Source organism: Drosophila mojavensis, unplaced genomic scaffold (assembly GCF_018153725.1).
Source record: "Drosophila mojavensis isolate 15081-1352.22 unplaced genomic scaffold, ASM1815372v1 contig_136, whole genome shotgun sequence".
Lineage (NCBI taxonomy): Eukaryota > Metazoa > Arthropoda > Insecta > Diptera > Drosophilidae > Drosophila > Drosophila mojavensis.
In genome coordinates this window covers 28,783,517-28,854,210 of record NW_025318667.1, presented here as the reverse complement: position 1 = coordinate 28,854,210, position 70,694 = coordinate 28,783,517, and the positions used below count along the sequence as shown (strand labels likewise).

The 70,694-nt window shown below is 40.7% G+C and overlaps 2 protein-coding genes across 4 annotated transcripts in view; both read left to right on the top strand.

Annotated features, from left to right (window-relative positions):
* The first annotated feature begins 38,709 nt into the window (after positions 1 to 38,709).
* On the top strand, positions 38,710 to 42,550 carry LOC6584918 (chitinase-like protein Idgf4). The gene is made up of 4 exons (XM_002010522.4): positions 38,710 to 38,814; positions 39,315 to 39,444; positions 41,162 to 41,722; positions 41,785 to 42,550. Exons 1-4 carry the CDS (start codon positions 38,800 to 38,802, stop codon positions 42,432 to 42,434), a joined length of 1,356 nt encoding a protein of 451 aa, XP_002010558.2. The 5' UTR covers positions 38,710 to 38,799; the 3' UTR covers positions 42,435 to 42,550.
* Positions 42,551 to 67,487: 24,937 nt separating this feature from the next.
* LOC6584916 (lipase member H-B) overlaps positions 67,488 to 70,694 on the top strand; it is a 4,143-nt gene continuing 936 nt past the window's right edge. Inside the window, exons 1-5 of one of the 3 annotated variants that reach the window (XM_044009815.1) lie at positions 67,488 to 67,652; positions 67,837 to 68,079; positions 68,147 to 68,301; positions 70,139 to 70,615; positions 70,675 to 70,694. The exon at positions 70,675 to 70,694 is cut by the window's right edge and continues 936 nt beyond it. In XM_044009815.1, the coding sequence (XP_043865750.1) occupies positions 67,591 to 67,652; positions 67,837 to 68,079; positions 68,147 to 68,301; positions 70,139 to 70,615; positions 70,675 to 70,694 (957 nt within the window). In that variant the 5' untranslated portion in view covers positions 67,488 to 67,590. Of the gene's footprint in view, positions 67,653 to 67,836; positions 68,080 to 68,146; positions 68,302 to 69,552; positions 69,833 to 70,138; positions 70,616 to 70,674 lie in introns of those variants that run through there. The other 2 variants (XM_044009818.1, XM_044009819.1) reach the window with 2 other exon arrangements.

Here is a 70,694-nt window from a genome sequence, read left to right as displayed (position 1 = left end):
AACTATTGAGTATAAATCTGTTGAAGTATCCCTACGTAAAGCCTTTTTTGCCAATTAATATCCTTTGATAGCAAAGAGTGCTTTCGTGATATCAGACGATTGCACTTGAAATATATATATGTATATATATATATATTCCCCAATTCAAAAAGTAGACACTCATGTACTTAGTTATGCTAACAAGTTGGGACTGATTCATTCGGAATGTTATTATTTTCACTGCCCATGTGTGTGAATGTGCGCCTTATTCAATCTTCACTTGTGTCATAAATCATGGTCACAATAATCGCCCAAAAATTATTGAGCGCCATAAAGCTGCGAGCAAGCAGAGCTGAGCTGAGCTCAGGAGCAGAGGCAAAGCGGAAGCCCCAAGCTCGTTCCATATGCATATTCTAAATCATTTGGCAGTTGAGGGCACGTGAAATGCGAAATGCGAAATGCGAATCGCGAAACACGGACTTGTCGCATTTGAATACACGTAAAGCACTTTCGGGGTCTGCCTGGGCATCAGGTGCGAATGGCCGCCAAATCCAATGAATGTCAATGATGCCCGGGCCCTTGTCACGGTGTTCCACGCTTCGTCGAACGACAACGATGCGAATTTATGCCGCCCATTATATAATATTTACCCATGCACACATTGACACACCTACACACACACATACATGTGTGCGTGTGTTTGAATGTGTTCTATATGTTTGCAAAATATCAATTTGGCCACGTTTATCGCCCACACTCACGGATTATGCTGGCTTTATCCGCATTGCTGATAAGCCGCATTACCGACAAGGCCTTTGTGCAGCCACTTTGAATGTTGGTCCAGCGTGTCTCGCTGGTCTGTGTGTGCGTGTGTTTGATTAAAATATAGCTTAGTTTTATTAAAAACCGATTTTAATTGTCGGCAGTAGCAGCGCAAAAAATTAAACAAAGTCAGCACACACACACACACACACATACAAACATTTATACATGTGGTAGGTATATGAGCGCAGCTCCTCGAAAGTTCCAAGTCTTACCTTCCAATCAAACTGATGGCAGGCAACCAACGCGAGCCGAGCGCAAAAGGCAAAAATAAATTATTTTAGTTTGCTACGCGCTCGAGTGTTGCACAAACAACGCTGCCAAATTAAATGAATGCCAGGAAAGGGCTGGCCCCGGCCCGGCACAGGTCGCAAATACTGCCGGGCAATTGGAGTGGAAGATGTTTGAGGCCTTAGATGAGCAATCAACATAAAAGTGAGTTGGCCGAATTCGGACCTGACTCTGGCCCTGGCACTGGCAATGGCAATGGCCCTGGCTCCGAGTCTCGCTCTGGCTTTGGCCTGTCAAATGAATATATTCTTATTTTAGAATTCGAAATGAAGCGCGGCGTCGAATTAATTGAAAATATTTTACATTTTCTGCGGCTGCGGCTACGGCTCGCCAAAGTATGCCACGATATTTTTATTATTCATTGCCGCCAAAATATTCGTTTGTAGTTCAGCGAGCTTTGATTCCGATGCCTTCTCCAATTGGGTTTCGGGCAGCCGCAAGCAGCGAACTCATGTTTGGATATTCTACGAAATTCTCAGCATTTTCGGACCCGAAATGCGCTTTGATTGCGAGTAGCTGCGTCTCCTGGCCGGACAGCCGAACCAGCCGAAGACCCCCAAATTCCGGACTGTTGCTTATGCATTCGCAGGTTAGCATAGCATTCCCTTTGATAGCCGATGGTCAGATACATTTGTTGCTTAATTGGTATTTCGCTCAATTGATTTGGGCCTTAGCATTTGATTTCGGGCTGCCGGCTGTGCAGGCATTCGAAGTTTCTGATTTCTGATTACCTTGAGCGCATCTCCAGGCAACCGGGCAAGGGTCGAATCCAACTCTAGCCCAAAGTCAGCCCCAGCCCCAAGCACAAAATCCGTACGCACCTGGCCAGAACATTCCGCCTCTCCTCCGCCCGCAAATTAGCTCGAATTTCATACAGCTCGCCTGCAAAACCATATTTTTCCATTTATTTCGCGTTTTATGTTGAGGATTATGTTAGGCTTAATTAAAGTTAATTCACAAATGCCAATGTCTGTGTCCGGATAAAAATTGTGTTTACTATTTATGTATTTAATTGCATTTGATTTTAATTATACTGAAAAGAATAGAAAATATGATCTGTCACTGCGAATGCAGTGAAAATCCTTTAATTCTGCTTATGAACAGCTTTTCCTCTCCATACTCTCGTTCACGCACTGAGTTGAATACATTGGGGTTGTCCAGCTATCCATTTATCTTCCTGTCCATCTGTCTGTCTATCTATAGAGAACTTTGACTGAGTCTAATATTGTTATTATTATCCTTGAACACAAACATGAAAAATTACGTCATTTGCAGGATATCAATCTATGAATATTGCTTCAAATAAACATCCGATTTTTCGGGTTCCTTTAAAGACTATACAGCTTGGGCTTAAGTCGCCAAATTTGACAAGCCAATGACTGTTGTGAACTAAATCACTTCAAACATACATATATCGATATATATCTACATTTATCTATCGATAGATCAGAGCCCTGGTCTTCAGCTTCGATATATCGATTAATTAGTCGCTAGAAAAGCTTAATAACGGAAACTTATATAAATACAAGTTTTTCGTGCTATTTCTTAACTTGGATAATATATGTTAAAATAGTGGAATACAATAAAGCTATTCTATTTTCGTGATGTAAAAAACTTACTTTGCTAGATAGAGTAAGCACAGTAACTCTCTTTTTGGAGTGTGGCATATCAAAGTCCACGCAATATTTATTTGGCAGGAAATGTAGTCGATTGTACTCGGGGATCTTCGTGATCATTATTTAATTCTTCACTTCCCGAACATAGATTAAAAGCATAGCAAATCTTACTCAAAATACATAAAACTGCTGTCAGGCTTTCATTTGGTTTGTTGCGAGTAAATAAGGAGTTTATGAATCTATGTCTAAGTCTCTACGCTCACCTCTTTTTACTCAGAAAACTTTGAGTCACATACACACATACTTTGGGAATATCCTACAGACCCTTCATCATCCAGCATCATTCTCGATCTGAAATACACAGAAAATATACATGCAAGTTACACATACTTGGGGAGTGGGCAACTTGACGGGCATATCATCAAATGAATATACCCATCAGCTGCAACGGTAGTGAGTATCAAAGAAATATGTCACACAGTTGCTGTTTCGAGTAATTGGAAACTGTAAAAGCAAAACTTCAAGCAAAGTCTTAACTTGGCTCAAGTCGAAGAGCCTAAGCACTAACACTTCAGTAGTTACAGTTGAGCCAGATATATAAGTAGAAATATTTAATATATAGAAGTCTTGAACGTATTATTTATAAAGATAATCATCTCTCAAATTTATTCACTGAAGACTCCATTATTGTTTTTATTTTCTGGTGCTCATATTCTATATTTTAGTTACTTGTGGTGGAGTAATTTTTAGTAAAATTTTTTTCGCTAATGAATTTGACTGCTTCTTTTTTCTTATACATATAATACAATGTTGAAACTATATATATATATATGTACTTTTTTGTGTGTGCTCTAGTGCTTTCTATATTAATAGGAAATCAGAAAGAAATTTGATACACTTTATATAATTTAAGTAAAGTATGCCAAATCACTTTAATTTTCGGAAATAATATAGAACTATCAAAAACTTTATAGCTAAGCTTAAATGTTTGGTAATCCTCATTAGTCTGACATGCTGGATGAGCAAGCTGTAATGCCGACTTGGCAAAGGGTATTAATATAGAAATAAAGGCCTGAGACGCAAAAGAACGTTTATAAAATCAAATTAAAATGCTGCAAAGAGCGGAAAATTATAACAAACAGCAACTGGCAAAAATAAACTGGCAGCGCAAAATGCTAAGGGCATAAGGGAAATTGTAGCAGAACAGATAGAAAGAAAACATGAGCACACACACACATACAGAGAGACAGATAGAGATAGAGGACAAACATACCTCCAAAACACACACACATATATATACATATATATATATATATATATATATATATATATATATATATATATATATATATATATATATAGACACTGGGGAAATGTGAAGCGTTAAACGATGACAGACAGCAGTTGAGTCGACTCATTGCAGCTGCAGAGAGCCGGGAGCCGTGAGCCGAGTACGCCGTAGTGCACTGTACGTAGTTTTAACTGTTTTGCTGTCAAACATTCAATTTGTTGTTTTGTGGCGCTTTTAATAAGGAACTTTTTGTACGAGAAGCAGCGAATCTGCATCAATCCGTTAATAGAAGTTCCCGAATAGTTAACAGACTGGCTTTAATTATTTACCATACTGCGTACTGCTTATTGTGCAGACCTCGACTGAGCTATCAAAAAGTTGACTGTGTAATCAGCACATCGTTTAGTGTCAATCTCGTAAGCACTGAGACATTCATACAGTTGGAGATCCCTCGGAATTTAAGCGCGAAACGTGCCGAGTTTGTCCACAGTGCGACGCCGGCAGCGTTGCATTATGAAACAAGTAAGGCGCCTCCAGCTTTTAGGACCTGACAAAGCGATACCCTGTGCACAGTTTGCAGCTGATGTAACCAGAGCCTGTTCGGGCTCGCTTTTGAATAAGGTATGCCAAGCTACGGGAGTCAAGTTGGGCTCTCTCTAACTTGCATCCATTCTCTTCTCAAATGGCCTTCACCTGGACTGAAATGGTGAGGAATGTATGTATACGTTTGGCAGTTGCCACCCGTTTCAGCATTTGCAGGGTATACATAATCACAGGAAGTACCTGGGCAGCACCCAGGGAATAACAACGTGGACGTTGGTGAAAACAACAGAGAGCTCTGTAACATGCACGACACACAGGATAAAAGGCCACCGCGATCTCATTGACAGCATCTTGCAAACGGATTAAGAGCAAACTCATTAAAATTATGTTGGCCCATGCATTATATGCAATTCAATGCAACCTACCATTTAGCTGGACCCTTCTGCTGCCGCCCCACTCCTGCTCCTGCTATGGCTACTGCTCCAACTCCTGCTACTAGCTCATTGCCTTGCGAGTTGGTTGCTTCTTTGGTTTAGCTGATTTTGCAGTTAATGCGCCTTTTGTCTAGCATTAAATACATTTCTGGCGGTGCCCGTCGTACTGCTGCACAGAGCACTACTCTTTGCATGCTTACATGCTTTTCCTTTTAATTTGGGGCTACGTACTCCGACAAAGCTAAGCTACTTTACTTCCTAAGGGAAAGAGCGCTCGGAATGCGCTTTACAAAGTGAGTCTATATAAACCACATTGTATAATAGTCGCAAGAATTTATCAAAGATTATTAGCATGCATGATTATGTGAATATTATGCATATGTCGGAGATGGCTCAGAGTTACTTTTCTCCATGATAAATTTTTATTGCAGCAGCGATAATCTTTTTACTTCGAACGCAGCGATTGTCTCGTTGTTGTTTCTCCTCTTGTCCTCAGACCAAAGCCACGTACGCACAGCTTCAACGCTCGTGCCTATGTTCACTTTTTCACATCACAACAACAATCGCGCCACACTCGGCTGAAGCATCTCTCTCGCTCTCGAGCCTCGTTCTCGGCATAGAATTTACCGCTAGCCGCTATTCCTCTTTGGTCATTTGCTTTGCATCTTGCATTGTCTTTGTAGCGACACAGTCACGCCACTATGAAGTTTCACAACATCGCAAAGAAGTATCGCAGCATTGTGTCAGACTGACTGACGCAACAATGCTCCAATACATTGCTACGTCATCAACATTTCACTTTCATGTTGTTATCATAACATACTCCTGTTATGATAAATTCTCATGTTAATTACATGAATCTCCGACACATATATTTATAGATCGTTGACTGTATATCGCTCATTGTTATATTCACTGTGATTTACGTTTGTTAGGTGGATCATATTTATTTAGTGAGATCAATACCGAGCAGATAAAGATTTCGATTATCGTGCACTTTCTATCTCGTGGCAAGGCAACGACCGTTAGATATGGATAAGTAGAATTACTTTTAAAGTTCCTTCATACTTGGTGCTTTTATCAATATCTGAACTGAACTCTTCAAAAATAATAAGCAATGCATTCAGCCCAGCACATCAACAGATTTGCGTTAAACAGCAGCAACGACAAGACGGACACTGACCAAAAGCAACGCCAAGAAAAGCTAACGGTGCCTGGACAGTGTGCAGTCGATGTTGAGCCCATTGAGGCCAAGCTCGACAGTTTACGAGCGGTGTACGACCCAAGTGTGGATGCAGATCGATGACTTTTCCGCATCGGTGCACCACCCGCTCTATGTCCGCTCCTTTTGCCTCGTCTGGAGGTCAACGGCACGGCACGGCTCTCAAAGATTTGCATGACACCATACATCGGGGTGTCACACTCGATCTCTTTGGGAGCATTCACTGACTAGGAAGTTCGAAATCCCAGCCTGGAACGATGCTAATCACTTCCCTAGCGAGCAAGCTCGCGAGTTACCACCTCTACTCCCCTCGAGATGTCACCACCAAAGCCAACTTAGCCTTTTTCCGGCCAGATCCGGCCTTTTTCAACTGCCAATTGAAGGAAAAATTGCAAACTAGCTGGTGGCGGGAAATCTGGCATTTTTTAAAAGGTGGCATCACATTAATTATAGCTGTTGCACTACAATATATCGTTGCAGCCTTGCCATTTTATTGTATATTCTTCCATCTCCAACAAGAATTTCACAATTATTGAAATCGTTCGTTAGGCTAAAGACGTGACAGAATCAGCAAAATAAAACGTCAAAAGTTCAATATAAACAGAAGCCGTGGGAAACCTAGTTGCAAGATCCATTGTTTAAGGATTGGCCATAGATCGCAATGAAGAAAATAAGTGCTATTGCAGATATTGTAAATCTAGCATAGTTTCCAAAATATACGATTTGCAGGCACATGCCAAAACAAACAAACAAAGACGTCATCTAGCTGCTTCACACAAAAAAGCAAAATCGCGTTTTCATCAAATATGCTTCCTAAAACAAAGCAACAAGAAGCAGCATTGTGTTTGTACATTGCCACCTATTCTGCGATTTCACCAATAGACCATTTGGGTATATTGTGCGCCACAAAATTAGATGGAGGAAATGTGAAAGTTCATAGAACGAAGTGTACAAATATAATTAAAGATGTTTTGAGACCATGTTTTCTGGAGTAATTAAAAACTGATATTGGGAATGCTCAATTCAGTTTGTTGCTGGACGAAAGTACTGATGTGAGTGCTTGCAAGTCTCTTGGTAAGTACAAATAAAATATATAAATTAATAAAACGGATAATCCAGGAGACTTATTTTCAGGTATTGTAATTAATTATTTTAGTTCCCTCCAACAGTTAATGGTATCAATATTATTGTCTCTTGTCCAACTTGAGGCAGGAGATTCGAAGACCATAGCTGACAGCCTCCGTCAAGAGCTAAAAAGATTGGGTCTAAATATTTACAAGTTAATTGAGATCGGTACAAACAACGCTAGCGTTATGGTTGGCGCAAATCAAAGCGTACATATTTACTGAATTAAAAAAGGACGTACCATGTTTAATATTAATTAAACGCGTATGGTCAAACAAGCTTGTCCATACCACGGATGACATATCGGCTTAATACAAGTTGTTGTGGCAGGCCGAGCATTAACACACTGAACGCGATCATGCACGATCGAACTGGTAACTGATGTGTGTTTTCGAACGGTTGTACGGCGGCGAACAGAGAATCGAGCCGAAACATGTTGGACGCAATAATCCGAATGGATTGTTGAATAGGTCACTGAAACTAGCCTCGGAGCCTTCAGGGGATCTCGTACTCGAGAAGTCTCGACTAGAGCTTTCATACCTGTTATGAATTATATTTTTATTCGAAAATTGACATACGATTATCGAGCTCAATAAAATCAATTTTCTCCTCGGCAGTGTACGAATTGTATGTGCCAAATTTCCCGCCAGCAACTAGATTACAATTTTTCCTGCAATTGGCAGTTGATAAAGGCCAGATCTGACCGATAAAAGGCTAAGTTGGCAGTCCTGCATATGAGCAGTACGTGATCAACATGTTGTGAGGTTCGAACAGACTTGTGCGTCCCCAGCTTGTCGGTTGAACCGGTAATTCCATGCGACTTATTGGACGACATACGACTCGTTGCACAGACATGCTAGAGCCTCACATAACTAACGCATACGAACCAAACCAATATAATGCAATACAATCGGAATTCATAATACAAATTTATCAAACGGCGACAACACGTTCGAGATGAGTTGGCTGGTATATGTTGCAGTGGATCGTTACTTCAACGCGACTTATCGAACTCTGCTGCAATATCGGCTAGTGTATACTCTCTAAAACTCACGCAGTCCAAAAAAAAAAAAAAAAAAAAAAAAAAAACAAAACAAAACAAAAAAAAACAAGTAAGAAAACTCTAGTCGAGAGTGATCGACTAGATACTACCCTGAACCCAACTAATAAAAATGCCCATTTAGTATGGCTAAAATTTCAATTTCGATGTATTTAAAAATATAAATGAAATGCAAAACTCATTTAATAAAATATAAAAATATTTTGAAACAATTAAAAAAATTAACATCAGTTGCACCAATCGGGACTCGAACCGCGACTACTCGATCGAGCGTCATGCCGCTACTTACTACGCCACCTCACTTTTGCAAAGTTGCGTTGTCAAAACTCAAATAGATTCACTGCTGCAGCGCCATGAATGTCCTAGAAGTAGTTTGAATGTATGTATGTGTGCGCACATATACGCTACTGTTGTAGCTGCTGCATAAGCGTTTGTTAATTGGCCGAATATTTGATTATTTTTTATTAATTTTTGACTGAACGGAATTTAATGAAACTTTCAGCATATGATCTACATATTATATTGAATATTTGAGAAATTAAAAAAAAAAAATGAAAAATCATTCACAATTAGCTAAAGTGGCATCTGACTTGCACTTGAATGTTTTTACTCGATAAAAACATAACGGGATGATTTATCGAATATTAAAAGCAAACTCGACATCAGCGCTGTATATACGGTCATTAAAAAAAAAAAAAAATTGAAGTCTCTAGCTCTTATATCTTCGGAAATCGACGCGTTCAAACATATGTACAGACGTACAGACGGACAGGGCCAAATCAACTCAGCTCGTCGTCCTGATCAATGTCCATCGCGCAGGAAGCTTTTCGATGCAGTTCTACAATTTATCGAAAAGGTTCGCGGTAACCTTTAAAAGCTTATGCTTTAAGGTGCGCACGTAACTGCGATCGTTTGAATTATATTTTGTATTTCTAACTTGCGACCATTACATAATCGTTGCTACAAAGTACTCGTTTAACTGTTGAAACACTGACGTTCTCTTGTAAATATATTTTAAGCTCGATGTAAATCGTGCTTTGCATTGTTCTTCGAGGCAACGATCCGTTCATCAAAAATCGCTAAAGCAAGAGAGAAAAGAATAGATCACTGTAGCACATGCAACATTACTGATCCTCAGGTCAAACAATGATAGAAAATTACTCTTCAGATTTAACTACCATAGTATAGAGTTATTGTATTGGATTGTATTTTATTGCTAAATATTATAAGTAGATCAACTTACACGAAAAGAGATATACTGTTAGAAGCCTCTGAAAAACCGGATAGCAGTGACGATGATTGTTGTAAATGATAAAGTAAAGTCGTGTAGTTACTCAACAAGGGAAAGGGATATATAAAGGAAAGCATACAAAAGCGAAGCTTGGACATTTTGAACCGAAAATTACAGGATAAGCGACATATATTTTATCACGATGTATTTTCCTTGTGCTAATCCATCTCTTTCTCTTTATTTCTGTAATAACACTTTCTAGTAAACGCTTGAGCAAGGTTGGTAACAGTCTACGAGCTTAAGAATAGTTTGAATTCAGTTCTATAGTTTGTATTATTATATATTTCATAAGTATGGACTACGATTATCTCAATTAACATACGTTCAATCTATTTTCAGCGTTGAACATGGCTCTAATAGCGTCTGCATAGCTGATTTTATGGCCAAACACAAGCGCAAGGTCCGCACAGCCATTTACAGCCAACTCATTCAGATTCATCACTTGCCCATGACCCAAGCGAACCCAATGCTCAGCATTTCGGCAGGAGCCGGGGTATTGACTCGGGGTTCAAGAGATCACCGGGAATACATAATCAAAGTTCAGCGGCAAAAGCAAAAAAAAAAAAATAAAAATAAAATAAAATAAAAAAAGTCGAAGAAAAAACAAAGTAAAATTACTGCAAAGTAAATCAAGAACAATACACTCAAAAATCATTGACGAAAATGAAAGTCAACCAACCGCAAATCCCTTAACACATTTGTCAACACTTCGTCATTGTCACCGCACCGAAGGGCCTCTGCACAGGGTGTCAGATTTTCGGGCGTTGCTACATAGATTCGGTTCATGGACTGTCTATGTGAGTGTGGCTGCGTGTGTGTGTGTGTGTTTGTGTGTATTGGCCAACATTTAATACACTTGACTGGCCTATGTTCTGTTTCTGATTCTGTTTCTGTTCTGTTTGTTCGGCGAACAGTTTGACTGCTCATTTCTTGTGGCCCCCCGGGCCAGCCCCTGCTGCCAAGGGTCCAGCTGACCATGGCAATGAGTATGACAACAGCAACAAAGGCAAAGGCTAAAGCGAAGGCAAACGCAACACGAGAGAAAACAAATCAACAGCGATGAGCACAAATGGCAACAGCCATAGCAACTCTATCAAGCTTATATCAAAGGGCCAACAACAGCAACACCAACACAAACACCAACACCAACACCAACAACAGCAACGAGAAACAGATGCTGCAGGCAGACGCAGGGGGAAGGCGGGGTCGATGGAGTTCGCCTGGGATTGCGGACCTTAAGCCAAAGGGACGCCATAATAAAGTTTGAGACAGCTTTGACAAACTGTGTCAATAGCATTTTTATTTGCGTCCAATTTTATTGTTGCTGGTGAAAATGATTGGTTGCCTGGCAGTTTTCTAAGCCATTTACAGCGTTTAAACTTAACAAGCGAGCAAATAACAAAAAGTCAACATCTACTCACAATCATAAGTGTCTCCACAGAGTGCGTGCGTGTGTGTGTGTGTATGTGCGTGTGTTCGCGTGTGTCCACAAGTGTCAAAACTGTCCTGACTTCGAACATCCCAAAAGGATCAGCGATTCAATTTGTAAAGGTTCATTGCTACCAGGACTCGTTCGCCTTCTCCTTTATTTGAATTGCCTGACTAACGTGTGCGTGTGTGCGTGTGCTTGGATTGTCACACAGCCACGCCCGTTGACCTGACAGCGTCCTTCGCTTTTCCGAATCACAAAACCCGCACTTTACTTAAACAGACACAGATACACTAACAGCAATAGTTATGTCAAGCGACGCACAGAGAAAAGGGCAAGAGAGCCAGACAGACAGAGACAACAATAGAAAAATAGAAAGAGAGCGCCAGAGAGTGGGGGAGAGACCGAGTGAACGGGAGCAAAAAGCAAACACAGTCCACGTCCTGTTTAATGTTCATTTCTTACGGTTTGTTAAATTCTTCAATGCGCCGGCATTGCCCGACAATGGCAAAACGATGAAAGCCCCAAACCCCCACCAGCCTGTAGAGCCCGGGCGCCGCTATTTAAAGTGGTCAAATGTAAGCGACAGCGCATCCAGTGCAGCCAAATAATAAAATGATCACAAGATCCGACAGTTGCTACAGACTGTAAAGTTCATTGACTGACATCGTTCAAATTGGATTGCTGAAGCAAGCTGAACTAACCCTGAGCTTGACTATATGAAGAAAATATGCTTGGGATCGTGACTAAACTTCGTTTTGAAGCAAACGCAATTGCCCTGGCTTATAACTATGTACAAAAGATAAACTAATTCAAGTATTATATTATGTATGAGTTTTTGTAAAGAGAAGACTATTAAACCTGTTTCGCACTCGTTTCTAGAGACCTTTGGATCCTAAATCCTAAATGAGTCACACTTCATTCGCAGCACTTAGCATAAAGTCAAACTATTAGTAATTTAATTTCATAAAATAATGTTAATTTAATTTTTAAATTTAGTTAATTATATCATAAATAATATAATGATATACATTTAATAATACTTCATTTCACCGTGCAAAAGTCCTGAGAGCTAAATGCTGTGGTTCTAGGACAGCTGTACGCCTAGAAACCAGTATTGCGTCAGAGGGAATCATCCAGCCGTACATTATTGAGTTCTTGTATTATCTAGGGATGCGACTGTCAGTCTGATATTTCGACTACTAATTGCGGATTACCCTAAAGCTTTATATACTAAAAAAAAAAGTAAGCCCTAACTGAACGAGCCTTAATGACTTTGATGGCCAAGAGCGCAGACATTTGTTGTTATACCCTGAACCCATTGAAAATGGGAAATCAGGGTATAATGGTTTTGTGAAAAGGATGTAAGAGGCAGAAGGAATCATCGCAGACCCCATAAAGTATAAATATTCTTGATCAGGACGACGAGCTGAGTTGATATAGCCCTGTCCGTCTGTCCGTCCGTCCGTATGAGCAAAAGGATCTCAGAAGATATAAGAGCTAGAGAGCTGAAATTTGGCATGCATACTCGTGTATACCATAGGCAGTACAAGTTTATATTATTTTTTCGATAACTCATCCGATAACGTTTTATCGAGAATAATCGAAAAATCGTAATTGTTTTTTCAGCCTAATTTGAACACTTTTAGACCTGAAGACTTCAAATTTGCGTTGTATATAAAGTAAACGGATACAAAGATTTTGAAATTTACAGATTTTGGATACCACGCCCCCTTTGCCCCCAATTTGTATTTCAAGTACTAGAGACTTGTGCTTTTGAATGTACACACATTTTAACCATATGAACACACTCTGAAAGTTTCATAAGGATACTCTACTACAAGAGAAATTTTTCAACTAATAAATTCTCATAATATTGCCCACACTGCAGCGCAGCCCAAGCGCAGTCGCTGCTTTCTGCGCAGTCAGCAGAGCGCATGATATACGTGCGTGTGGATGCGTGTGTATGCATGTGTGCATAACAGAAGTGCAGAATGAGTAGAATATCAGCTTAGAGGGTTCAGGGTATCTCTCAGTCGAGCAGTCTCGACTGGAGCCTTCTTACTTGTTATAGTGTTAGCATTGTTCAAATATTGAGTAACGAAATCGTAAACGTAAATACACAAAAAGTTCTTATTTTCTCTCTTCTCCTTCTGAGCCAATCGCTATGTGGGTTTGTCTGTTCTCTTCTTCTCAAAAATACAACGTATGAATTTTGCTTTTGAATTGAATGAATGAGTGCACCAATTACTTCCAAAATTGACAAACGCTTTTTTAAAGTGAGTTTAGGAATTTTTGCAAACTGTAGGTTTTGGCACAGTTACAAATCGGAATGCCATTATTGTGCTCAACAAATTTCATTTTGATAGTACACCAAGAACAAAAGCTATTCAATACATAATTTCGCATAGATTTACCTGTCCGGAATGTAGCCCCAGGAAAGTCACTGCATTATGCGAGTGTGTGTATGTGTGTATACGGCTTGTGTATATGTACATAAATAAATATACTTATATAAATAAATGTATTTATATACATGCATGCAGGCGGCTTAGAATAATTCAACCAATAATTCTTAGTTGGGCATGCCCGACTAGAACAAGTCTCTTGCTTCAATTTATATTTAAGGTCAATATTTTAATACCCTGAACCCATTGAAAATGGAAAATCAGTGTATAATGGTTTTGTTCAATGTACATATGTAACAGGCAGAAGGAGGCGTGGCAGACCCCATAAATATTCTTGATTAGGGCGACGAGCTGAGTCGATATAGCTCTGTCCGTCTGTCCGTATGCTTGAACGCGTCGATCTCAGAAGATATAAAAGCTAGAGACTTGAAATTTGTTTTCCTAGGTCCGTGTATAGCACGCGCATATCGAGTTTTGCTTTAAATATCGATAACTTGCTCCGATATTTTGTTATCAATTGAAAAAATGATCGAAAACCAGTAATAAATTTATATCTCCTACATCTTTAAAGCTAGAGTCTCCAAATGTAAATGTATACTTATATGCATTTTATAAAATTTCGGTTTTTGTCAAAATTAACCCCCCACCCCTAATTCACCCCCTCACCCACTCATTTGTAAAAGGCGTATTTCAAATATTAGGGACTTGTGCTTTGGCAACTGCATGCATATCTGTTGTATGTATGTTATATTCATAATCTGAGAGTTTCATGAAGATAGTCCATCCACAAGAAAAGTTATTATACAATTAAGTTCCCATAGTAAGCCACCACTGCAGCCAATGCGTGTTTATGCGTGCATACGAAATATCAGTTGCTCGAAGGGTTCAGGGGATCTCGTAGTCGGGCAGTCTCGACTAGAGCTTTCTTACTTGTTTAATAATAAAACATAGTTGTATTATTGAAAAATGTATACGATTGTGTAAGAGAGCTCTGCAAATAAATTAGTTGAAGGCATTAAACACAAATGATATTGATTAGGCAAAGAGTTGAACCTAACTATGAAGAGTTACGAGAGAGAGTTGGGCTTCAAGTAAAAAATTAAGATATAAATCTTTGAGTATTGGCCAAAGTTACATATTTAACATATTGTATAGAAAACCAGCTTCAAATCGAATTGAGATCGTAGTAGTAGACGGCCATTCAAGGGTATTTCCACTTTGTCCATTTGCCCAGCTATGTCGTATTTATGGAATTTGATAAACTAATCCATTTGCATTCAAATTATTATTATTATTATTTGCCAGCTACACCTGGAGCTGAATTCTGGCATTATTATTAGCAAGGAGACGATGCGAATGTTTACCAGCTGCTGGGCTGGCATTTGTGTGTTGATTTTTTGGTCCATTTATTGCAGCTTCGACAGCATCCATAAATTCTCATCACGTGTGAAAAATATTTTTCTATCACCTATAAAACATTTAAAAGAGGCATGCGGCAAAACTTTGGCTTAACAGCGGCAGCAGCAGGACAATGAGTGTGTCCTCTGTGCGTGTGTGTATGTGTGTGTGAGTGTGTGTGTATGTGTATATGTGTGTGTGTGTGTGTGTGTGTTTATGTGCTGGTTGCATTCAACATTCCTCACATGATTGTATATTTATTTGATTTCTTTTGCAGCTCCTTCGTAGCCAAGGCGCAACTTTCTGTGTGCTGTCTGTGTGAGTGTGTCTGTGTGCGTGTGTGTGTGTGTGTGTGTCCTGTGCCTCAAAGGCCTGCATAAAACTCCCGCTCCTTTCATCCGGCAACAGCCAAACAAACCCGAGGCGAGGCATGCAACAACAGTTGCCAACTAAGCTGGCAGCGATACCACATTAACCCAAGTGCACATTGTGCGGTAAACACATCTTGGACGATTCTCAGTCTGCAGCAACAGCACCAGCAGGAGCAGCAGCAGGAGCAGCAGCAGACAAAGGAGGGGCCGACGATGCGGTGCTTGCGGTTTTATTGCTTCAGCTGCAAAACTTTGCGAATGCGAGCACTTCTAGCTTATTTAGTATTACTTTAGCATGTCTATTAATAGGCGCCTGTGCTCCGATAATCTACACGTATAACAATATTTCCTCCAACTGGCTCACCTGATAAATGATAAACGCACGCGCTCAAAGGCTGCTCTAGCAGCTGCTGCTTGCATAGGCTGCGATCCGATATTGCTTTTAATTTAGAAAATACCGTTTCATTCTTATAAGAATTTAAACAAAATTTACTAGTGAATGCAATTCACTTTGGTTTAAATTAGGTATTTGTGTCTCCAATGTAAGTATTTGTTGAGCGAAGCTCATTATTTTCTATTTAATTTTATTATTCTTTATATATTTATATATTTTCTTAAATATTGAATCCATGCCATTTAAATGTGTTTAGGATTTTAGCAACGTTTTTGATAAAGTATAATAAGCCTGTGCGATTAGAGTTATTCTTATTATTATTAACAATGGGTATTTGAAAGAAGGAATGGAAACGATGGCGTCTCTAAAGGAATAAGGCTGTCTTTGGTTATGCCAGTGTCTGATGTTGGGTTTAAAATTCTCTCGAGTCAAAACTAGCTGCATACAGTATTCTTAACAGTCACGTCAGTATGTGCCTCAGCTCAGGGAATTTCAACAAAAGAAGTGCGTAGAGTTGGGAGTCACGTATATATACATAACAATACATAAAATATATAAGGTATAGAAGAACACAGTCATTCAGTCATTCCGTCAGTCCGACTGAACGCTTCGATCTCAGAAAACGTAACCGTTAGAAAACATTTTTTAGGGGGCTCGTGTATGTCACGAGTTTCATTTTATTATACCCTGAACCCATTGAAAATGGGAAATCAGGGTATAATGGTTTTGTGAAAAAGTATGTAACGGGCAGAAGGAGGCGTGGCAGACCCCACAAAGTATATATATTCTTGATCAGCGCGATGAGCTGAGTCGATATAGCCCTGTCCGTCTGTCCGTCCGTATGAGGGCGTCGATCTCAGAAGTTATAAGAGCTAGAGAGCTGAAATTTGGCATGCATACTCGTGTGTACCATAGGCAGTACAAGTTTTTTTATTTTTTCGATAATTCATCCGATAACTTTTTTATCGAGAATAATCGAAAAATCGTAATTGTTTTTTCAGCCTAATTTGAACATTTTTAGACCTGGAGTCTTCAAATTTGCGTTGTATATAAAGTTATTCGATACAAAGATTTTGTAATTTACAGATTTTGGATACCACACCCCCTTTCCCCCCAATTTGTAAAAAACGTATTTCAAGTACTAGAGACTTGTGCTTTGGAATGTACACACATATTCATCATATGATTACACTCTGAAAGTTTCATTTAGATCTTATGTCTACAAAAGAAATTATTCAACAAATAAATTCTCATAATATTGCTCACACTGCAGCGCAGCCCAAGCGCAGTCGCTGCTTAATGCGCAGTTAGCAGAGCGCAGGCTTATGCGTGCGTGTGGATGCATGTGTATGTATGTGTGTATAAAAAAGCAGAATGATTAGAATATCAGCTTAGAGGGTTCAGGGTATCTCCTAGTCGAGCAGTCTCGACTAGAGCCGTCTTACTTGTTTTGTTATCGATTAAAAATCTTATCGAAAATATGTTATAAAATTATACAGTGGAGTTTCAATAGTTCGGACCCCGCAAAATTGAAAATCGCGATAAATCGAAAAAAAAAATTGTATATCTGTAATTTATAGACTTTGGATACCACGCCCCCTTCGCCATCAAAAAACGTATTTCAAGTACTTGAGACTTTTGCTTTGAAATGTACACACATTCTAACGCTCTGAAAGTTTCATAAAGATAGTCCTACTACAAGAGAAATTATTCAACTAATAAGCTCAAGCGCAGTCAACAGAGCACGTGATTATACGTACGTGTGGATGAGTGTTTATGCATGTGTGCATAAAGGAAGTGCAGAATGAGTAAAATATCAGCTTGGAGGGTTCAGGGTATCTCCTAGTCGAGCAGTCTCGACTGGAGCCTTCTTACTTGTTATACTCATTCACGAATTATTATACTCATTCACGAAAGTGAATTAGTATATTGGTTTTGTGGTTTTGTTCGTCTTGCTGTCTGTCCGTCTGTCCCGTGCGTTTGTACGTGTGAACGAAGTTTATTTCGGCGCTATTGAAGATAAAGAAATTTGAAATTTGGAACACAAACTCATGTATATCTCCGATTTATAAAGTGTTAAAATTTTCCCGATCCACCCACTAGGGGCGTGGCAAATCAGAAAATGCATTTTCCGAAATGCCAGAAATCATATTAGTTGAAGAGCTAGAAAGCTGAAACTTTGAATGTCTGCGTCGACCACCCAAGATTACGAGCTATGGCGGATATATATACGCTCATTGGGGAATTTTTTACTGTATTAGAGCGAAACTTTGCTACTAAATTGCTGATAACGCCCGACTACAACGTTCTTACTTCTTTATATATAACAATGTTCCCGTTAGGGATTGTCTATGCAAGTATATAATATAGTGTAGGGATAAAAATAAACGCTCGATTTTCATTTGCTGTATTTTAAAAGAAGATATTTGCAATGGCTCCCACATTTGGTTAAGATAGAAATCCAAGCAATATTGTATGTGGCGTGTGGCCCTTTAGTGGATTACAGATACGGTATATTGTAGCACATATGGAAACCTTTGGGTACAGTCGAAAGTTTTGCTTAGCTCCTCTCGAGCTCGAGCTGGAGCTTGGCTTGGAACAAACTTGACTGGGCTCCAGAGATGCAAACCTTAGGCTCCAGCCGAGGATAATTTTGATATTCTTAATATAAACTTTATGTTTTTGCTTTGGATTTTTCTGCATCTATTATCAGCACCCACACACCCTCACACTCACAGAGTTTTGACTTTTGGCTACGTCAGGACTCTTAGCTATTTATAGAAATGTTCGCTTCCGCTTCCGCATGCAATTGTCCTGAGTCGCAAATTGCAAGGCTACAGAGACATACGTAAGTATGCGTGAGTAGCTATACAGATGGCATGAGTGTGTATGAGTGTGATGTTGCTCTTGCAGTTGTTGCAGTTGTTGCTGCTGTTGATATTGTTGCACTTGCTGTTGCTTTTACTGTTGCGGGTGCACAGTTTTCGAGAAAGTTGCTCATGTGAAATCTGCGCAGATGGCCGCCCGTCCGCCCGTCCACCCGTCCGTCCGCCAATTCCTTTTCGGGTGCCACCAGCTCTTGCATACTTGTATAACTTACCGGTTATTTACACTTGAAGTTTTGCTGCAACCAACAGTTTTTGTATTCGCATGGCTGTGGCCAAGATATTGACATTTGTATTGTGCTGCTTGATTTTTGTGTATCTTTTTGAGAGCGCAGCGCAGCTCCAGACTTCTAAGCGCTAATTAACTCAAACTTTTCCCATTTGCAGCAATGACAATAAGAACAGCAACAACAACAGCAGCAGCAGCAGCAGCAGCAACGGCAACGGCAAGTGGAAGACGCCGCTCAAAGCCTCACGTATGTGCGCTGCATATGATTTATTTCAGGCAATGCTCTAAACAAATACGAGAATAAGGCGAAAGTTTTTCCTCGCCGCAGTGGCTCACATAGTGTGTGTGTGTGTGTGTGTGTGTGTCTCGCTCGCTCAGGAGTCGGGTGCTGGGAGAGGCGTGGCAACGTCAAGGAAAGCGCAACTCGCGACGCCGCGCGTCAAGTCTGGCAGAAGTGCGCATTTGAGATTCATGACAAGACAGTGCCATGTATAAGTAACGTGCCCCAATGCCCAGCCCCCGGCCCTTCGCAAGCAAAGAGGCTGGGCCCACGGGCTGGGCAGGGTGAGTGTGAAGGTGACACTCTAGGCGTGCGAGCTTTGCATGTGGCGCTTAAATTAATTTCCTTGGCGCTGCTGTTGTTGTTGTTGCGTTTGTTAGTTGGCAAACTTCACGAAAAATATGTAAACGACCAGAAATATGTTCCGGGGCTGGGGAATGGGGCGCGGGCCAGCTACCACAGCAAAGTCAGCCAAAATGCCGTCAACTGTCAACAAAGTTGTCACGAAGAAAACAAAAACTTTTCCGCCAAAATGTTGTCTATATAAAAAGTATTTAGTTTTCGCTAGCTCTTATTATTGTTGTTGTTGTTGTTAATGTGTTTGTTGTTCTTATTTTATCATTTGTGAGCAGTTGTAAATAATATTTTTGACAGTATTGAAGGTCTGTCTGCCTCCGTTTCTGCCCTTGCCTCTGCCCTCGCCTCTGCCCCTGCCCCTGCCCCTGTCTGCATTCATATTTATGCACACGCCATAAAACTGTCGTTTAGTGGCTTCAACAATTTAACTGACAGCAGACGAAACAAAAACAAATACACGGTCCACGGTCCACATGCAATTAGTTAAGGTTAAGGATTATCTGACTGGTCAAATTGAATACCCGAGTGTCACGTGCGACAGTCGGGCATTGGACAAGCAGTAAATAAAATAAATTAATTAAAAACAAAATGAGAGAAAGGAATGTTTTCATGCTAGACTAAGTGTTAGCTTACCGAATTTAATCTATATACATATGTATAAACAGTACAGTAGAGTAGTACAGAGATTCTCAATCTCTCGGACCCCGGTTCTAATTAACAGCAACTTTAAAGATTTCGCATTTCATTGACATACAGATCTTATCGACATCACCACCCAGAAAGAGAAACAGATGACAGCCCGCGGCTAGAAGCAATAGGGCTCCAAGTTGGAGGTTAATATCCGATATCTTGGATACCTTGGAACTAGGTGGGAAGCATTCCATGAGAGATGGGAGGCATTCCGTTCAGAATTGTTAACCAATTTGTTGAACTTGAATTCACATTTAAATGCATGACGATTCTTTACACCAAGACACGAAATATATAGGGTTTTTGAGTATATAGAGTCTTTGCAATGTACGTCTCTTCCATCCGTTCTCCCCTTCATCCTACGAACGTATTCCATTTTACTGATATTAAAAGCCAGTTAACTTTGATAACTAAAATCACGGTAACCCTCGTCCTATAAGGGTTTGATATTCTCCTGGTACGTCTATCAAGGGCGTGCCGATTCGGGGAACGCTACATGCAGTAGAGAGTCAGAGTCCCCATTGCTCAAAGTGCTAGAGTCGGGACTCTTAGCTGAGCTAAGGGATGAATGCAATACAAAGATGAGCATGATATGAAGCGATTCTGCTGTGGAGGTGTCTTCTGGTATGCACGTTAGGCTGTGCTCCCTCAGTTCGTATTGATACATTGTTGATTGAATTATTGAAATATTATGTCTCCAATAAAATAAAAAAAAATAAAATAGTTTGAAATTAATTTCGTCTGAGTCGAAGCTCTTTATTAGTTATGTTTTCAGTCACCCAAACTTTTGTTTCTTCTTCTACTTAATTGTATTTGTGCCTAATTCGGATGCCAATGCAGCACTCCACTCGAAAGGAGCTTATTAAGAGCAGAGCGGAGCACAGCTCGGCCAGTGGAACGTGTAGAGATTTTTTTTAATGCCAAATATATATGTACATATATAACTAAACTATGCACGCTACACTTTTAAAGCCACACGAATCCAGTGTAAAATATATCAAAAAGTCGAACTCGCTTAAATTCTGTATGAATTTAATATGTGATGCGAAATATTTCATTTTGCCCAACAAATTTGAAAAATTTAAGTAAAAAACTTTACTTCGATCATGGCAAGGACACATTTGATATATTTGAAAAGTTGACTAAACAAGTTGCAAGGAGTCAAACAGTTGGCCGAAAGTCAAATGAAGAAGTTGAAGCCAGAGCGGCTAGTCCAGTGGCAAGTGTGCTGCCAAATAAAACAATTAGACAAACAGTTACTGGGCAACCGAACTGAAACTATTAGCAACGGAATAACTAGTTAGTAAGTATTTGCTTTAATTGCTTTAGTTGCTGACAAATCACAATTACAAACCCACATGGAGAGCCAAGTTGCAAAATAGTTTGCATGCTGAAATGAACTGCGAATAGCATACTTTGAATTTGCCTGAAAATATTACAGTTTTATTTTAAATTCATTTAAATTCTGAGAGAAAAAAGACTATTTTATAAAGTGGGGAAAAAGCTGAACAAACTCTAGTTTACTCATGCTCTGTACTGAGTTCTCATTCGAATGCTGAATGATGCAAAGTGAAAATGTGATGTGAAATATGAGATGAACAATACAGATCAAGATTATGTTACTCTGTAAGGGTTCCGATAATATTCTGATCATAACGATCGTGCAGCAGACGGTTAACTGCCAAGGAAAATACTTTCGAGGAAAATACTTTCTAGTCTCTTGCCTATTCTTTCTCTTTTACCTTTTACCTTAAGGTAAAGTTTTCTATACCAAGAAGGAAGCATCGCAGACCCCATAAAGTATATGTATTCTTGACCAGGGCGAAGAGCTGAGCCGATATAGGCTTGTCTGTCCGTCCGTCCGTCTAATCGTCTAATTGATTAATTGAGTTTGTTCTTTCAGCCTAATTTGAACACTTTTAGACCTGGAGATTTCAGATTTACTGTGTTTATAAATTTGTTGAATACGAGAGTATTTTGTAAATTACAGATTTTGGATACCACGACCCCTTCGACCTCAATTTATGAAAAGCGCTTTTCAAGTACTAAAGACTTGTGCTTTGGAATATACACACTTAAACATTATGACTACGTTTGAAATGTGTATGTATGTGTGCATAAAAAAAGTACTGAATGATTAGAATAGCAGCTTACAGGAATCGGGTATCTGCTAATCGAGCAGTCTCGACTGGGGCACTCTTACTTGTTAAATTATGTTATTTATATTGCCTATTATTGTTGTTATATTCATTGGTTTTATAACTAATTTTGCTTTGCACTTACAAGTCTGGAATTCCCATTAGACCACATCTTTCGAAAAGTGCGCTCAATTGATAGTTATCCATATTCAAAGTTGAAGTCAGCCCAGTAGCACATGGCACTTGGCTTTAAGAATCGCTTTCTTCTAGCTATTTCGGACAGCTTTGGGTGGTTGTTCCGCTCGTCATCATCATTATAATGATTTCTGGCTTGTCGTTGACATCGTTTTTATTTTGCACATTCAAATCCCTTTAACATAATTTGCTAATAAAAATTCATTGAATTATATTTTGATTGGTTTATCGCCCCACGAGCTGGGGCTAGACACATTTTTGGGGGGCGGGCGAGTACTGTTACCGCCTGCTGCGGCCACAGCGCTTCCTCTCCCTCTCCCACTACCACCCCCTCTCGCTCTCTATTGCTCTATTGCTGTCTTCGTCTGTAATGCGAGTTGTAGGTTTGTATATTACATTTATTATTAGCAAGGCGAAATGTCCTTTTAACAACTTAGGCTGTGCCATTGATATGCGCGAGACGATAGGCGATGGCCAAATGCGTGCAGATTAAGCCCAACCCGTCAGCCCTGTCTGTCGGCGGTCCGCAAATGTGCCCAACAACAGCTGACAACAATAAGCAACGGCAACGGCAGCGCCACCGCCAGCGCCAGCCCAAAGCACGCTAAATGAATGTGTGGCCCAGACCCGAGCTGAGTCCGTGTCCGTGAGCACAGGCACAAACACATGCTCGTCCGTATATATTTGGCCACGTGCTATTAACAATTTCTGTCCATGGGCCCTCTTCAGTCGGCAGTCGGCAGTCGGCAGTCGGGCGACATGCCATCTCTTCAAATGGCGCCGTGTCCCCGTGTCCTTTTTATAGCCTATACCCATTGAGCGTGGGCAAAGGGGTGTAATGGTCCTACCTTTTCAAGAGACGTAACTAGTTCGTAGTGTATGGAAATTATTCGTGAGGCAAATGATATAAGCTGCTTATACATCGGCACCGTCTTCTGGGTAATGGGTATTTCGTCTTTGGTCTACTGGAAATATCTCCTTTTAATTAATTTCTTTTCTGTCGATAACATATGTAAGAAAATTAGCCTTTTCGGTGGTAGGCTGCGGTCCCTTTCTTTTACAGTAGAAAATTACCATTTTAGTCTGGTTGGCTTTGGGCTGATTTAGTTTGGAAGTTATGGACTCGATATATGAGTTACATAGGCGTTACTAAATGGCTGGAGTGCTAAGCGAGGCGGAGGCATATAAAACATGACGAAAGACTGTAGATATACCATGTGCCAGGAGTCATTCCTTCCGTTTCATCTATCTTCCACACATGTGTCTTTAAATCTCAAAACACAACGGCTTCATCATGCTATGCCAACGCTCGTAGCCTGAATATATTACACTTATCGAGCTGCATTGACAGTTCTCAAGGGCTTCTCAGCAGCTACATACATATGGACATATGTAGCGGAAAGTAAGGTATTCAATTTCCAAATTGGAAAACTCAATATGGAATACTCTCACCGTCCTTCTCTATCAGCAGTCTCTATTAAGTCAACTCTCTAGTTTCCAAAATCACTTGCATTCAAATTTAATCACCGTCAAAATCAGTTAAGTTAGCTAAATATTTATGTATATTAAGTAGAATATGACTTTCTCATTAATAAATACCATGTATTCAAATAAGATTAATATGTATATTATATATTGGATCAGAGGACCTTAACTATTTGTCTGTCCCTATGTCCGCCTGCCCGGACATGATATAATTTAAGAGATACATATGTATATGTGTGTAAATTTGAATACATATTTTTCTATTAATTAATTAATGCATTCATTTTTTTCTTGACTGGCTACAAATATACGTCGTATTAAATATAGCTGCATAACTTAGGGGGGCAAAAATTTTAACGGCTATTTTCAAAAGTACCAGGAGAACCGAAATGAGAAAAGCAGAATGGGAAAAGGTAAAATATTATTTACTTTGTTAAGTAACTGTACACTATTAATGTGCTGTTAACTAACATTTTACACTCTACTTCTCATTTCTGTGCGCCTGGTATTTTACCAAAAACTGTAGAGCTGTAGAGCTGTAGAAGCTCTGGAAGTACTAGGTGAACAGAAATGGTAGTACGGTGAAAAATGTTATTTAACAGTATTTTAGTAGTACACTTGTAGCTTACAGAATTATGTTAAGAAACTGTTAATTATAGGGGAAATAACAGTACGGTGTTAACAAGCTGTTACATAACAGTACACTTAGAGTGATATATTGATACAATGTTAGCGAACATTTTGCACCCTACTTATCGTTTCTGTTCACCTGGTATTTTACCAAAAGCTGTAGAGCTGTAGAGCTGTAGAAGTTCTAAAAGTACTAGGTAAACATAAATGAAGAGTGCGGTGAAAAATGTAAGTTAAAAGTATATTAGCAGTACACTGTTCCCGCAGAAACAAAAATGGTTGCGTGGTTTCTAATTGTTATACTCATTCACGAAAGTGAAATGAGTATATTGGCTTTGTGAATTGTATATCTTATACATGAAGTTTTCTATTGACATTTGGAACATACACTCGTGTATATCCTCGAATTATAATGTCTTAACAGTGACAGTGGAAAAACGGAAAATGCATTTTCCGGAATGCCAGAAATCATAATAGTTGAAAAGCTAGAAAACTGAAATTGGAATATAGACTTGCATTGACCTCCCAGAACTAAATAGCTATGGCGGACCGTGGCGAACCGCAAACGTTTATATCTCCTACAGTTTAAGAGCTAGAAGATTTAAAATTAGACAGTTAAGTTACTGAATCGATGAACCAAAAATAATTATTACGCCTCTTTTGGAGCGACGCGTCGCGTATCGAAACATAACATAGTTTTCACATTTTTTTTTTTTGAGTGTAACCATCAAAATTTAACAGTTGCAATTTCTACAGCATTTGCCTCAGACACTCTACACTTAGCGACTAAATTGATGATAGCTGATAACATCCTCTATTGATTTGCATTAAAAGAATATATGTACATACATATGTATGTATATGTATAGCAATTGCATTCCTGACAAATCTGCAAACCGGCTGTGACTGCTACGTTCGTTCTTGTTAAAATTTGCTGTCTTTGACTTTAAAGCAATAAATACATGACAAATTAAAAAAAAAAAAAAATCATCTTTGTTTAAATTTTTCTTCTTCTGATAACTATTATAGCTATAAATAAATGAATAAATTAGTATGTTCGTTCTCGTCCGGTTCCACCATTATTTTATCAGGACCGCGTGCCTTGCGTTTTCTCGGCTTAGACATAATGCAACCTTTTCGCTTCGACTTTTCAGCATTAACGCGCGTCACTTCTTCATTACCTTCTTCATTATTATACTCAAGTGGCTACATACCACGCTCAATACTAATACGTTTTGCTATATGTTATAGTTGTCTCACTCTGTTGCATTGTCAGACCGAGACTACGCAGAACAGAAAGATCTGTTGAGCTTGCGAGAGAATTACACGTACAGGAAAGGGATAGAACCCCATAACGGTAAAACAACAATTTGGTTCTCTTTCGTCCTCTTTACTTCGCTTACTAGAGATGGTACATAGTTAGATCAGTGATGGTACAAGAATTGAATTGAATGAAAATAATAATAATAATTGAATAACGAAATATCGGATATACAAATTAATAAAGAAAAAACAAAAATACATATGTACATTAATTTTTTAAATTAACGAATGCGCCTATAAATATGCAATAGACAATGCATTACTTTTTATCTCGCCGCATATATTAACATACAATCGCTCGCCTTCGGAATTAATGCCCTTTACAGCGCTGTAAAACCTCTGCAAGACAGTGTGCTTGGGGTGAAGGTAACATTTGCACATTTGCTGTAGATGCCACTTTTGGCCCAATTTTCAAAGCTGTTCAAATATTGCTACAGAGCTTCAGTAGCTAGATTTATGTAGAGTTTCTGGTCAGCACAGCAGGAGCCTGCACAGCTGCAGACTTTTGCAGATGAAGTCCTCTTGCATGCAAATAAAAGTTGAAATCTTAATTACGTTAAGCATTTATGGATTACTGAAGTAGAGTAAAGCATGTAGGGTATAGCATATTTTTCTGGTCTCATACGAGCTTGAGCCTAATCAATCTTACATAATTCTATTTGAGTTTCCAAGTTGGCAAATTTGCTTAAAAGCTGATGTGCTTAATTCTTCGTTCATTTACAGAAGCAGCCAATAAATTCACATCGTTCGCTTGGCAAAGGTTACTAACAGGTGAGTCAACACACACTCGCACACATGTATGCACAGACGAAGTTACATACATACGACCGCACACAAACACTCATCAAGCACACATACGCCCACACAACTGTCAACAGCAAGTCAAATGACTGACGGCCACGCCCACCTGACAACGCCCCCTGATGAAGGCCCCCTCTAGCGCATGGTCGACGGCATTGGCCACGCTGAAGGCGTTATGTGGTTAGCCTGTCATGCGGCGGGTTCATCAAATCTGTGTAAGTGAAAATCTGTGGCAGAGTTTAAGACGCTCGCCTAAGGTAAATAGGTGAGCTAGGGGAGGCAGAGGGCGGTAGGGCGATGAGGTTAGGGAGGCGAAGTGGTGTGGGAGGTGTGTCTCGTATAAGATTAATAAAGCAGAAATTGACAGATTCAGAATGACAAATTGGTCGTCAAGCCTGATAAATGATATGAAATCTCAAGAAAAATATTGTTGCTGGCGAAAGGACAAAAGCGAACGAAGCCTGCGGCAAAGAGGAAGATAAATATTGATGGCATCTGCGGCGAGCAGTTAAAAAACCAACCAAAATGAAATAAAAATTGTGCAGAAAAAACGTAAAAAAATGAAAAAAAAAAAAAAAAAGAACGAGAAGCTGAACAATAAAACGAAGCGCAGCAGCAGCAGAAGCAGCGCAGCTACTAGAAGACAGCGAGGGCAAGGCAGAAAACATTGCAAGGACGGAGCAGCCGAACACTTCAACAGCTTGGAATGCAAAGCAGTTTGCAAAACCTCGTCGCTGCCCATCCCCACCTCAGCCCCTCGGCAGATCAGATTGTCGACCCAGACAGGTAGCTAAACGGTGTCGGCGCCAGTTTGGGCTGCCTCTGCGCCCGGACTACGGACTGCCGACTGCCGGAGCTGAAGCTAGCGCGTCAACTGGCGCCACGATCCCAGGTGTGAGACGCTGCGGCTGGGCCCGTGTTGAACGCTTGCCAAGTGAAATTTCAAGATTTCGCTGATAGTGTTCGTTAGTCAACGCCCACGAGCCGGAGCAGGTGGCGGGGGCGAGCAGGAGTCCAGCATGGGCTTGGAGCCAGCGTACCAGTGGGCCGAACAGCAAGAGAAACGGCAGAAAACTTTGCGAAGGCGGCTAAGGCAAAAGGCTATATAAGAAAAGATATTGTATTTTAAAATATATTACATATCATTTAAGCGCATTAATATTATTATTTTCATAGTTATTACTAGTCAAGATTACTTAGTTTGAGCTCAGCACCGATAGGCAATGCTTTCTCTACAGCAATTGGATTTAATCATGTAAATAAAATTAAATTTTCTAAAAAAAAAATTAAATTAATTTATTTAAATAATTTCCTAGATTTAAATGCGGCAGTAGATTAAGCGAATTTTTAGTGTAAAATAAAATATATAAAAAAAAAAAATAATTACACTTAATTTTTTAGTTTTCTAAATTTTCAATGTAAATTGAAATATGTAAAAAATAAATAATTTCGTAGAGCTGTTAATTTTCTATAAAACATAAAATTTATTAAGATGTTAAATACAATTCAATTAATTAAATATTTTTCTAGATCTGTTTAAAAGATCAGATTTAAATAATTAACACATAAAATCATATAAACTGAACTACTATAAATAATGTGCAGGATCTCACTTTTAGTATTTCTTAAAACTATTTGCTGTCAAATTGATATATTCCATAATCTTTATATATTATTTTAGTATATCTATCAGTTTCTCTCTCTCTCTCTCTCGCTTCATAGATTTTTTATCGTTGATTTGCCTCTTGTGCAGATCTTCAGGCCTTCAAGACGCGGTTCTATTTATGAAATAAAGATAATGAATCCACTCGAATGCAGTTACAATCGCATATTCTACTCGAGGCACATCCGTTGGCCATCTGGTCCGATTGTAGCTGCTTTTTGTATAGATGCAATGCCCACTAAGTGCAATTTCAAGTGCTGGCCGTCCTGACTTTCAGCTGTCCGAGATGGTGCACAGGCAGACAGAGGCAGAGAGGGAGAGAGAGAGTGAGAGAAAGGGGGAAGAGAGCGAGAGCGAGAGCTTGGCCGCTGCAGCTGCATTGTTTGTCAGCCTAATGTCTGTGCGGGTGCCACCGGCCTCAAAGTACGGCCACAAGTACAATAAGATGAAGATGAAAGACACCTGAGCGGGCAGTGGGACAGTGGGCGGCTGCGTGGGTGGGGTGTGGGGGCAGCCTGGACTGAATGCTGCCTCGTCAATTTGGCAGCGCTCGACTGTGGCTTTTTCAAGTGATTTTCATCCGTGCGGCTGCAATGCGGCTTTGCCTGTGGGCTGTAAACTTAAAATTCAATTTGTTTGGCTGTGATTTAGTGTAATTTAAGCGCACTACTGCAAAAGATATATGGCCACTTCAGACGTCCAGCAGCCTGACAAAATACACCTGACTCTATCCATCTCCCTAACCCCCCCTCTCTTTCTCTCTCTCTCTCTTTCGCTCTCTCTTTCACTCTCTCGGTGCGTGAGTGTGACAGTTCATTAGTATGCCAACGCCAACGCCAGTGGCAGTGCCAACGCCAAATGGCAAATGGCAAATGGCATTGCCAAAGTGAATCTTAGTGCAGCTGGCTGATTGAGATTTTTAGCTTTGCCGTCTCAACTTTGGAATTGGCAGAGCCAGAGCTCCGACTCGAGCCGTTTGTCAGCGGCTGACATGAATAAGTCATAGCCAACAGGCAACGCTGCCAACAACTAACTCAGCCATCTCGCCTAACCGTCGCTCCATAACTCCTGCCCATCCCATCGCCCGCTCACCCACTCACCCACTCAGTCTCTTCACCTCAGCCAATGACATGTGCAATATTGTCTTTCTCCAAAATTACAGCCAATACACACAGAGTTGTCAACTCATGCGCTCGACTGCCTGCCAAGAGTAATGATGCCTGTGACTTAGACCACTCCATAGTTGCTTCGATTCCACTCAGCTGCTCGCTCGCCCAGCTCCTTCACTTGCCGGCATCAGCATCAGCATCAGCGGCAGCTTCAGCTTCAGCTCCAGCTCCAACTCAGACCTCGTTTTGACGATGCTTCGCTTTCCTGACTCGTGCGCGTGCTCGTGCTTTGTCAGCGGCTAAGTGCAATTTAAAGCAAATGTAATGCCACATTTGCCATGGGGAGAGCAAGAGACGAGGAGGGAGGAGGAGGAGGAGACGACCTGGGAAGACAGCCCAACATCTGGCGGGATTTGGGAGCCGTGCCCAATGCATTGGTCATTGCCTCAACTGCTGCGACTCGACTCGACTTGACTGAGTGCCATAAGTAGCTAGTTGAGCGCAATCGATTTTATTGCGAATCAATTTTAAAGACATTTTCGGCCAAGTTCCCTCGACTGCAGCGAAATTAATTAGGCAATCAGCCAACAGAAGTCCAAACTCATTCGGCACTAATGCCGAGCAGAGCGATGTAAGTAAATTTGCCAAATGCATTTGAAGGTCTTTGAAGGCAGCAAAAGGCGTTAGCGTCGGCTTCCGACATTAAAAGTCATTGTTGTGGATTCATGAACTTCCGCAGCCCGTTGCACGTTTGTTTTGGCTCCAGTTGCCCCTTTGTGTAGTGCGTGCAACTGCAACCGATGGCTGCCGAAATGGCAATCGGAATGGCAATGCGGCAAATTGCAATGGCAATGCAAACTGGCCGCCATTTGGCCAGCTCGACCAGCTCGGCCAACTCGGTCAGTTGGTAACTAGCAGCAAATTTGCGTGCAACCGCAACGGCAGCTCCCTTCCATCTCGGCTCGTGTGTGTTTGTTGTGCGTGTGCTGAGGGCAGCTGCAAATTTCACTGGCAAACACACACAATGGAAATGGGAATCGAACTGCGTATGCCAATATGCAGCAGGCAAAACAAAACAGTTACACAAAGTGAGCAGCAAGAACAATAAATCGATTGCCATCGCACCGAATATACCCTGCAATTCAAGCTGATACACGTGACAGGTTGGCAAAGCAAAGTTGATGACTAGAAGTTTGGGAACCATCGACCATGATGGAAAATATATCAATATGTCTTATAGATAGAGTCGCAAAAGATCGAAAAAAAATTCTATCATTCTACTTGCTCTCGATAATTCTCGATAATTTTAATTTCTGAGTAAATCGAAAAATTAATCTGATCCCCTTGCCATTTCGAATTATTGGGTCTAGACTGTATTTAACTAAAGAAATTCAGGTACACACGAATCACATCAAATGATCACTTAGTGTAGAGCTGGCATCGATAGTATCGATAGACATTCATTTTTGCGATAGACTGATTGAATATATGTATTAAAATATCAGTTATAGGTACGAAAAAGTTCATATATATTTTGATGACTCACATCAAAACATAGATAGTATCACTAGCCATACAACACGCGTGGATGGCTTTACAGCCCCAATGCACACCCTTCCAAAGATCTACACACTATGGCAATTAGGTTTTCAACCAGCTCTCTAACATTAACAAAAAATATTTACACAACTTTTTGTTGTTTTTATCCAACTGACTTCCTGTTCTTCACTGGAAAAGTATATGGAAAGGTATATGGAGCAGACAGTGGATAGAAAGCAACCATAATACATAAAATGATTTCTATAGAGACTGAACTTTGAACTGATTCGATTGAGCTATATTCATATGTATGTCAGGGTGGGATAATATTCATATCAGACCTCATTTTATTCGTAGTACTTTATCAATCTCAGATCGTAGCGACTATTGTGTCTTATCTCTTTTCTATGCCGACCGAACTTATTGTCCTGCTCTCTACTGTTGTTGTGTGGATGCCCCATTCGGTGCCCTTCCCAACCACAATTGCAGCCCACCCGGTCGAAGCAACTCTCTCGCTGTCAGACTTCTTTCCTTTCTGGCGTTTCACTGGGACACTTGTCATATTTTCGTCTTTCTGAGCCTCTTCAATAGCGCAGCCATCTGTTAAAATGATACTTAAAAGCTCTTTTAACCCATGTTATACTTGCATTGAAGTGCAGCTCTCATTGGGCTTGAGAATAATTTCAATAAACTATTATCGTAAAGTAAAGCAATCAACCCCAAATGATGATCGGATATACTTAGTGTAACTGATATTTGTTCCGAGCAGGAGATTACATTTTATAGAACATCTTCATAATTTCAATACATTCTAGAGAGGAGGGATCAAAGAGAGAAGTGAATACCATGGATACCATTCAATTACGACTCAAAAACCTACATGCTCTACAAACCCTCAACATCGTCAACTTAAAAATATATGCAAACGAAATGCGGTGCGAAAAATCAGAATAAAGAATTGAAAAACAGGCAAGCTGATTTGCATATTATTGTTTAAAGAAAAGTTAAATTTTTCTTTGCTTATAAGTAGAAATCCAGATTGCAAACTTTGCGTTTTCGATCAACTTTAATAGAATTTGGACCAGCCCAATCTGATTCTGCGACTTGACAGTCCCATAGGTAATTCGTTTGTGGAAGAGTCTGAGTCTTGCCTACTGGGATATACCTACCCAAGAATATAGTAAACTTTCTGTAATACATATTTTGATGTATAGAAAACGAAAGAGATGCCTGAGAAGCACTGTTGAACAAGGCAAGTTGCTGCTGGTGCGCACAGTGTTAAGCTCTGAGATAAAGATAGACCGGTCTTGCTATACCTCTTGATCGCATTATAATTGGCATTCGAGCCGTAAATTCACTAGTCGGAATCGAGGCCCACCTGCGAGTGGGTAGCGAAGTTTGTGCAGTGCGGCATTTTTGGAGTGGCGAGATTCGGGCGAGCGGCACTCGTTGTACGGCATTAAAAAACTTTTCAAGTTGCAGCGGGATGCGGCCGGCTGATGGGCTGCGCACGTTAAGTAGTGGGAGTTGAAGCTGAAAACTGGCAAGGGGGCGGGACACCGCCCGCACGCAAGGGTTGCGAAAAGCAAGCAAAATGGCAGCAGCAGCGGCAGCGGCAGCGGCAGAGGCAGAGGCAGCGGCATTGGCAGGAGTAGCGAATAGAACATCGGACGACTGCAGCAAAGAGTTGTTGTGAATTTCTGGTTTCACGCTATCTGGTTTTGATTGGAAATTTTTGTGCCCTCGACTCTAAGCCAGAACGCCAGTTGAGTTGGCAGCGGCATGGCAATGCTGATAGAGATGAAGATGGTGATAGACAAAGCGTTAATACCGAACCGAAGTTGGGCTCTGCTCTACTCAGTTCAGTTCAGTTCAGTTCAGTTCAGCTCAGTTCAGTGCGAGTTCAGTTCGGTTCGGTTCGGTACGTAGACAGCAACAGGAAACAAACCAAAGCTGGGCATGCTTCCGCATTTCTTGTCTGACGGCTGCTGGGACCCGCAACTATGTCATGAAGAACAACAACAACTACAATAGCAACAACAGCAGCAGCAGCAGCAGCAGCGGGAGCAGCAGCATGAGGTCAAAGGCGGACAAGGTCGCCATGCAATCTGCTGACTCAATATCAGACTGAGGCTTGTGCTTCGGCCAGGAGTAGCAGCAAAAACTTGCACTAGCAACAGCAACAACAACATCAACTAGAGCAAACCGTCAGCTATTCAGGCTTGCCAGCATATTTAGATTTTAGCTGGATGGCGTGAGTCAGTTAGGGGGAACACTAGATCTGGAGTCGTCTGGCAGGCCGGGCAGGGCAGGGCTGGATCCGAGCTGTGGGGGCGCAGCTGGCACAAATTGACAACTTTTCGGAGAGCGGGCCGCAGCTTAGAGCGGAGCAGACAAACACAGAGGGAAAGCAATTGAAAATTATTAATTTCAATCAAAACTTTTGACATCGGTGCTTATCTATGCGTGGCATTATCATCCAACTTCTAAGCAATCTAAGCACAAAGTTTTTCTAGTTTCTTGTTTTCCATTCCACTTGCCAGCCACATGACCAAGCACGACCAACATCATTTATTTTACTAACAAAAATCTGTCTGGGCTGCCAGCCAACTCAGGCAGGGGGTCCATCGCTGGTCCATCAACGCCGCCACTAACGCGTTTGGGTTTGCCGACCAAGTCAGACACCTTTGCCACGACACATTACTGTGGAGTCTGGGATCAAGTTTATCGATCATTGTACTGAGTACTGTGAACTAAAACAAGTCGAGAATGAAATTTAAGTATTTTCTTCTCGTTACTCTAAGATCCGCTTACTCGCAGGTTGAGCTGCACTTGCATGGCTCATCCAGGCCTTAAGCCCTTAAAGAGCTCTTGCCAGTAATATGTTTGTATGCATGGACACAGGACGTCTATCATTCCATTGCTCTGAAATCTAATCAATCCCCAAGCTGTTTTGCTTGTGCATTGTGCATCTGCTTCGCTCCGAATAGCTTTGAAATTTCTCGTTTTAGCAGACAGACAGGCGGATAGTTGAGCAAGGGGCCGGGAGGGGACGGGGGGATGCCATATCAGAATGCATGTAAATACTTCACAGGGCCAGAAAGCATATTATACATGTTAAATATAGTTATACATAATGTTTTGCTTCGAATTCTTGATATTAATATAGGGGCTTAAAGTGAAGGTGTTTATACTTGTGATAGATACAGCGCATGTCTAAGCATTAAGATCAGTCAGAGGACTTTAATCTACTTATTTAAATGAGTACAGGTGGATGATTATAGTCATTTCTTTTCAAATTTAGTAGCAAACAAAGCCTTTGAGTGGAATAGATAATTTGAACATAAAAGCAATACGTAGATATTATCTTAAATGATAATCGAGCTTCGGTTAACGAAAGGGTATTGAGATATGCTTGAGCTATTCTAAAAGTTAATCAAATATAATTAATTATTATATATATAATTCAACCTATGGCACATCAAATCCAATCAGGGAGTTGCTTAGGAATAACTGTCCACAGCTGGGTTCCATAGAGAATGCGATGCATTGGTAGCCAGAGATCGAAATCGATTTTAAAGGCAGTCTTGGGAGCGAATGGAATAAGTCATTTTTGAACAGATTGAATATTGAGTCGAAGTTTTGCTCTATATTTACATACAAGGTTGTCCATATTCGATGGACCAATGTTTTTTTTTTTTTTTTTTTTTTTTTTTTTTTGAATAGTAAATTGCAATTTTGTTATGTTTTATCTGATTAAATAGATTTGTTGACATCACTTTTTGAACATGGTAACGCTCAATGGCCGCCTTGAGCATGTATGGCGTATTGTGCCCGTCCATCGAATAGCCCTGTATTTTTTTAAAAGTTACAGTCCGTCTAAAATTCGTTGCCAAATTTATATATGCGAAAAATTTAGTTTTTCGCTTTTGAAGCTGAGCTCGATTGAATTCACAATTCATGACGTTGGGATGAAATGAGTTTTGCGCTATGAGAATTATATCCAAATCGCCCGAATATATTGAGCTTAAACTTATTCAGCTTTGCTTGTTGCTCCTTTCCAATCAGCTGTATAGGACTGTAGCTATTTATGTAGTTCAAGTCATCTAGTCATCTCCCTCATTGAATCAGCTCAGAGTTTGTTTGACGAATTTCAATTTTGGCTTAGCTTAGCCATATTAGACGAGCTCAACGCACTTCTGAACATGCCCAACACTATCAAAATGCATCCCTTCCTTGCCCAAGACGCAAACCCCATCAAAGTGCGAGTGTCTGCTGAAATTCGTTTAGCGCTGTACTTGCACAGTTAGCCAGATTGTTTAGCTCAGTAAGCAGGAGGCGGCCGCGGCGCGAGATGAGCTTGTTGCTATGCAAGCCAACGAAGTGGCTGTAAGTACACATTCGGAGTCCGTGAAGCAATGGGCTGTCCACTGCAAGACGCTTCGCACGTCACCGAGAGCAATTGACACAACAAACAGGCGATGCGTGTTTCTAACCACATAAGTCCTGGCACCTACTTGTTTGTGCGCCGGCATCTCAAATATGTGCTCAACCTTAGCAAAATATATATTGAGTCGGGTTGGGTCTGCCCGGATCAACGTACGAACAAATTGCTTGGGATGGCCCCTTAAGAGTTAGAGCTTGAAGGGAACTAGTGTAGTGCTAATCTAGCCTAATAAAAAATAGCAAAAAACGGGAGTCCGTAAAACAATAGCTCGTACAGTTTGCCTTGATTAGGAATAATTTATATTTCCATAGCTTTCGATTTTAGTTGAGAAGAGTCTTTTAAAGTACAACATCTGATTAAATCGGATTTAAGCGTCTCTCACTAGCCATAACTTTGCACTATCTATAAATGCAATGGAATGGACTAGCAATAAACTGTCGACTGGTGGAATATTTGTATTCGATGAATACTTAAATAAGTGACAACATTTGGGAATCCAATTAGACCCAATCGTCATGGCAATATCTTATCCGAGCACACAGTAAAGTCAATGAATGAAGTTTTTGTACTCGAAGTTTACTCATTTGCAATTATCATCAATTTCCTTATAGAGTAGTCCAGCCAAATCAAATTAAACAATATTTCTTATTGTTTTCTACAATAGGTAGTTCCTTAGTTAACTGCCTTAAAGGGTATTTATTATTTGGCATTCCAGCAATTTCCATTGTTCTCGTTAATGCCGCGCAAAGAGTATCGATCTAACGAAATCAAAGCAAAACGAACAGAAAAACAAAAACGATTCAAAATCCCATTAAACGTTCCATCCATCCGTCCGTCCGTTTGTCTGTCCGTCTGTCTGTCCGACAGCTGCCGCAGCTAGACGGAGAGCAGATCAACAGCTCAGAACCAATCCGCAGATAAGTCACGTTGTCAACGAAAGCCAAACCAAATTAAAACTAAATATGTGAACGAACTGTGGCAGCAAAGTATCTTAACGACCTCTGGCTGACATAAATTGATAAGGTCGAGCTACGGTTTCATCGTGTCAATATGTATACGCGACTCACACAAATACCTATTTATATACATTAATATAAGACAACAGCTTTTTATACCCTTGCTGAAAGTATTCTAGTTTCAGCACGACACCTGACTCTAATGCCACTGACAATCGAAAGTTTCATCTGTGTAACTGTGTAACGCATCCTGCCATAAAGTTTTTACTTGCTTCTGATACCATGCATCTGCCTCACGGCTGTTTGCTATTGCAAGTCTCTTCTTAGGGTATTTAATCTCCGTCACTTCGCAGCTGAACAGTCTATTAAATCTATTTGTTTTACGAATTACCGTAGTTATTACAAACGCATTGTTCGATTTGTGCTTTTCTGCGAATTCGTGGAAAAATTTAAACAAATATCACCGCTCACAGCTTATAATATGTATAGCTGTGTATGCAGTAGTAGTATGTATAGTATTCATATATATGGGAGATAATGAATGTACTTTCCAATTTGTATAAATCCCCCTGTTATAGCACCTCACTTTCTATATACGAAACCTATCTAATATTAGTAAGAAAGTAATTTCAAAAATTATAACGCACTGATTAAATTTCTTACAAATACTAGACTGAACAAATATTTGTAGATTAGAAAATAAGCAACAAAATAGCTCAAATAGCTTAGGTGAAAATACCCTTTAAATTTTAGTAAGTGTTTTGATTTAAAGATTTTTTTATTTTTTATTTTTAGATATGTGATTTATTAAATTATTTACTTCTCACTCAAGACTTTTCACTGTTTCATTTAATTATAAAACTTAAAATAGAATTTAGACTCTTAAGAAAATGAAATTGGCAAACTAAAAAGAGAGCAAATGTGAATATGTAATGATGGATATGGATGGATGCATATGTAATAATTATGATCTATGAACTATGATTTCGATTCGATACGATTTCGCAAAGGAACAATGAAAGAGAATTCTGGATTGCTTAAGATTAAATTATAAATAAAAACATAGATATATATATAACGTAATGATTTTTCAGCTAATGAAATCACATTATTACGTTGGATTTCTGTCGCTTCTACCGTTTCTTTGCATTATTTTGTCTGCCAAAATTCTTTGATACTCTGGCGAACCATACTCTAGAGAATAGAGTTACTATTTCGCAACATTATATATAGAAATGGAGCTGTGTCTAGCAGTGTCTAGATATAAGCTATACAATATTTATATATATGTATATAGATCAAATTAACTCTGTTGTAAGATTTACAAATATTACATATAAATAAGCTTATATACATATGACATTAGTAGTAAAATATCCATATATGATTTTTAGTAAACTTTTACCATCTATAGCTATCGGACTATTGGCTTCTCAAATTGAGTATATTAAGTGAATTCACTTTTGTTATGCCGAAGAATATTGAAAAAAAAAATGGAGCTGTATGTGATAGAAAGAATGTGAATAAAGAATCTCTAGTTTGGCTTATCGAAAAAATACTGTAAAAGGCAAGCTCAACCCTGAGTAAACATGATTCGGACTTTGCACCAGGAAAATCAAGCGATGCGAAGTGATTATCTAATTTTAAACGAAGCGAGGACAATGCGTGCAGTGGATGCTCCGACGAAAATACATTTATGTGTATTTGATGGCTTGATAAAATTTTCGATGATGTAAAAGTGGAGTTGAAAGAGTAGCCCAATCAACTAAAAAGATATACATAAAATTAAAATTTAAATAATTTAATGATGTTAAGAATTGGAATTTTTTTTCAAGCCCACTTTTAATATAAATTAATATGTATAGGGTATCTTACAGTTGGTCAGAAGTGTGCGTATACCTTGACACGTTGAAATGAGTGTAAACATGTGTCGAGTTGTTTATCATCAGATATTTCTGTATGATATCATTCCGAATTATATACGATCTACATACAGACAAACAAACATGGATATACGTATGTACATATATTTGTCGGTGCGTACGTGTGTGTGTGGGTGTGTGTGTGTGTGTGTGTGTGTGCTTACATAAGTGCAAACTGATGTATGGCCACAGAGCTTCCAATCGAACCTCGGCCTGAGCTTTGCTGCTCTGTTTTGTTGATTTTCATCGCCCACTTTTGGATTTCATTTTCAAGTCGCGTTTCATTCTCATTGCGTTCGCTTAGCTTTTGTGGCTGTTGTTGCTCTGTTTTGCTGTTGTTGTTTGTTGCTTGTCGTCTTTACCTTGTCTCAGCTTCAGTCGCAGCTCAGCTCAGTCTCTATCTCTACCCTATTCTCAGCGAGTTCACTTTAAGTTTGACTCGCCTTGAGCTGTTCACAGTTTCAAATCAACATTCGATGCGAACACATCAAGTTAGTAGTGGAATGATTTAAATACAAATACAAATATACATAAGTATATAATAATATCAAAAATAATCGAAACGTGTATAGGCAAAGAAAGATTTTATTTTACATATACAACTTTTTTTTATTGTTTTTTTTTTTTTGTCACTTCTTTTGCTCGTCAAACGATTTATAATTAATTTGTCTTGTGATTATATTATTAGTGCCGCTGACAGCCTGTGCAGCTCGTTAGATCTTTCATTTCTTACACTCTCGCTCTCGCTCCGGCTAATTACTGATTGCTGTTCTCGTGTGCTCGCAATAAACGGAGTTTTTCGCGAATTGTAACACATTTGTGAGTCATAGCCCAGCATCCGGCAGTTAACTGGCGTTTCTAGACGCTTGCTCGATGCTCCCGTCAATTACTGTAATTGCAGCTTACTCACGTGCCTCGTTTTGCTCGCAATTCTTTTCCTCCATCTAAATCTCCCCCCTCTTTCTCACTCTCTCTCTCTCTCTCTCTGCAGCTAGACATGAAGCTCCACTGTACCCTGTTGCCCCTGCTCCTGGGCATCCTGGCAATTGGTCAAAGCAGCGCCGCTGCGGGCTCCGCGCATCTGCTCTGCTACTACGATGGCGCCAGCTTCATCAGAGAAGGTAAGAAAAAAACAAAAAAGAGCCAACAATGATGCTGAAATGCTTTCTCTATGCCAGATAAAAGACATTTCTGCCAAAGTAAATAAGACGAAGAGAACTGCAGTTGACATAAATGCAGTTAAAGTTTAGGTAGTGAACGACTTTTTAATTAGTCAGTTGAGTTCGCTATAAAAATACCCGCAAAGCAAGCGAAAACAACAACCTTATCTGCTGATAGCAGGGAAATATAGAGAGTAATATAAATAGAGTCATACATGTACTAGTATAAATAGATGTGCAAAGATGCGACACTTGACATACTCTTCCACGGCATTTGCACGCAGCCCATATACTTTTATTCAATTAAAGAGTTGAGCTTAATAGAACTAGATATACATATATATGGTCTTTAGTTAACTTTCTGGGTCATCAACAATCAGACAAACAATTCTCTAGTGCAGGCTACGAAAACTGGAAATTGCTAAAAATATTCCATGAGTAGCTTATACACAAAACGTCTAAACAAACGCCTTCTCAATAATAGATCGAGTTTTGTTTTCCAAGAACTATAGCACTTGATAGGTGGTTTGCTTAAGCTTTATGAATATCAATATCAGATCACAGTGAACACTGCTTATAGGGGGCATCCATCATTTCATTTCAGCTTGTCTCAACGACTGGCTCGTTGCAGCTGCGGCGAGGTCAACGATTATCAACGATTTGGGCAATTTGAATTAACGCCCGCCTCGATATATGTATATATATGTATATTTATATATATAGGTCTGTTCGTTATAATTGCCGAATGAGCAATGCTCAAGATCTCGACAGAGTGTGTTTACTTTTAATAACACTCAGCTAATTGACTGTGTGTTGATAAACAAACTGGACGAAAGAGGTGGGGTCGGCCTCAGACACGATCGTCACTTAAAAAAATATTAATGTATACCAGGAACGTAGTTGATTTTTCGTTGCTTCATATTTATTTTATTTGTTTATTTATTTATTTTTTAAATTTATATTTATGTCATTTTTTAAAGTCTCATTTCTCAAATGTTTGAGCAAGCAACAAGATTTGCATATACATCGATTACGCGATCTTTTTACTGATTGCTTTTTTTCTCTGTTGCCAGTTTACGACATTTTACGTAATATGTCTTCCATATTTATAAATTTCGAAGGCCTGTGCTGTCATTAAAAATGACATGACCATTGCAGAATAATATATTGTATAAACAATTTTCATTTCGGCCTCTAACGAGTATAATCTGGTGACTTCTAAAAACCGACTTTAGATTTAGACTAAATCAAGTTTTGGAAAATTATAGAAATTCATATGGTTTTCATTTAGAGCAAGAGAATACCAGCTAGGAATATTTCCTATATATAAGAATTATTTATATATGAAAAGAGTTTATCATCTCCTGATTCAAATGTGAAAAATGATCAATTCCGAATTATTAAAGTGTTGGTATAAGGGACTTAATCTTGGATCAGCGCAATTAGTGTTCCAGTGAAGCGTGTAAATTGAGCTCGGATAACAAAACACCTGGCGATTGTTGTTGGCGTCTTGATTGCTAATTAAAATTTGAGTCATGTGACACAATGTCGACTGTGAGTCATCAGTTGATGCCACGTTTTGCTAATTGATTAATGTCGAAGGCAATTGGACTTGGGCGTAGTCTCTGCCCCTCTTGTTCTCATCCATTCGGTCTGTCTGTCTCTGTTCCACCCGCAGGCCTTTCCAAGCTCACCCTCAACGACTTGGAGCCGGCCATGCAGTTCTGCACCCATCTGATCTACGGCTATGCGGGCATCAATCCCAGCAGCAACAAGCTGGTCAGCACCAACGAGAAGCTTGATCTGGATCTGGGCAGCAGCCTGTACCGCTCGGTGACTGGCCTGAAGAAGAAGTACCCGGCACTGAAGGTTCTGCTGAGCGTCGGTGGCGATAAGGATGTTACTGAGGAGGAGAACTCCAAGTATCTGACTCTGTTGGAGAGCAGCAACGCCCGCATTCCATTCATCAATAGCGCCCACTCGCTGGTCAAGACCTACGGCTTCGATGGTCTCGATCTCGCCTGGCAGTTCCCCAAGAACAAGCCCAAGAAGGTTCACAGCGGCATAGGCTCGTTCTGGAAGGGTTTCAAGAAGATCTTCACCGGCGACTTCGTTGTCGACGAGAAGGCCGAAGAGCACAAGGAAGAGTTTACGGCCCTAGTGCGTGAGCTGAAGAACGCATTCCGTCCGGACGGCTATCTGCTGGGCCTCAGCGTCCTGCCCAATGTCAACTCATCGCGTAAGATATTTCGGGCGACTGTGAAAGCAATATAAAATCTAAACCTCCTTGACTCCCCACAGTGTTCTATGATGTGCCTGCTCTGATCAACAACGTCGACTACGTCAACCTGCATGCCTACGACTTCCAGACTCCTGGACGCAATCCCGAAGTAGCTGACTTCCCCGCGCCCATCTACGAGCTGAACGAGCGCAATCCCGAGCACAACATCAACTACCAGGTACAGTACTGGCTCAACAACCATGCACCCGCCTCCAAGATCAACGTTGGTATCCCGACATACGGACGTGTGTGGAAGCTCACCAAGGACTCCGGCCTGACTGGCCTGCCGCCCGTAGCCGAAGCCGATAGTGTCGGTCCCGCTGGCATCCAAACCCAGATTCCCGGCTTCTACAGCTGGCCCGAGGTGTGCGCCAAGCTGCCCAACCAAGCCAACCAGCATCTGAAGGGCGCCGACGGACCCCTCCGTAAGGTGGGCGACCCCACCAAGCGCTTCGGCAGCTACGCCTACCGCTCAGCCGATGACAAGGGCGAGAACGGTCTCTGGGTCGGCTACGAGGATCCCGATACAGCTGCAATCAAGGCCGCCTACGTCAAGGCCAAGGGCTTGGGCGGCGTGGCCCTTGTCGACCTCAGCTTCGACGACTTCCGCGGCAGCTGCACCGGCAACGAAAAGTATCCCATTCTGCGCGCCATCAAGTATAAGCTATAGGCGGGCAGCCCTGTACCCCACCAAATATGTAATGCGTTTTTACGACTCTTGATTATACATGTTTTTTTTTTATATAACTAATCTTTGTAATCCCCAATAAATACAATCAATTGACATAGAGGGATTGAAGGGCTCATTTGAATAGCATGCATGATAAGCAGCCTCGGTAGATGAAAGTACTTAGCATTCAAGTGGCTATTACTGATGCTGGATTGAATGAGCAGAGACTCGCACTGCATATGAAATAGATTCGATAAAAAGCGATTACATTGTGTGTGACAAAATGCAGAGAGGTCGGAGCGGCGGACAGTAGGGCAGCAGCAGGGGCAGGCGGAGGACAGGAAGAGAGCGAGAGAGCTGTCCGTGAGGTCATGCTCACTGTATAATGTATCCAATGATTGTGCCGAGTGTGACCCTAGGAACTGGTTCCATTTGCCGTGGTTCTGACTTCATTTCTGCATTTCTTCCGGCGATTGTGTCAGCCTGCAGTTGTCGTTGATTGTTTTATGTGCGATATTTGTGTTGTGTTGGTTCTCCTGCTGCCATTGCTGCCGTTGCTGCCGTTGCTGCTGTTGCTGCCGTTGTTGCTGCTGCCCGTGCCGGAAAAGCCACCTAGCAACAGCACTAGCTGCAAAATCGTCCAATGTCTCATTCATCTTTTGTGCGGCGGTCACGCTGGGACCACTTGAATCGTTCCCGTTGCCGTTGCCGTTGCTGACAACCACGAGACGCGAACACTCCACTCCACCACCAGCCTCCACTCGCAGCACCCACCAGCGCCCCATCTCTCTCTCTTTCTCCCTCGTTCCCTCTGAATCACTTTATCATTTGCAAAATTGCAAAATGCAACCACAAAACCATAACACTGACGCATACAAAGTATATTTTAGAGTCCAGGACAGCATCGGGCAGCATACGCAGCGCAGTGCCCGGAAACATTGTCCGTCCGTATATATGGGCTAGCCCTGAACATGACTGGGTGCCGTTGATTTAGTCCTCGGTTCGAAGAAGGGCTTGCATTTGGCAATGTTACTGTTACTGCTGGGGTAACACCAGTCAGCCAGCCAGACTGCACCTAATACCAAACACCACCCGCTTCAGCACTACCACCAGCACCACCAGCACCGCCAGCACCACCAGCACCGCCAGCACCAACAACAACAACATAAATCTTATGTCTGCGTGTTGAGCTAGCGACGGTAGCAGAGAGCCTAGCTGGCCCCTGGGGACCGATGATACTGCTACGGTTCATGTTGCTGCTGCTGCATGTTGACCAAAATGACGCTGGCAGACGACATTGCAGTTGTCATTGTTGTTGCTGCTGTTGTCACTCGTTTGCACGCATGCAATTAGTCAGACTGAAAATAACAAGTTGCCGTGCAAAATGCCACGCCCCAGATCCAGCTCTATCTTCAGCTCCATCTTCCTCTCCCTCTCCATCTCCATCTCCATCTCCATCACCAGTTTGGAACCGAGTTCACCGACTTGTTAATTGCGCAACAGCCGATTTTGAAGTGGCACATGAGCATTGCTTATCAGTTTAAGCTCGCCCGCCCGCCAGCCAACCCGCCAACAATTATCGCAGCAATTTGAGCTCGCATTTAAGTTGAGGGCGGGGTGGGTTGAGCTCCTCGTAATGGAGATGTCATCGTTGCTTTTGGCAGTCGCAGCACGCATGCTGATGATGTAGTCCAATTGCATGAAGTTCATAGCAATTACATTCGGCCCAAACAGCCATTGAGAGATTGCCAGATATACATATGAGCACTAACACTGAATACTTACAGATACTTTCCCGATTGCCGGCAGCCCAGGCCAAATGGTCCACTAAGGTAGCACCGTGGGTGCCTTTGCTGTGTCAGCACCTGAGGCGCACAGAAAAACAGCAAAAAGTGCAGACCCACTCACACACATAGAGAAGCCAAATGCAGACCCAAAACCGTTACCAGTTAGGGATAAACATTTTATGGCCTGAACACGTGCGGAGGACCAACGGAATTTGCACTAAGCCGGCAGCCGGCAGCCGCCAGCCGCCAGCCGCTATGCGAGCATATGTCAGCCTTGACACCGATTCTGAATGGTCAATAGGCGAACTATGAATGTATTCGCAGTCGTAAACGTACCATGTGGCATGACACCGATTCCGAATGGTCAATAGGCAAACTTGAGTGTGCCAGCTGCTTGCCAACGTGACAAGCGGCCGTGTGCAACACGCATATGTAAATTTGTCATTGCGAGAGTTTTTCGTTCCCGTTGCCTAAGTACAACCATCAGGCCTTCACTACACACTCTCTAAATCTAATGTAATACCTAATGGCTGTTGGCCTCCTTCAAAAGTTGGCAACCCATATGAACTGCGAAACATTGGCATTAGATGTGTCCATGCTTACACTCTAGGGATACGGTCTTAGTGGGTATATCAATTGGAGCAGGAACTAGTACAGTAGAGTATAGATATAGGTCAAAGCTATCGAGGACGCATAGTAGTTTATTGTTATCCAGTTATCGTTATCAGCATATGAATAACGCAGAGCTATGAGTGTCTACCCCACTTACCAATACGAGTAGCCCATTATATCTCATAGGATTCTAGTACTATGTACCAGTAGAGAATTTTGATATTTTCCCTGGTATCGACAGCTTTGATCGACCTCACCGTCTAGGGTATTAAGTACGCATGACCTTTGTATATGGATGCTGCTTTTAACATTTGACGTGTTCTGTGCGGAAGTGTTAAATTTAACACACGTATAGGTATACGCATTCATAGTAGGGCATGCTTAACCATAGAGTTGCAGAAATTATGCTGCGGTAGGGTTTGACTTTGCTCAAAACAAAACACTAAAAAGTTAATATAGGATATGTTGAAGGTGAAATGCCCTTGACCACATTTGGATTTGAGCTTTCCGCTTTTAGATAACAAATTCGTTTGTGGATTGTAAGTCTTTTGTTTGATTGATCATGCATAGGTTATCCCTATAAAATGGTATGATACTCGTTCCGAACTCTGCTGACATTTTCCCAAATTCACATACATAAGTAAATAATACATACATATAGGTATAGAAGAAATGTATATTTAAATGTATGAATCGACCGATTCACAGATCAAAAGAGATATAGCAAAGCTAACATTTGGTGGCTCACTTATGTGAACCAAAGTATATTTTAGTCGGATACTCCCGCAAAGAGGATGCTTGCATGCTTTTTAAATGTTAGTGTGTCTCAGTGTGTGTGTGTGTATATATATGTCTGTGCGACTTTCGCCCACGTGCACATTTTTACATTTGTAGTCCATTGGCTTTGTTTACGACTCCTCGGGGGCCACTTGATTAGGAGTTGCTTGAGAGTTGTACGAACATATCTACGAGCGCTTCGTGAGTGTCTATGAGTGTTTTCGCCCAAAACTAGTTTGCCGTTGCAGCTCCATTTATACACTTCAAAAACTTAACTGGACTTTATACGAAATTCCCAAAAATCTTTTAATGTCGAACATATTTATTGACCCTAATAAATAGGTAGAATATATGTACAAGTGTTAACATATTTATGTATATACATATGTGTATATATAGCTATTTGTTGTCTTTTAGAAATCTCATCTCTCATTGTCTAATGAAGTTACTACTAATATTACTATTACTAATACTACTACCTATCTTTCTTATACTGTTATAATCAACTGCAAATAAAACTCCTACATAGCATGGCTGCTACACGTTAATTTATATGCTACTAATTATGCAACGCCTATTAACAACTAATTTGCTAGTACTAATTTGATTGCTCCGACTATTTTATTGCAGCAATTAATAACTACTTCTACTACGTAAAATATGTACTATTGCTACTACTATTACTACGCAAAATACTATTACTACTACTATTACTACGTATAATACTATTGCTACTACTATTACTACGCAAAATACTATTACTACTACTATTACTACGTATAATACTATTGCTACTACTATTACTACGCAAAATACTATTACTACTACTATTACTACGTATAATACTATTGCTACTACTATTACTACGTAAAATACTATTGCTACTACTATTACTACGTAAAATACTATTGCTACTACTATTACAACGTAAAATACTATTGCTACTACTATTACTACGTAAAATACTATTGCTACTACTACTACGTATAATACTATTGCTACTACTATTACTACGTAAAATACTATTGCTACTACTATTACTACGTAAAATACTATTGCTACTACTATTACAACGTAAAATACTATTGCTACTACTACTACGTATAATACTATTGCTACTACTATTACTACGTAAAATACTATTGCTACTACTATTACTACTACGTAAAATACTATTGATACTACTACTACTACGTAAAATACTATTTGTACTACTACTATTACTATTGCTTATACTGCCATTATTGCGACTACGACTATTAATGCTGCTACTACCACCATTTGTATTACTACCATTGCTACAATTATTATTGCTACTGCTACTACTACTACTGTTGCTACTTTTACTATTACTATTACTACTGCTTTAATTTGCTCAGAGTTCAACTACGAAATATGATGCTTCACTTAACTGCTGTTATTCAGGCTCTATTAAGATTTCATTATTCACATAACTATAGTTTTTTCAAAATTTCCATTAATTATTTCCACCTGACCAGTTAATTTAGCTGCCACAGAAACTATCGATCGATTTTGTATAAGAGAAAGGTTTCTGAACCAATGTTGACTGATTAGCCCATCCCCAGAACTACATAACTCCATTAGGAAAATAACTGTAAGCAGTAGGACTTGCGACTGTATTTAACTGTTCACCTTATCTTTCTGGTTTTAATTTTGATGAGCTCGGCTGCAGCACTTTGCGGAGGATGCAATTTCCGCTTTTATGCGGCCAGCCGCCTTGACTACTCCACTAATTAATTAAAAACCACCTTAATCTTCGTCCAATATTAGTCAAAGGCCACAACTCTGAACAAAGCACGCTTATCGCCGGGCACAAATCATTGGGCCCATAATGAAAATGTCAAGCACCAGCCGCGAATCCTGGCGAGGGCGAATGTTAATTAGCAAATGCGAGGACTACATGGCCAACATGTGAGCATAGCTCGGACTTTATCAATTCATTAATCAGCCAACGCTTTTGATCAAAATTGTAGTTCCAGTTGAGGACACGGGCGTCAAGGAAATACACAAAAACAAGAAACAGAGCAAAAAAAAAAAAATATGAGTAAATAAAATGAAAATAAAACGAGAATAAAACAAAAACAAAAGCAAAACGTGAACTAAACAAAAGCGCTGAACACACCTACAAAACAAAGACTACTACAGCAATAACAATGAAAGGGTCAGGGAAAGGGAAAGGGAGCGAAAGGGTGGGTGGAAGGCGGTGAAAGGGGAGGGGCAGCAGTAAGTTTTACCCAACTGACCAAAGAGCTGGGAGGCGCGTCAAAATTGTCTGCGTAAATCATAAAAAGCAGCTAACAAAACGAAAGCGATGTCCGAAGCCAAGTTGGGGGCGGTGTGGAGGGGCGTGTGGGTGGCAGTTGGTACCAGAACATGGAAATAGGCTTAGTATGACGTTTGATCAGAACGAGAGAGGCTATCAGAGCAGTGTTTAGAATTATGAAGGCGAAACAGCAGCAACAGCAACACAAGCAGAGCAACAACAACAACAACGACAGCAACAACGATGAAATTATTTATCGCTCTTAGTTCGGAGCAATTGTCTGCGCGTGTAGTTTATGCCCCGCAACTGAGCCACGCCTATTGGGCCAAGTCTGCAGTGAAAAGGCGCTTATGGCCAGCTACGTGAAATGGCTTAGAAGGGGTGAGAGGTTGACCCCAGCCGAGCCGGGCCGGGCCGGACCAGGCCAGTCCAGGCCAGGCCAAGCTGTAGCCACCCAACTCATCAGCGATGCGCCAGCCTCCCACGGCCGCGGCTTTTGTCTGCAAGCCGGCCAAATAAATCAAAACTCGACAGGCGAAGTGGGCCGCCAATAGGGCGTGGCAAGAGTGGAAGAGGCGTTCTGCGGCCATAACTGCTACTTGAGCTGTGCCTGGGATATTATCTCCCATGCATAAACAGAACATTGTTGAATGAAAAGAACGAAGGAAAGAAAGAGCTGGCCGCAAGCAAGCTTAAAGGTAACTAAAATAAGTAAGTGTGCCTTGAGTGGGCAGTACCCGACTAGCAGATACCTTGCATGCGTCGTGTTTATAAAGATGTAGAGGAAGTCATCGATGCCTAGAACTGAATGAGCTTGTGACTTTCAATCGAGCGAATGAATGGAAAAGCAGTTGGACGTACAGACGTGAGATAATAGACTTTGTAGGGTGTTTGCATATCCATTAGCAGCATGTAGCTATTTATATACTCGATCAGCTTAGCGGTGTCCGTCAGTCAATCTATTTGCAATCGCATGGCATTTTATAGGTCTCCCATTCACAAAATATAAATTTAACTAAAATATTTGTGAAAGCTAAGCACAACTGAAGAGGCATGCTTACCTTTCCCTTTCATAACTGCTTTAATTCAAATCAATATTGACTCGATGAATTAAATCATCATCCAAATTGTACGTCCTTTTCACATACGAATACTCGATTTTTGGCATTTAATCAGAAGAGATAATTAAGATCAGATGATAAATTAATTCTGTACTTTGGAATAATAGGAGAAGCTTGTATGCAGCTGTGTATGCTTCGTAGGAGTCTTGAGTTGTTTGGTGTGTGGATATACGCCAGGGCAACTTTTAGTCGGGATATGCTCGTCTGGCTAATCCTTTATGTGCCTTTTGGAGACTTAAGCCTGTATACCATCAGCCTGCGAAGTATCAAATGATCTATATTAGTATATCTTTTATGGAGTAAACAAATATACTATATCTTTTACCCTAGCTGCTAGCGATGTAATATGGCATAAGCAAAATAGTAAACATTTCTGTCTATATAGACGGCTGTTTATCTCCTTTTCAAATAGAATGAATAATCGAATAAATTTATAAAAACATTTTAAATCGCTTCTAAACGATATTCATTGAATTAATATGAAATGACCTAGGATATTGATCTACATAGGCGATAAGGAGCAGCAGCCGGAATCGGGGAATCGAAGACCACCAGCTGCATTGCAGTTTGTACCTAGTTCGAGCTGATCTGCTAGCCATCCATGCCATCCCATAGCAGATTAATCTATTAGACTAACAAATGATAGATTCAATTCAGCTCAGGCTATAAAAATTTAATTGATCATATTAAGCAAAGACGTAAGCTTAGTATTCTATTTATATAATAAAAGCCGGCAATGTCAGCAGAGCATAGCCTTCTCTTATTGCGACTCCTGGCTAGTATCCCCCACCTTGTGGTTTGTTTATCTTGTGAAGGAGCGCAGGAAATTTGGCGAAAGGAAATCGAGGTCATGTGATTGGAGTCTATGTATCAATGTCAGGACGGAGCTGGCCAGTTTAATTGTCTTTAAAACGTCGTGCGCAGTGCGAGCCCAGAGCACGGCCACAGATGTCGGTAGTCGAGCGAGGACCGGCAGTTCGCACCGTGCTTAGCAGTTAGTTACTAAATTTGGCTTTAAGCTCATGTACGGTCAATGTTTGGACAACACCTTGTAATATCCGGTTAAGCTATGCGCGCTGACTGACAACTGGGCAGCTGCGTGGCACACGGCAGGCGCCAGCAACGATTGATGGACCGAGGGACCAAGGGGTCGCACTCTCACACACACGCACACATACAGGGACAGCCAATTTAGCTACAGTTCATTTGAGTTCGAAGCGCGTAGGGCGATGCAGAGACGTAAGACCAAAGCTCTAAGTTGAGGGGCATAATGAAGGCGGAAGGGAGATTAGGGGAGTAGAGCTGCTATTGTGCAGACAGAGACAGGAATAGTCGCAGGAGCAGCAGCAGCAGCAGCAGCAGCAGCAGCAGTCAGTGCTCTAAACATGACTTATGACCGCTACGTGATGCAACATAAAAATGCCATTACATTGTGCGTGTTGCCGACTGAGGCCCCGTATAACATGACGTATAAGTGTTGCACGTTTCGCTTGGCTCGAACGTCGTCTGTTTGTTCCTCGTCATAGCGCTTGCCACGGACAACAGCAGCAGCGACAGCAGCAGCAGCAGCGGCAGCGCGTTCCGCACCTCCGATTGCCTTTTTAATGCTCCGTACAATTTCTCATCTGTCTGTGTTTGCTGTTTATCTTGACGGGCCCCTCGCCCCTGCTGGGCTGCCAGGAGCAATCTTAGGCGTAGTAGATGCCACGCATTGTTTGCTTTATTAGTGAAATTAAATGTCTACTGCCGGAATCTATACGTATCATTACAGCCAACAGGATCGCTCATTCCCAACCACTCGTCGCCTCTCTTTTATTTGTATCCCGGTGTCCCTGCTCCAACCTGTCTGCCAGTGCATATTTTGTTTTTGTTGCCAACTTGCGCCCGTCGTTGAGTTGTGTGCAGAGATATACACTCGAGGAAATTGCGCAAAAAGTTTACCATCGATAGGTGCAAATTACAAAACAAAGCCAGTCATTGTGAGAGACTAGTGTCAGTTCTTGTTGACGTCGTCGTCGACGTTGCTGTTGTTGTATTTATCAATGTTGTTGCCGGAAAGTTAGCTTAGTTCTTGCTTCGGTTGAAGAAGTGGTAAAAACAATAGCAACAACCGGAAAAAGCAAAGGCAACTTCAACTTTTTGGTTGATTTCACAGCAAGTATCTGGAGGGCTGCTACAGCGCTTGGCAGCTGTGACCATCTGTCGCAGGAGGCCTCAATTTCTCAACTTCTAGGTGAACTAACGAGAGCAAGGCTACGAGCAAGCAAGCGATTGCTTGAGCTGCCCTCGCATTTGACTACCTGCTGAAAATTTGATGTTACTGCACAGTCAACGCTTAATGAGTTACAATTGCTTGTTTGGGGCTGGCCCACGAACGAACAACAGGAAAACTTTACCTACGGCAAAAGTTGGTGAGTGCTTAAGGGCACACTCACACACACACACACACACGCGCACACACACACACACACACGCACTTGAACTCGCTGAAACGAGAGTCTCGTGACTGCAGAAGGGACCGTGGCTATAAAGTATTTAGATTCGATTTATGCAGCTAATTTACTGCTACCCAACTAAATAGCCAATAAATCATGCAGTCAATCAATCAATCACAGCCACAGCCACAGCTACAGCCACAGCCAATGCCAGCCTGCCGAATTCACAACTGTCCAGTGAATGGCGTCGAGAATAATGTTGGCAGTCAGCAAACAGAGATAGACCGGAGAGCTGACTCGCCTTCACAATGCATCCCGGCGCGGCGGCCCCATCGGCAGCTGATTGTATCGCTTGGCGGATTCAGCAAGCTAAATGGCAGCTAATTGCCCGACCGTAAACAGCAATAGGTTTATACAGACACAACTGTAAACACACACAAACACACACACAAACACACACGCATACACACACAGTTCGATCTGGCTCGAATGTGGAAATCCGTGCATGCCACAGCGCAAAAAGATGCTGCAATAGGAATTAGGCGTGCCTCGAGCTTGGGCTTTTCTGTAAATCCTAGCGGAGAAGGGAAAGGGCATTGCTGTAGTCCGAAGGGACATCCCTAGTCAATCTGAATGTACCAAAATATAATCTACAGCGCATTCCAACATTATCGATTTAATTGAAGTCTTCACGCTTAAAACTCGACTGTTTCGTTTTAAAAATGTTAGTTGATGCGGTCTATATAACATACATATGTAAATCGGAAAAATAACTCATTGCACTAAGAGCTGCAAAATGAAAAGATTCTTACTTGCCAAAGAAATAAAAAAAAAAAAAAAGTTTGGGGAAAGTATAAAGATATCTACATATATAGTTATGAAATAGAAATTAAATATTTGTTATTTATGTCATTTCAAGGCGCCATGTTTCAATATATAAGCATAGTCTTTGTGAAAATATTGCTTGTATAGATTCAAAACCTTTTATTGGTGGGGAGAAGCGAGACTCCTTTTTGTCCAGGCTTATATGTATGCACATCAATTATTTAATAAGGAATACAGATAAGAGTATATATTTTGTTTTCTATTGAGCTGAGATTCTAGATGGCAATCAAGTACCATCCTTTAAATTTGGTATGGATAGTTTTGCTCTGGGCCATGACTCCAACCAATAATAGGTAGACGATACCTTAGGGTCTAGTTCAGTTTAGTAAACCTAAAAATATCGATTTGATGTTAAGTATGGCAACAAATGGGAAACATGTCCGATATGAAAATTCCGATTGGTTTGGCCATGTCAAGTAAGTGAAAATATTGATAACTCTTATCGATAGCACGTAATCGGTATGCGTGATCGAAAATGCTGATGGTCCAACTAGATATATGTTTGCATTATAAATTCCCCCTTTCAATGGGCATTCTATAGCTTATTTTCAAATTCCTTTTCGTGTAGCCGCATTTGTATGTGTTTTGTTGGGTTATTATAGTGCGTGCAAACAGTCAACAACAATGGGCAAACATCAATAGCCCAATCCGCAAATACACATGGCTCAACAAATTTGTTAATGCTGTCCGTCAGTTAAGCAGACTGCCCCAGCAATTGTGGCCCAGCTTGTAATCTGTCTGACAGTGTGCTTTGGGGCTCTGCTGGCAGGACACACAAGCAAGCTCACAGGACACAGGACACAGGCCGGAGGATAGAGGATAGACGACAAAGGACAGAGGACACAGGACCAGATGGCTCAATTAGTACAATAAATTCAAATGGAAGTTGGCCAAGAGCTGCCACAGACTCGCTCAAATATTTGATTAGAAGCAAATTCTTTGAAAATATTCGTTACTTATTTACCAACTATTCGTATTATGATTACAGATAGCACAAGCAGTTAGACCGGCCCATAAGGAAAACTAACGGGACTAGATACGGTTTGCAGATACTACAAGATGCTATCGGGCTCAAGCATGTCGACTCCTCTCTGATACTGATCTGGAATTCATACACTGCCCTGCTTTCATTATTATTCCGTGTCAAAACTTTAATAATCCTTACAACGTGTTCACAAGTCTCACGCAGTTAGCTTTTTTCTGCACTGCGTGCTTAGCAGTTTTTGTTTTATTTTATTTTATTTATTTATTTTTATTATTTTTTTGTTTTGCTGATAATAAAATTTCTTATAAAATATATATATTTATGGGCGCATCTTGTGCGCTTGCAGAGACAATTGAGAGGCCATATCCGAACCCTGAAAGGCTTATACCTAAATATGAATATACATAATGAATAAGTAATGAATCTGCATAAGTATGTGTATAAGAATGCATTTGAATCTGTTTGACTATACATATATGTTGAAAAATATTGAAAAATATATATATATATATATATATTTTTTTAATTTCAAATAAATATGTTTCATATATTATTTTAATGAATATATTTTATCATATATTTATTCCTTTTTGTTTTTGTGTTTCTCAAAGTTTTTATTAATATTTCTATTTATATTATTTATTAAAATGTTGTATTATAATTCTTATTATATTTTTATATTGGGTTCATTTATTCCTATATTTTAAATAAATTTTATAAATGGTAATTTATAACAAAATATAAAAAATTTTTTTTTTTTTTTTTTTTTTTTTTATCTTAATATTTTTGAAATTATGAAGCAAATCTTTTAAATTGAAGAGTTCTGTATTATATTAGTATTTTATATAATGAAAATTCTAAGCCTGTCTTTAAATAAGTTTTACCATTGTAAAATCTCAAATTTTATTATGCATTTATTGTTCAATTAATCAAAGTTTAACTAACAAATTATTCATTCTTGACTTCAATTCTTGGATAAGAGAACATCTTTCATTGTGTGAATCCCATATAGTCCACGGCAATATGTGTTTCTTCCCCACTATTTAAGTCAGGGTGCTTAGTAGTCGAGTTAACTCACAGTTTCTCATGCGGCTTGACGTCTTGCTTCTGTCGTTGCCTGCGCTGTATATGGCGAGCGCTGGTTGGGGGAGGGGCTACTGTGTGTGTGGATGATGGAAAGAGGGAGCAGGGATGAGGGGGTGCAGTACAATGTGAACACTTGGTAAATATTTTGTTAAGCGGGCAATGTCCACGTACATACGCCTGGATGTGTGTATGGATGGTGTTTTTGCCGTGTTTGGATCGCGCGAAATGCTTGGCAAACAGAAGCAAAACCAACAAATGAGATCCTGTAGTAAATTCTGGTGTCGCCTTTTTCTGTGTGGCGATTGTTCACGTTGTTGCTGTTGTTGTTGTTGCTATTGTTGTTGTTGTTCCTGGTGCCGGGCAAAATCCTGTGTGGGAAAATCCTTGCGTTTGCAGTAATCAGCACGTAGCGTTTAGTTCATTTATGTGTGCGTGCTCACACGTGTGCGTGTGTGTGCGTGTGCATGTGTGCATCTGTGTGTGTGTGTGTGTGTGTGTGTGTGTGTGTGTGTGTGTGTGTGTGTGTTTGTGGGTGTGTGAGTTTGGTTGTGCAAGTGCGAAGTTTGTTTAAACACTAGTGAGGGCTGAGCGGATAACATTTTTGCGCCCGGCAGCTACTTTTACATAAGCACCAACTAACGTTGAAATAACTTTTAAATGACGTTTGTTTTTGGGGCGTGGCACAAACGCGTTTGCGTGTGAACTCTGTGGATATGGCATTGGCGTTGCCTTTGCCTTTCCTACTGCTGATGTGGTGGTGCTGCACTGCTCCACAACTCTTTTGCTCACTTTATTTTAAACTTTATTTATGCGATAGAAAGCTGCAAATTTTTGTTTGGGTTTTTAGCGACTTGGCACAGCAACGAAGGCGCTACACAAATGTATATCTCATTCTGCGTGAGTGTGCCTGTGTGTGTGTGTATGTGTGTGTGTCGCTGTGTTGGGTGGTAACGTGTAGTCAGTCGCAGCAAAGGTCTTCCATTGTTAGCTTTAAACCATTGTAATCTATTTTTACACCCATGCAGAGAGTATTACAATTATTTTGGTTACGAAATGTACCAACACACACACAGAGGAAATAGGGTATGAACGGTTGGTTATACAAGGTATATATCGGAAAATTCATAGATTTATAATAGTAATAGGAAAATTAGGAAATGTTCTACTGCTATTTGATAAATACTTTGTCAGACATAAGAGATGTGTTGATGGGTTAGATTGAGCCATAGCGAAAACCCTAGCAAGTTTCTATTACTTTTTATTCAAATGGATGCCCAGGGTATGCCATTCTCGTGACGCTGCAGTTAACTGTGTTTACTTGTTAAAAATGTTATGATTATATATGAATGTATCTGTCCGCCCGCCCTCTCTGTGTGTGTGCGGTGTTTACTGGGCTTGGTATTTTGTACACATTATGCGAGCTTAGCGCGTGAGCTGCTTACACTGTGATCGCTATAGTTGTCCATTGTTGTTAATTTGTATTTGTGTGTGCGTGTGCGTGTGCCTGTGCCTGTGCCTGTGTGACCCTGACAAGCGGATTTACTGTTAAGTGCGCTTAGCCCCATATGTGTGTGTGTTTTTTATTTTATTTTTATGACGCAAGCTATGACAATTTCCATCAATTTTCAGCAATTTTCCACCAATAATTGGTGCAAAACTTCACTTTAAAGTGCAGCGCGCAGGCGAGAGGAAAGGCACACGGGTTCAGACCAGCTTTGGTTAATCGGACAGCCGGGCGAATGACCATATAACAACAAATAACAGTCAAAACAAAGTGTGTGCGTGTGCGTGTGGACATTGGGCGACTAACAGATACCCTGTGACCAAGCATACGAGCGTTGATGGAGAAAGGAGCTTCGATTAGAGTTTAAATTATTCTTAGATTATGTATTAATATATCTAACGTATATATCTATATAATATATATATTCCATTTCGTTGATCAATATTGTTGAAGCTTTTATAAATCTGTTTCTGGATTGAATGCTTGGAGCTAGGTAAATCCCAAAAAGCACTGTCACCTATATTTTTAAAGTTCATTGACTATGAACTTGTCCCTAGACCCTAGAAAAAAATTCATTTCCAATAATTCTCGATAATTTGAATTTCTGTGTAAATCTAAAAAAATAAAAAAATATTGATCTCTTTGCCATTTCGAATTATCGAGATTCTACTGTATATTGCTATTCACCTTCTCAAAGAGTGACACTTTTACATACAGGGCTGTCCATATTCGACGAACCCCTATATCGTTTTACAGATATGGGCACAAGGCGGCCAATTGAGAGCTATCATATTAAAAAAGTGATTTCCTAATGTTTACTTGAACTCAATGAAATGATTATTATCGGCAACATCGAAAAAACATGGGTCCGTCGAATATGGGCAACCTAGTAGGTCACCCAGATGGATCCGTCGATCCGTCGATACATCAGCCCTGTAGAGTCCAGTACAGACGTTGATTGAGCTTAAGAGCTCATGTATAATTCTATTCATAGCTTGCATACATGCGAGCTAGATATTTCCCAGTCAAATACTCCCCCGCCCATGTATTTGAAGTAATTTGGGGAGCAGTCTGATCTGTGAGCCTGATTCCTACGAGTTAGATACTTCAGAGGCAAGTACACCCACGTCTATGTATTTGAAGGTAGCTCAGCTCAATTCTGATATGTAAGTTGTCTAAGTTTAGAATCTATATAATAAAGAAATATGTATATTCCATTTCAATTAACAAAGAGAGCTTAAGAGTTCATAGACAAATCTTCTTCTAGCTAGGTGTTAGGTACTTTCCAGTCGAGCACTCCCGGTTGTATCAGCCTCCTCTTGCCGTCCGAGCTCTCTTTATGTTATTGTTCGAAAAGTAATGTCAAATGGTGATGGCGACTGCGACGACGACGGCGACTGAGACTGCGACTGCGACTGCGACGTTGACCTCGTCGCCGGTTGCGCCCTCTCACGCTGGCGACAATTCAGCACACGAACCTGGCAACCGGGCAGAGAGCAGCGCGGAGTAGCTGTAGGGGAGGACACGCTAGGACAGCAACATGCGCACGTCCTGTCTGCCACGGTGTGGGTGTATGTGTGTGTGTGTGTGCATGTGTGTGACTGTTGTAATTCTCGAAATTGCCAGCAATCGATATAAACATCAACTTTCCTATGCGTTGCTGCCTCTCCATCTTGCCATCGTGTGTGCCTCGTTTGGAGTGTCTGGGCAACTGTGACAACAAAACAACACACAGCTGCTTTATAAGCTCCCTGCCTGAAATCGAATAGAGTATATTGGTTTTATCAAACTTTTCGACTGTCCACTCTCAGTATCACGTTTCATTTCCGCTATTGCCAAAGACTGAAGCCTTGCAATGCATTGACAGCTCAATCCCGTTGACTGTATTGCACTATGTTTGCACAGGGCATTGCTCAGTCAGTCACACCCGCCCGCAACGCTGTCGCTTGTGTTTTCTTTTTGTAGTTGTTGCTGCCGCTGCCGCTGCTGCTGCTGCTGTTACTGTTGTTGCTGTCAATACCGCCAATGATCCTGTTGACGTTGATGTGCTCAAGGTTCTTGTTGTTGTTGTTGTTATTGTTATTGCTGATGTTGCTGTTGCTGTTGCTGCTGCTGTTGTTGCTACCTCTGCTGCTGCCGCTGCTGCTGCTGTTGTTATTTTACTTTAGTGCAAGCGCCACTGACATTGATGATGATTATTGGGAGTAAATAGAATTGAAAGTGCGCCCGCCACTGGCAAAAGCTCGCTTTGGGCTGAGGACACGTGAGCTGCTGCTGCTGCTGTTGCTGCTGCTGCTGTCTCGTACACACTGAGATACCCAATACCCCCTGCCCGTTACCCTTTGCCCGTAACCCGATACCCGTACCCTCTTACCCTTTCCCCGTGCACCATTGCCCATCGCCCATCGCCCGTGTGTGCTCCTCTGTTTATGTCTGTGTGCGTTTGCATAATGCGCGCAAATAAATTGCAAAATCAATTGAGCGGTAAAATAGTTTTCCTAACAACTCGTTGCTATTGAGTGAAAGTCCTGCCTTCCTTCAGCTACGGGCACATCATCAGCCTCAGTCACAGTCCCAGTCACAGGCGCAGGCACAACATCAACATCAGCATCAGCCACAGCCTCAGCTCAGTCTCAGTCTCAGTCTCGGTCGGGGCTTTAGTAACTGTCACGCCTATTTGGAACGCCCTCAAGTTGAAATTGAAGTCTGCAGCCGATGCGAATTACAGGGTAGAGCCGAACAATGAAAACTTTCGTTCGTCGGGCTAGCAACTCGAGCACAAGGCCATCAAAGCATCCACTTGGATCCACTGGAATGCGCTGAATAATAAGGACGCCACTTCTCGGTCTATAGGCCATGTAAGTGACCCTGTCAATCAGGCACAATGAACAAGGAATAGTATTCTCGGCTCGAATAGTATAGTTTGCTGGCGGCGCAGTTCAATATTAAGGAGCATAATTTGAAAATTGATGGATTGCTTGTACATTGCAGACTTGTAAGAGTAAATATGATGGTGAGATATATACATATGTAATTCATGTTATGTTACGTTGCCCGTGCTTCGCGAATCACTTAAGGCGTAAACAATTCAGCTCGAGCTTCAACTCCAAACTCTGCTTCACTTCGACAGAGCCTGCAGGATTTGGTTCGAGCCAAAACTTTGCATGAGATTTTTGACAAGACCTTAAGGCCATCTCCCTACTTGAAGTGCAGTTTTGCGTTAGTTCTATAGGCTGTGATTAGCCCCAGTGGCTGCTAGATTGAATAACTTCAGTCGAGATTACATTAAGCCGTGGCTCCAGTAGGCCCCATTAATTGATCTTCAATTGCTGATGCCCTACAGAAATATTAACTTTTCCATCAAAAGCTGTCATCCATTGGGCGGTCCAGGCTTCTCTTATTCCTCCATATATTTCTATATATGTTACACTAATTCGTTGTAATACCTCAGCTCTGCGCATTTGCTTATTCCGCTATATGTAAAACCATATTATAGGGTAGCAAAACACTTCTTTATTGAGATAAATACAATTTTCATAAAAAGAAAAATCATTTTTCCTCAATGTTTGAACTCGTTTCAGAATGTTTGTCCTATCTATGTAGCTATATATATTTGACGTATTACTTGATGATTACAGTTCCCAGCTCGCTCAAACGCAAATGGCTAAAACAAATATTTCCTTAGTTCCCAGTTTAAAAGGTGTCGTCCTGCAGTCAATCTCTCTATTGAGTAGGTGAAGTAATAGCTGATTAGAGTCATTTGGTGGAATGAATGTGGCTTTTTGGTCTTGGGTGGTCAGGCCGAGTATATATACCAAATTTTAGGTCTCTAGCATCAATAGTGTTAAAAATTTAGCAGAATTTAAATAATCACTATATTTTCAGGTGGGCGTAGACATATAGACTCTAGGAGACAGTTTTATCCGATTTTCTACGCTGCTAATGGGCGTAGATATATCCACCATAGCTTGTTGGTCATAGGTGATCCCACGAATCTACATTAAAAATTTCAGCGCTCTTGCTCTTCAACTAATATGTTTTCTGGCATATCGGAAAATGAAGTGGGCGGATCCGGAACATTTTAACATTTTATAAATCGGAGATATACACGAGTATGTGCTCCAAATATTAAGTCACCAGCTACAATAACGCCGAAATAAACTGCGTTCATACGGATAGATGAACGGACATTGCACAAATCCAATATACTCATTTCACTTTCGTGAATGAGTATAACAAGTTAGAAGGCTCAAGTGCTGACGGCTCGACCAGCAGATACCCTAAACCCACCAATGGGATATTCTAAGCAGTCTTCACTTCATTTATACATACATACATACACATGCATCCACACGCAAGTATAATCAAGTGCTTAAACTCGTTCTGCATCAAGTCTATAGCTTTTATAACTTCTGAGATCTCGACGTTCATACGGACAGACGGATAGGGCTATATCGACTCAGCTCCTCGCCCTGATCAAGAATATATATAATATATAGGGTCTGCGATGATTCCTTCTACCTGTTACATAGTTTTCACAAAACTAGTATACCCTGATTTCCCATTTTCAATGGGTTCAGGGTATAAAAAAAAAACAAATAAGTTAGAACGTTGCAGTCGGGTGTTACCGCCTGTGGAATACTCATTCACAGCGCATTTTCTGATTTGTCACACCCTAATATACAGTGTCTAACATTAATATTCGGTTTTTTATTTTTCAACTTCAGCCGCCCTTAAAAAAGTACAATTAGGAAGAATCACAGCATACAAAAATTTAGGTGAAGTAACAGGAGAACAACATTAGAAATAAGGAGATCTTCAAAAATTATATTAAATTTTAGTTTATGTTGAAAACAGTGAAGCAAGAGTGACTCACTAATAGTCTGCTAACTAACATTTTTCTCCGCACTACTCATTTCTGTCTACCTAGTACTTTCAGAACTTCTGCGGTTCTACAGGTCTACTTTTTTAGGTAAATTACCAGCTGAACAGAAACGATAAGTAGGGTGCAAAATGTTCGCTAACATTGTATTAATATATCACTCTAAGTGTACTGTTATGTAACAGATTGTTAACACCGTACTGTTATTTCCCCTATAATTAACAGTTTGCCAACATAATTCTGTAAACTACAAATGTACTACTAAAATACTGTTAACTAACATTTTTCACCGTACTACCATTTCTGTTCACCTAGTACTTCCAGAGCTTCTACAGCTCTACAGCTCTACAGTTTTTGGTAAAATACCAGGCGCACAGAAATGAGAAGTAGAGTGTAAAATGTTAGTTAACAGCACATTAATAGTGTACAGTTACTTAACAAAGTAAATAATATTTTACCTTTTCCTATTCTGCTACTCATTTCGGTTCGCCTGGTACTTTTGAAAATCGCCGTTAAAATATTGGCGCGAACGGCCATTACAACAACATCCCTAAATTATGCAACTATATTTTCTATAGAGTGTATATAAAAAAAAAAAACAGTTAAAATATAAAAAAAGAAGGAAAAAGAAAACAGAGAAAAAAGAATAAATCAAGTAAGAAAGCTCTAATCGAGACTACTCGAGTACGAGATCCCCTGAACCCTTGGAGCAATAATAATAATAATAATTATTCGCACATGCACACACATAGGCATACGGATTCACACATAAAAATACCGATATTTTGGCTTAAACCTAATTTTTGTTTGTTTTCGAATCCGCTGAATGTTTTTTTTTTTTCTCATTAAGGAGATTCCAATAAACGTAAAAACAATTTTTATAGAACGTTGTGACTGCCCCTAATGTTTTAAGCCCCGTCTTAGTCAGCTGAATGGTGTATTTTGTATTAATATTACTAACGTGTGTGCAAAATTCTAGTTAAGGTCAAAATTTCAGTATTTTTACCGTTAGTGCAGTGTGGGCTTACTACGGGAAATTAATTGATTAATAACTTTTCTTGTGGAAGGAACTTCATGAAACTTTCAAATCGTGATTATAAAATTGAAATGTACAATTCTCTAGTATTTGAAATATGCCGTTTACATATTTAGGGGTGGGGGTAAATTTTCACAAAAATCGATATTTTATAAAGTACATATGAGTCTATATTTTGGAGACTCTAGCTCTTAAGAGGTAGCAGATATAAATGTATTACTGAATTTCGATAATCCTTTTAATCAATATCAAAATAAAAGGGAAAATTATCCATTTTCGATGAAAAGCTCGAAATGCGCGAAATGGTATGCATGAACAAGTCTCTATAGCTTCCGTCTGTCCGTATGTTTGAACGCCTCGATTTCAGAAGATGTAAGAGATAGTGACTTGAATTTTATTTCTTCTCGTCGTCCTGATCAAAAATATATGCATTTTATAGGGTCTGCCACGCCTCTTCTGCCTATCACATACACTTAACAAAACCATTATACCCTGATATCCCATTTTCAATGGGTTCAGTGTATAAAAAATGAGTTTATACAATGCTCGTCGTATTGTTAGTCCCTTTCTCCGTAACAAAGCTATTAATGCCAGATACCTCTTTCTTATTAAGTTTTTATATTTTTAGCTGACAATAAGAAGCATTGTCTGGGTTTTCAACTTAAGCTACCTTCAGACGAATATCGAATATCTTATCAGTCCGAAAGCAACTAAAGCAGTATTTCTTCTTTTTATCACAATTAGTTGGCTGCACTGAAGAGCTAAAAATATAAAATACTCCCGATATTGACATACTACCCTAAATATAGCTCAGCTCTATCCTATATCTTTCATCTCTGAGACTCTTACTCCTACTGGAATCATGTTTGTGCGTATAGTTGATGTACAAAATGTATCCCTTTGATTGTCGTTGTAGCTGTCTGTGGACGGCAAAGGTAAAGTCAACTTGGCTAGCCGTCAATTTGAATACTTTTTGACTCGACCAGAGTAAGAGAGAGAAAAAAGCAAATAAAGTTGCAGCCGCAGCTTTGAGTTATTAATTGAAGCCACAAAAAGTGTCAATTTCTTTGCTTTGTGCCGCTGTTAATGTTAAAAACTCATTACGCGTCTTGATCTGTGCGAAACAAGGCGTTCGTTTCAATGTGTGGTCGCTGTGTGTGTGTGTGTGTGAGTGTGGGTTGCCTTAATAACCACAAAACAGCTGCATATGCCGCAACAAACATAACAAACATACCAATACAATAGCGCACACACACGTATGCGTATTGTAGGACATACACACATACACATACACATAGTCATACACTTAAGCAGGCAGCACACTCGTAAATGAAAATCTTTGTGCAGAATTAATTAAGTAAACAATACGAAAATTGTGAAAATTGCTTTGAATGCGTCCCCAAGCGCGCAAACACAGAGGGAGAAAGAGAGAGAGAGGGAGGAATGAGAGAGAGAGAGAGAGTGGGAGAGAGAAAGAGAGACATCTAGACAGAGGCATAAGCAAGTTATATCCACATACGGCACACACAAACACACACACACACACACATATATATATATATATATATATACAGATAGAGCTGCCTTCCGCCACACATGTAAAGTTATTGTGCACAGCTGTTGTTGTTGCCATTACTCATTATTATTATCATTGTGCTTAATAGGCAAAACGATGGGTGCTGTGGCCGCTGTCGGCGCAACAGCCGGGCAGAAGGCTGCTCAGCATCGCACACAGTACTGAGTACTAAAAAGCAGCCAACGCTCATTGTGCATTAAAAATTACCCCATGCGAAATTACATCTGCCGTAATGATAGGACACTGCAAATGGAGCCTAGGCTCCATTTGCTCAACCAGGGGCGAAACTTTACCTAACTATTTGGGCAAACTAAGAAAGCTTCCTCTCTCTCTCTCTCTCTCTCTCTCTCTCTCTCTCACTCTCTCAAATAATTGATGAGGCTTATAATAGCCGGACATCTGACTGATGACTGATAACAGAATGCTTAACCTGAGCATACTGAATTGAATCAATGGTTGTTTCGTCCTTAGATAGAGAAGCCGCGATTGCTCGGTTTCGTTCAATTGGATAGATTTGAAAGAACGCTGCAATTTGAATGAAATAAATGTTGTTATATGAAACACAAATCACTTATGACGAAGACTTTATACATTTTCCGAGAACACATCGCTATCTTTTATTTGACTACCCTGAGCCCAGTGAAAATGGGGAATCATTTCCTCAATATCGATAACAAACGTTTTTAAGCGTATTTTGAATAATATTCAGATAGGGATTTTAGACTTGCTATGCAGGTCCAACTAATGTATACAAATACAATATTATAAATCTTTAGTCGCTTTACAATGGGATTTCTTCAGCAATTAAGCTTCCATAATATAGCCCACACTGCAGCCCAAGCGGTGTCGGTGCGCCTCTGCATCAACTGCGCAGTTGGCAGAGGGTGTGCACTGAGTGCATGCGTAGGTATGTGTGTGTGTGTGTGTTTGTCTCTGTACATACGCATGTATGTGCTTTGTTATGCCTGCATAAAAGAAGCGTATAATTAGCTCATCGAAGTATTCAGTGAATCGCGTAGTCGAGAGTTTGCTTACTTGCCTAAGCTAGCTTTTATAAGCTTTAACTTTAATGTGTTGTCACTTGCCTGCTTGATATAATAAAATTTGTTTGGTATTTCAATATTGAAAGTAATTACTAATATTATATTGTTTCAGTGCAGTGTATTAAGATCATCTTGTGGGGAAAACCAGTAGAATTCTCTATCTTCATTGGTGCTTTCCACAACTCATTGATAATAGAAATCGAGCGTTGAATGGGTGTGTTAGAACAGGTATAGTAAGAGAACGAAGGACCCTGACTCCATAACCTATATCAAAATCTGAATGATACTCCGTGTCGATCTAGCTCTGTCCGTCCATCTGTGTAGCAGTCCAACCGTCCGGCTATCCAACAGACCATTCGTACGACAATCTATCCGCCCATTTGTTACAGAGTCCGTCCGTCTGTCTGTTCGACTGCCTGTCTGTTCGACGCGCGTAAGAATGTATCGATTTTGATAGAGAATTTCTGTTCGTACTACAGATTGATTGATAATTTTTAATGATGGTTCGTTGGATTAATTGCGCATATCTACATATAGCATTTATTTAGATTATTGTGCATTCCCTACAATTTTAAATTTTATATTTATGCTCCGAGTTTCAGTTGCAGTTGTAGACAATACTTAATGACGCATGCTGCTTTATTTAGGAAATATCGCATGTTGAATGGAATCAAGCCTAACTGTTGGATATATTGTAAGGGTCCGTTAGAGATTTATCGATTAGAAAGTCTGATTTTATATGAAGCTTAAAGCTAATATGTTTAAAAAAGAAGCCCTCAGGGTATCTCTTAGTCTGGCCCTCCCCATTATTATACTCATTCACGAAAGTGAATCAGTATATTGGTTTTGTGCAATGTCCGTCTTGCTGTCCGTCCGTCTGTCCGTCTGTCCGTCTGTCCGTCCGTCCGTCTGTCCGTCTGTCCGTATGAACGCAATCTATTTCGGCGCTATTGAAGCTAGAGACTTGAAATTTGGAACACATACTCGTGTATATCTCCGATTTATAAAGTGTTAAAATTTTCCCGATCCGCCCACTAGGGGCATGGCAAATCGGAAAATGCATTTTCCGATATACCAGAAATCATGTTTGTTGAAGAGCTAGAAAGCTGAAATTTGGTATGTAGGTCCGCGTTGACCACCCAAGATCACGAGCTATGGCGGATATATCTCCGCTCATTGGGGGCGTGGCAAATCGGATAAAACTGTATCTCCTAAAGTTGTAAACCTAGAATGCTGAAATTTTGCACGTCAGCTAATGGTATGATTCTATAAAGTCTGAAGATAAAATACAAGTCTACGCCCATTGGGGGCGTGGCAAATCGGACCTGAAGATATAGTGATTTTTTAAATTCTCCTATATTTTGGACACTATTGATGGCAGAGACCTCAAATTTTGTATATATACTCGGACTGATCACCCAAGACCAAAAAGTTTTGTCGGATATATGTCCGCCCACAGGGGGCGTGGCAAACCGCAAAAGTTTATATCTCCTAAAGTATAATAGCTAGAAGCTTCAAATTTGGATAGTTGAGTTACTGGTAGCCTCCTCTATCGATTCCCCAAAAATAATTTTTACGCCTCTTTAGGGGCGTGGCATATCGAAAAATACCCTGTAATTTTCACATTTTTTGAGGGTAAGCATTCAAAATTTGCAGTTAGGGTACCGTTATCTCTTTCTAAAAACTGACCAAAAATGAGGTGTCTACGCCCAGTTGGGGCGTGGCAAATCGGAAAAACCTGTATATTCTACAGTATTAGAGCGAAACTTAACTACTAAATTGTTGATGGGATGTGAATGAGTATTCTGCAGTCGGTAACGCCCGACTGCAACGTTCTTACTTGTTTTTAAATAGTGCAGAGGATAGATCACAAACTAGATTATCACGATAGAACAGCTAAGACTGCTCCACGTGAACACAATGAGCTAGTCATAAAATGGTCCGGGCCCACTTTTCAGTACTGTTCTGAAATGGGCAGAAAAACAAAAATTTGTCTAGCATTCAATTTGATATTTCGTCTTGTGAGTAGAGTCGAAAACGGGTTTATAAGTGGATAAAAGTAGAAGCTCCAGATAGAAGTTTGATAATTGTAATAGAATGAAGAAAGGAGATAAACACGAATTGGTATTCGGTTGGAATTCTTAATCATCTTGTTGAGTTGTCATCATTAGCATGACTTGTGCTTTGTGCGCGCTTTCGTTGCCTATCGAGCTAGAAAGCTTCGCAGTCTGAGGGACACAAGATGACAGAAAGAGAGAGAGAGAGATGGAGAGAGAAACTGAGGGAGAGCGTGAAACTTTTATGATTTGATCTAAAATTAGAGTCTAAATGTCTTTCAGTTGCGTCCACTGCCGCCACTCTTACTCGAGTTCGTGACTAACCCAATAAAAAGAGTTTGTAAAATCGTAGTTATTTGGAAGCATTTGGTGCGAGTGGACAGCTATGATAATTGCTGGAAGTGACAATAAACAAAAGCTGGGTCCATGACTAAATACCCTTTGTAGCATGAATCTGAATGATTTATCTTGTATATAATTGTCTGAAATTCCAAATTGATTTAATCTAGCGGCCACTGTTTTTCTCTCAGTGTATTCGAGCGAGGTAGAAAGGGCCCCGAATATTTGGCACTCAAAACTCTCCCAGTTTATGATCTACAAGACGTGTTGAGTAGCATAAATGCAGCTCGATTGTATCGATTTTACGATGATGTTTACGATCGAATTTTTGTTTGTTATGTTTGCTCAGCTGACTGTGGGCGACGACTGGCGTCTGTTGATTGTCTTGTCTCGTAAAATCCAAACAGGTATCAGTTCGTCAGCACAGCCAGAGATGCTTTTATGTCAAGATCAGTCAAGTTGCCCAAGTCACGAATACAGCCACAGCTCAGCCGCAGCTCAGCCGCAGCTCAGCCACAGCGACAAAGATAAAGAACACCGTTACAAGCTTTACTTTCACTTGTGCAAACACGGAGCGAGCTTGCGCCAAGAACAAGAGCTGGCGCTGCCAGCAGCCATGAAGCTCACTTGGGGGCCATCTCTGCTAACGCGAGGGTCATCAGCGGGGCCCTAGACGTGGAGCCGACTGGAGCTGGAGCCTAAAGCAGCGCTTGGACGTCGCTCGCGAGCGTCTCTGGGCTCAGTAGTATGTCAGGGGGCAAGCCAAGCGGTCCAATTTACCGACTCCGATTCGCGTCTCGTGGAATCTAGTACGTGCTACCTATCTGAGCTCTCTCTTGGCTCTCGCGCCCTCTCGCTCACTCTCACTAGCTCTGTCTTTGTCTAACTCATTTGCCGGTTTCGCCCTTCCGCATAACTAAAATTCTTTGTCGAGATTTGATTTATTAATTTAGCTCGTAATATTTTGCATTTCTTTCCCTATCTCTGCCCCAGCAGCTGGAGACGGCGGAAGCGACAAGAGAAGCAACACCTTAGTTACCATGATTCTGGTTGGCTGTGGGCCTGCCTGCTGCCGCTGCTGCTGCTGCTGCTGGGCAACATCCGCGGCTCTGGCGCCCATCTGCACAAATGGGATATCTTGCAGAAGAGTTTTCGCTACATGCAGGAGACGATGCTGAGCAACAGCTTAGAGCGCGCTCATCTCAATTATGGCATTGTGTTCGAGTGCCGCACCATGTAAGTGCTGTCATTCCGAGCTCCCCAAGATCCTCATCCCAGCTTCCTCCTCTCATGCCACCCACAGCTCCGACGCGAGTCTGGGCGACGAAGTGCACTTCCATCTGCAGCTCGGAGACCTGCGCGGATTCCGTCGCCTGGATGCCAATAAGAAGCTGGCGCTATTTCTGCACGGCTGGAACGATCAGGGCAGCAAGGACTGGGTGCAGGAGCTCCTACTGAGTAAGCCAAGCGAGAAACACTAATTTGCATGCGATTTCAAGAATTTTCTCAATTTTAATTTCATGAACTCAGCAGCTCATGCCAGACCCTAGCTCCCAATATTCATTTGTCGTAGACTTGTTCTGGAAAGTTTTGGAAACTTTACCCGCTGACACACACAACTCTTTAGCACCCCTAATGAATCTTCATCTGTAGAAGCCTCCTCACAAGTTGGTTTCTAATCAGACTTTTCAGTTAGGCTATTTTATCACCACTTTCTCTTTGTCAATTGCTTGTCTTATTGAGAATTGTTTCATTTCGCAGTTCAACATCAACTGTTGCTCTAAACCTGATCGCAATAGGAATATTATTTCATTTTAAATTTAAACTTTTTATCAAAGATTCAAAGAGACGATGCATATTTGGGCGTGGCAACTCGAATAATGTTTTTTTTTTTTTTTTTTTTCTCTTCTCTCTTCTTAGACTATTATGTGGATGATACAAAACTAGACATTCGTGAGGGTGTGGCAGTTTTTTTTTTTTTTTTTTTTTTTAGACTCTGGATATACATTTCTAAATCCTTATGCAATTTGCTGTTACGTCAACTTGAGTATTTGATGATATAGGAGAGGCTTTTGAGCGTGAGCAATAATTTCAATATTGAGATGCAAGTGAAATGCAACAATTAGGAAAGTGTAATGAGAGATAGATCCCCTTAAGTGTATTGCGTCTTCAACTATGGATACGTCTTCTGGCATCATGTTGGAATGGAGTTCATTTTGTAGTGATTTATTGTTGATGCTTATGGGTGAGCAATGGCTACGTTGAAATTTATAGCTAGCTCTAAGTTTCGTCCATACCCCTCTGCATCACAGGAAGGCGACATGTGTGGCATACATATGTTTAGGCGAGGTTCGGCTGGGCCTCCATATTCCATATTCCATAACCCAAAGTGTAATTTATTGAAGGTTTGTTGATGTTGACTTAAGTAGCCAAAGTTTAACAAGGCGCATACGTGATAATGAAGGATTGGGATAATGGACATACCCAGTAATAAATGCTGAACAACAGTATTCTTTGTTGTTTCGTTCCTGATAGTTTTGTTAAATAGTTTCATTCAGATGAACAACTCAGACAACTCAACAAGATGACACATTTTATGAAAACTTACAGATATAAAACTTTATTTTCTCATAGCTGATTATTTATTTTATTTGTACAGTATTAGCTATTAGCTCAAAACTGGCAGATCAGAAAATGGGCTGTGGATGAGTATTATGCAGTCGGTAATGCCGACTGCTGCTTTCTTACATGTTCTTTAACATCATTGTCACTTACTGTCATTACGAGATTTAAAGTTTCTTGTTGAAATTAAACCAAAAATTATAAGTAAAAGTCTCATAAAAGAAAAAAAAAAAAACTTAAAAAGTTCGTTGAAACTTTGAACACAGTTGATGATCGGAGTGAAACTCGCAAGCATACGGCGAAATATTTTCTGAGCACCTCCCTTAGACATCGTAGGATCATGACATGTAACTGTGTTCTTATTGCTGTTAGTCTATTTCATATTTTTATTTATTTCTAATTTGCCGCTGAAGCTATAAGGGTCAGAATACATCTGCCTCACTCTATTGCCTCTCTCTCTCTCTCTCTCTATCTGTCTATCTCTTTCTATCACACTATCTGGCAGACATTGAGTGCATGGAAGGCAATCTTTGCTCAGTTGATGGTTTATAGATACATACTATGTATCATATATATATCCCCTTAGTTCCGGTAGCACCGTTTACATCTACATCCATATGTATGTAGCTCTATTGTGAACATTGTTTAATGCTCCTTCCCAACATTTCGACAGCTTGGACGCTTTTCGACGAGGACTACAATGTGTGTGTCGTGGACTGGGGCAATCTGTCGCAGAACGACTACAAAAGCGCCTCGATGTCCATCTTCGACGTTGGCCTGACAGTCGCCGGCATCATCATTGCCTTGGAGGAAATGCGGCCGCAGCACTTCAACCGGCAGAACATCACCTTGGCTGGCTATAGCCTGGGAGCCCATGCGGCTGGCTATGCGGGCGCCGTGCTGGGCGGGCAGGTGGAGCAGATCATTGGCCTGGACCCGGCTGGGCCGCTGTTCACGCTGCCCGCGGATGTGCATCCCAAGTACCGGCTGGACAAGACGGACGCCAAGTTCGTCCAGGTGCTGCACACCTCGGGCGGCACGCTGGGCACGAGCCTGAAGTGCGGCCACGCCGACTTCTATCCGAATGGCGGGCGAGCGCCCCAGAGCAACTGTCTGATGTTTATGAATCTGCGCGACATGCAGAATACAAGTGAGTGATGGGTGGGCAGCAGAGAGAGCGACAAGATATAATCCTCCGTTCCTCCGTAGATCCCATTGCCTGCAGTCAT

What these genes read in the sequence shown, in the direction of transcription:
- LOC6584918 (XM_002010522.4), top strand. An exon ending in CGCCAGCTTCATCAGAGAAG is followed by an intron (nt 39,445 to 41,161) that starts GTAAGAAAAAAA and finishes TTCCACCCGCAG; the next exon opens with GCCTTTCCAAGCTCACCCTC. An exon ending in GCCCAATGTCAACTCATCGC is followed by an intron (nt 41,723 to 41,784) that starts GTAAGATATTTC and finishes GACTCCCCACAG; the next exon opens with TGTTCTATGATGTGCCTGCT.